Source organism: Bombina bombina, chromosome 1 (assembly GCF_027579735.1).
Source record: "Bombina bombina isolate aBomBom1 chromosome 1, aBomBom1.pri, whole genome shotgun sequence".
Classification (NCBI taxonomy): domain Eukaryota; kingdom Metazoa; phylum Chordata; class Amphibia; order Anura; family Bombinatoridae; genus Bombina; species Bombina bombina.
Genome location: NC_069499.1, coordinates 1,350,896,418 through 1,350,968,506, shown reverse-complemented (window position 1 = coordinate 1,350,968,506; position 72,089 = coordinate 1,350,896,418). Strand labels below are relative to the sequence as shown.

General features: G+C 38.7%; 1 protein-coding gene across 3 annotated transcripts; it reads left to right on the top strand.

The window, feature by feature from the left end:
* The first annotated feature begins 16,992 nt into the window (after positions 1 to 16,992).
* DAP3 (death associated protein 3) lies at positions 16,993 to 53,675 on the top strand. 3 transcript variants are annotated; one of them, XM_053703192.1, is made up of 13 exons: positions 16,993 to 17,036; positions 19,074 to 19,212; positions 20,642 to 20,746; positions 20,937 to 21,038; positions 21,119 to 21,227; positions 26,430 to 26,522; positions 27,121 to 27,251; positions 32,896 to 32,976; positions 40,438 to 40,596; positions 40,685 to 40,744; positions 42,890 to 42,979; positions 51,348 to 51,465; positions 52,781 to 53,675. In XM_053703192.1, exons 2-13 carry the CDS (start codon positions 19,168 to 19,170, stop codon positions 52,864 to 52,866), a joined length of 1,179 nt encoding a protein of 392 aa, XP_053559167.1. In that variant the 5' UTR covers positions 16,993 to 17,036; positions 19,074 to 19,167; the 3' UTR covers positions 52,867 to 53,675. The 3 variants fall into 3 exon arrangements, with proteins under 3 accessions (XP_053559167.1, XP_053559160.1, XP_053559176.1); XM_053703185.1 differs by having other exon boundaries at positions 16,999 to 17,139; XM_053703201.1 differs by lacking the exon at positions 16,993 to 17,036 and adding an exon at positions 17,152 to 17,274.
* The last annotated feature ends 18,414 nt before the right edge of the window (positions 53,676 to 72,089 follow it).

Below are 72,089 nucleotides of genomic sequence, written 5' to 3'. Positions count from 1 at the left end.
CATTGGATTATTTGATTAAACCTGGAGATTTGCCAAAAATTGCTCTCCCATTCCAGGCCTCCAAATGGGAAATCCACCAAGAGAGCTCTTCCTTGGCTACTGGAGATAATGAGATAGGATGGGAATAAGAGAAACTTTTCCGCAAATGAGATATTTTCAGTCTTTGAAGTTTGCGATAATGTTGAGGGGCGGGAAAAATATTATAGTAATATGAAAAAGATGATAGTAATCCCACTATTCTGGCTATTGTTCTGACAGGGACAGAATCTTTGGAGAGTGTTTTGGAAATGTCCATTTTGATGTTTTTGACTTTGTCTGAAGGAAGACTCAAAGTTGAGAGAAGAGTATTTATTTGAAATCCTAAGAAAACTAGAAATTTCGTTTGGGTAAGGACAGATTTCTGTTTGTTGACAATGAAACCTAAGTACTCTAATAAACTTATTGTGGTGAGTAAATGATTCTGAATGGAGAGAAAAATGTATTAAAATATCCAAATAAATTATTAGACAAATGCCACAAAGTCTCAGCCATGAAACAACTGGTTTGAGTAATTTGGTGAAAATCCAAGGGGCGGAGGACAGGCCGAATGGAAGACATGAAATTCCAGAATTGACCTTACCACAGAAAGGGTAGCAATTTCCAGTGATTTTGGGTTATAGGAATGGTTAAATAAGCTTCTGTAAGATCTAGATGAACTAACCAATCGTTTTATCTTACACATTCTCTTAACAGATACCCTCCATTTTAAAATGGTGGTATCATGCAACATAAGCATTAGGGATTTTAAATTTATTACCGTTTTGAACTGATTGGTTTTCTTTTTTACTAAAAATAAGTTGGTTAAATAAATATTGTGAGGATGAAGTACAGGGAGAATTGCTTGTTTGGAATAAAGGCTTGAGATTTCATTTTGGACCATAATTTTGCCTTGTTGGGAAAAATGGATGGGATGTGTTTTTTGGATTTAAATGGGAAGGGAAACAAATTCTATGTGAACACCTGCTACTGCTTGAAGAACCCAAGGATCTGAAGTAATTGAAGACCAATTTTGAACGAATAGAGCAAATCTGCAACAATTTTTACGGGGAAAGAAAGAACAGGGGAAAGAAAGGAGGTATTAATCTGGAGCAGGATGTGATCTGGCTCTGCCTCTTGAACCAATTTGGTTCCATGGATGGCCTTGGGAAGAAAAAAAGGAGGATGCTAAGGGTTCTTGAAAAGTTCTTTGGAACTGGTATGGGTATTGGTTTTGTTGGGACTGATAATATTGAGACCTGGACAAGTAGGAATAGCGGCCAGGAAAGTGGCCTTGACCTTTTCCAGCCCTGTCAGAGCAATTCTGCTGAGGGTAAAAAATGTCCTTTACTCAAGTTTTTATTTTAAGTTAAAAAAAGTATTTACGTATTGGTTCAAATTCTTATGGAAAGAGTCGCCAAAAAGGAGACCATTATTATCGGAGAAAAAGCAATCTTCCAGATTATAAAACCGTGCCGGTTTGTATGGCAACAATCAAATCTAGTACCAAAAGGCAATTAAAAGTTCATATTTGATGATGTAGGCCCCTGTTCCGCACCTGCACCTACACTCCTCTGACCAATGTCCAAAGACTTGTAAGTTTTAAATTTGTATTCAATAAATATGAACTTTAAATTGCCTTTGGGTACTACGCTTTGATTGATGCCATACAACCCGGCACGCTTTTATAATCTGGAAGATTGCTTTTTCTTATGTGATGCTATACACATCGGATCCTGTTGCGGTGTAGTATTGACAGGGCTGGTTAAACAACGGTCTTTCTCCAGACGGTGTGCTGATTTCAATATTTGCTGTGTCTACCTATTGGTCTATCATTATTATCTGGGGCCAGTTCATTTGGGTCTATTTTGCATAAGATATCACGACATCTTTCTAGAGACATTGCTGTATTAGCGCTGCCAACAAAACACAGTAATCTTTGAACCAATTCTCTTACTATATAAGGGTCAAGAAGGGCATTGTTAGCTACTGCCTGCTCAGACATCTCAAAAATTTTGTGATGAGGCCTACGGTGTCCAATAACTTAACCTGACAAATTTTCCATCACCAATGAACTTTAAATATGTTGTGTCCACCTCGGGAGTAACAGAGGCATTGGGCAATAAAGGATGAGGGCACTCTGCTTTCATTTTGTTGCAGGATTGCTTCTTTAGGGATTTTCTAAGTTGGTAATCAATAAATTTTGCGATGTCAATAGTTGGACAACATTCTGCAGAACGCGGATGGTGTAATTCATCAGGATTGAACCTGGGATTATCTAAACAAACTAAAAAATCAAAATCGTCCTCCTTCTTATCTACTAGAGAATAATCTGAGTCATTTGAGGAATTATAATATGAATCTGAGTTAAAGTCAGTAAATTCATTTTCATCAGAGCTATTAGAATCTGAGGAAGAAGGAATTTTGGAATAATATTTAGTGGCAACTTTTATTTTTTGACTTAGTGTTAGATTTAGAATCTCCCATTTGGGTACCCTTGGGAGGCAAAGTTCTTTTAACAGATGTTTTTGTTCCTTTACTGTGAGGAATTGAAGTGTCAGATAATAACTCACGTGACCTGCTAACAAGCTTTTTACTACTTTTTATTGCAATTAAAGGATTTTTTTATTTTTAAAGCTTTTTTTAAGACCCTTGAGTTTGGGAGTCAATTAGGGTAGACATTTTATTAATTAACTTGTTCATGGAGGAGTCAATCATACTTTGAATTGCTTGTGCAGTCCAAGGAGCAGAAGATTCTGCACGCTCTGACATTCTGGTAAAAATTTAAATAAATTAAATAAATATCAAATAAAATATAATATATATAAATATAAAGGATAAACTGATGAATTGAATAAATATAAGAAAAAGATTAACACAATTTCTCTGACAGAAAAAATATTTATAAATATATCTTATATAAGTTCCTAAAAGGGCCACAAGAGGGAGCCAAATGATCAGAAAAGGTTAAAATATTTATAAACTAGCTAAATATGTCTTCTGATACAAAAAGAACAAAACTGCAACAATTTTTTTCACAGAGAAGGGTGCAGCGGTGAATGGACCTGCCAGAGCTGAAGAGGAGGCGGCGGCAAGCTAGAGGGTGGGAAGTGAAGGAGGGTACAGCCCACAAAATGGCGGTGGACAACGGGCGCCGCAAAGAAATAAAGGAAAAGAGAAAGGAGGGGCAGTAGATACTGAGTAATGAAAGAAGGATATAATTAATAAAACTAAACTAAACATATACATTTGTATTTACAAATACAGGTAGCCCTCAGTTTACGCCGGGGTTAGGTTCCAGAAGGAATGGTTGTAAATCGAAACCGTTGTAAATTGAAACCCAGTTTATAATGGGAGTCAATGGGAAGTGAAGGAGATAGGTTCCAGGCCCCTCTCAAAATTGTCATAAATAACACCTAATACATTATTTTTAAAGCTTTGAAATGAAGACTTAAAATGCTAAACAGCAGTATAAACCTAATAAAATAACCACACAACACAGAATATATAATTAAACTAAGTTAAATGAACAAAAACATTTGCTAAACAGCATTATTAACATAATAAAATAATCACACAACACAGACTTCACTTGCATTTTTCTGCAAACAGTTCTTTCTATGCATTCCAATCTGGACTGATTTATAGACAGGAAGATCTTGTTCCTTTGAAATCTGCTCGATAGCTCAGGTCTGGTTAAACTGATTAATTTCAGCTTGCTTTGCTGCAACACAAGCGGACAGCTCCACCTACTGGCTATTTTAATAAATGCACTGCTTCTCAATGCTTTTCAATAGCAGTCACATGACTAGAAAAAAAGGTTGTTATTCTGAAACGGTGTAAATTGAACAGTTGTAAAACGAGGGCTACCTGTACTAAATATATAAGGAAAACAGTGGAAATGTTTTAATGTAAAATGTTTTTAATACTTATCTCTGGAATGAGCAGCAAAAGAAAGAGGAGGTCTAGCTGTGTATTGGTCAGTTTATGGGCACTACTATTACTCTGATTGGTCACTTTTTTCTTGGTGTTATAAGCTAGCCTATACTTTGGCTACTTATTGCTGCTCTTTGTTTTCTGTTCTGTTTTAATAATATTGTATCGTTATTGTGCTATGTTTATAACTTTAAAAACGCTGCACTTTGAGTAGTAAAAGAAATAATGCAAAATAGTAATAAAATTCCTGGCATCAAACAAAGTCTATCCCATAACTTAAAAGGAAATGAAAACCATCATGTTTCTAGTATCCATAGTTTCAGAAAAAGCATACAATTTTAACCATCTTTCCAATTTACTTCCTTCTCTTGGTATCCTTTATTGAAGGAGCAGCAACGCACTACTGGGAGATAACTTAACACATTGGTAAGCCAATGAGAATGGGTATATATGTGCAGCCACTATACAGCATCTAGCTCCTAAGCCTACCTAGGTATGCTTTTCAACAAAGGATACCAGGAGAACTAAGCAATATTAGATAATATAATTTAATTGGAAAGTTGTTTAAAATTGTATGCTATATCTGAATCATGAAAAAAAATTGGGGTTCATTTGCCTTTAATGTTCAATTTGACAATGAAATTAGACATTAATTCAGGTGGCCTTATATGCTTAGGGATCCACAAAAGGTCTCTTAAAGTAAGAGAATTGGGCAGGGAAGCTTGCTGAAGCTCCATCCATTTATCGTTTGAGCTAATCAACCCCCAAGCCAAGATATGAGCTAATTGAGCTGACTCATGGTAGGCTGCATGGTTAGGGGGAAGAGCACCTCCTGCGGACATTGGATGTTGTAAGATCCACATCGCTACTCTAGGGCATTTGTGTTTAGGGAGCAAATCCATTTTGAAGGCAGCTATCCTACCCCACCAGAAGAGGCAAGGAACATCCCATTTGAAATTACTGTCTTCGATAGTGTGCAAGAGTGGTTCAAAAATGTCTGTTATTCGAGTTTCAGTATTGTGTGAACGAATAATCCCTAAATGTTTTATATGCGTAGTAGACCAGGAAAATGGATATTTAGACCAAAGATCTCCTAGAATTACTTCAAGAATATTTAAGGCATTGAAAGGTTAAGTTTGTAGAAGCTTACAGAACTAAAAGCATCTAGCAGGGAAAAAAATGCCATCAGGGAAGACGTAGGCTTTGATAAAACCACTGTAAGATCGTCTGCGAAAAGAGCGTTTTTTTTACACGTCCCGTGGAGGTAAACATGTATATCTCCCCAAAAAAAGTACAACACAATTTAAGAGCTATTCACCCGAATTTTTTTTATATATATACTGTATATATATATATATATATATATATATATATATATATATATATATATATATATATATATATATATATATAGTGCTTTCTCTCCTTATATATCCATATGGCAGGTTTGATGTCTGCTGATAATAGTTCACCTTTATAAATATATGTACATACACTTATGATAAAAGTTTGAATTAGTTAATAAGAAGGCTTCTTTGGTACTTTGTTCCAAAGCACTATCTATTCTGTTACAACAGGTTAGAATGGGATTTAGCATGAGATAGCTCCTCCAGGTGTTTAGTCAGGGTCCATACAAAAGAGAGAAAAAAATAACAACATTCATTTGCACCAATCAATGTCAGGACACATATACATATAAATATATATATATATATATATATATATATATATATATATATATATATATATATATATATATATACAGAGAGAAGTGTACTCACAGGAACGTACAACTGGCTCAATAACATTGTTAGCCTGTTCTATGGCGATTTACCACCTGGGTGCAACTTTTTAGCCCAGTAATGCTTTTCACAGAGTAGAACTTTCCTGTAGTACATCAGTCTGATCCCGCCTATTACGGTCAGTCCAGCGCCGAAATACCAGGCAATTCCTCTCTGAACAAGGAACACAGCAACCCCAGACGATCGTTTCGGCCTTCATTAGGCCTCGTCAGTGAGGTGTAGCCATATTCCTCTAAGCACACTGAGCAAGGAGTCCACGTCTGGTTGCCCCTTTTTCCCATAGGGAGACTAAATACATACAGAGAGAAGTGCACTCACAGGAACGAACAACTGGCTCAATACCATTGTTAGCCTGTTCTATGGCGATTTACCACCTGGGTGCAACTTTTTAGCCCAGTAATGCTTTTCACAGAGTAGAACTTTCCTGTAGTACATCAGTCTGATCCCGCCTATTACGGTCAGTCCAGCGCCGAAATACCAGGCAATTCCTCTCTGAACAAGGAACACAGCAACCCCAGACGATCGTTTCGGCCTTCATTGGCCTCGTCAGTGAGGTGTAGCCATATTCCTCTAAGCACACTGAGCAAGGAGTCCACGTCTGGTTGCCCCTTTTTCCCATAGGGAGACTAAATACATACAGAGAGAAGTGCACTCACAGGAACGAACAACTGGCTCAATACCATTGTTAGCCTGTTCTATGGCGATTTACCACCTGGGTGCAACTTTTTAGCCCAGTAATGCTTTTCACAGAGTAGAACTTTCCTGTAGTACATCAGTCTCATCCCGCCTATTACGGTCAGTCCAGCACCGAAATACCAGGCAATTCCTCTCTGAACAAGGAACACAGCAACCCCAGACGATCGCTGGACTGACCGTAATAGGCGGGATCAGACTGATAGACTACAGGAAAGTTCTACTCTGTGAAAAGCATTACTGGGCTAAAAAGCTGCACCCAGGTGGTAAATCGCCATAGAACAGGCTAACAATGGTATTGAGCCAGTTGTTCGTTCCTGTGAGTGCACTGCTCTCTGTATGTATTTAGTCTCCCTATGGGAAAAAGGGGCAACCAGACGTGGACTCCTTGCTCAGTGTGCTTAGAGGAATACTGCTACACCTCACTGACAAGGCCCAATGAAGGCCGAAACGATCGTCTGGGGTTGCTGTGTTCCTTGTTCAGAGAGGAATTGCCTGGTATTTCGGAGCTGGACTGACCGTAATAGGCGGGATCAGACTGATATACTACAGGAAAGTTCTACTCTGTGAAAAGCATTACTGGGCTAAAAAGCTGCACCCAGGTGGTAAATCGCCATAGAACAGGCTAACAATGGTATTGAGCCAGTTGTTCGTTCCTGTGAGTGCACTTCTCTCTGTATGTATTTAGTCTCCCTATGGGAAAAAGGGGCAACCAGACGTGGACTCCTTGCTCAGTGTGCTTAGAGGAATACTGCTACACCTCACTGACGAGGCCCAATGAAGGCCGAAACAATCGTCTGGGGTTGCTGTGTTCCTTGTTCAGAGAGGAATTGCCTGGTATTTCGGCGCTGGACTGACCGTAATAGGCGGGATCAGACTGATATACTACAGGAAAGTTCTACTCTGTGAAAAGCATTACTGGGCTAAAAAGCTGCACCCAGGTGGTAAATCGCCATAGAACAGGCTAACAATGGTATTGAGCCAGTTGTTCGTTCCTGTGAGTGCACTTCTCTCTGTATGTATTTAGTTTCCCTATGGGAAAAAGGGGCAACCAGACGTGGACTCCTTGCTCAGTGTGCTTAGAGGAATACTGCTACACCTCACTGACGAGGCCCAATGAAGGCCGAAACGATCGTCTGGGGTTGCTGTGTTCCTTGTTCGAAGAGGAATTGCCTGGTATTTCGGCTCTGGACTGACCGTAATAGGCGGGATCAGACTGATATACTACAGGAAAGTTCTACTCTGTGAAAAGCATTACTGGGCTAAAAAGCTGCACCCAGGTGGTAAATCGCCATAGAACAGGCTAACAATGGTATTGAGCCAGTTGTTCGTTCCTGTGAGTGCACTTCTCTCTGTATGTATTTAGTCTCCCTATGGGAAAAAGGGGCAACCAGACGTGGACTCCTTGCTCAGTGTGCTTAGAGGAATACTGCTACCCCTCACTGACGATGCCCAATGAAGGCTGAAACGATCGTCTGGGGTTGCTGTGTTCCTTGTTCAGAGAGGAATTGCCTGGTATTTCGGCGCTGGACTGACCGTAATAGGCGGGATCAGACTGATATACTACAGGAAAGTTCTACTCTGTGAAAAGCATTACTGGGCTAAAAAGCTGCACCCAGGTGGTAAATCGCCATAGAACAGGCTAACAATGGTATTGAGCCAGTTGTTCGTTCCTGTGAGTGCACTTCTCTCTGTATGTATTTAGTCTCCCTATGGGAAAAAGGGGCAACCAGACGTGGACTCCTTGCTCAGTGTGCTTAGAGGAATACTGCTACACCTCACTGACGAGGCCCAATGACAATGGTATTGAGCCAGTTGTTCGTTCCTGTGAGTGCACTTCTCTCTGTATATATATATATATATATATATATATAGTAGGGAGGAACCGGATCCAACGGACGGACTCCGTTGTCAAGTGAGATCCAGGAACAGCCGGCACACAGGAATTTTGTTCAGCAATCCGATTTATTCAACAAACAAGAAACCAAACGTTTCGGCTCTACCGTGAGCCTTTCTCAATGGTATTCAGACCGGATAACGTAAAGCACAAAACCCACACCTTAAATACCCACCCATACCCAAGTGAGAGACAATCAGTATGCAAGACTGGGCCACTCCTTCCCGCACATAATAAACCAACCTGAGCGTTATGCTACAGCTGATTCCAAGCAGACGCGGCGTGACGTCATCACGCAACACCGCACTGCATAGAAATATCTGAGCCCCAGGTATCCAAGGAAACGCCGGGTAAACAAATACAAATACCTCCGGTCTCCAAGGAGATGCGTAAGTGAGCGAGTACAGCCATACAACCGATGGGCGTAATTAAACAGTGAATAAAAATAAAATAAATTAAATGGGCCATGAATGAAAGCCCAAAACAACCACAACAGTGATATATATTTACAAAAGACATGGTATCTAAATATTGTATACAGGGTTATTTAACACAATATATATAAGCGAAAAACAAGGGTGGTAATTTACAGCGCTACATAGACCCAAGGGTAAAGACATAGCACAGCCCTCTATACCCAACTTGGTATCAAGGCATGTGGGTAGTAGCAAAAACAAACCAACCCAAATTTTAGTAGTACAATTGTATTAGCATCATGCACTAGAGGAATAGGTAGAAAAGCTTCAAACAGGATGACTCCCTTGGTGTCCAGATTTATTTGTAACAACAGCCAAAGTCTATATTGGCATTAAGTCCCCGAGGTGCGACCGTATCCAGGGTGAAAATCCACCGGGCTTCCATCTTCAACAGGGCTCGGCCTCTGTCACCACCCCGCCTGTGGCGAGGGACATGATCAATTAGCATTACTCGTAAGGAGGAGACATTATGGCCTGCTTCCGCAAAGTGGCGTGCCACCGGCTGTTCCGACCGTCCCTTATCAATGGCCTGACGAATGGCTGTCTTATGGTTGGCCAGACGTTCCTTGAACGGCGTCACCGTTTTGCCAATGTAGTATTTGGAGCAAGAACAAATAATTGCGTAAACCACAAACTCTGAAGAACATGTGAGTCTGTGCTTGATCTTATATCGCTTGTTGTTGTGGGGATGTTGAAAGGAGGCCCCAATTAGAAGATTATTGCAGGTAACGTAATTGCCACATCTGTAGCATCCTATATATATATATATATATATATATATATATATATATATATATATATATACACAAAAAGCCATATTTAAGTTGAACACTGATGGTGAAAGCATCATAGTGTACAGGGAACCTATTATCGATTACTGGGTTCCAAAAGGATTAAGGTTTATCGTTTTTCATAACATGTGTCACACTTACTATATTAGCACTTATTATCTTTATATTATTATTGTCATTGTATATATATTTATTGTATTATAGTATCCGGTACACTGTGCAGTCTAATGGGTTAAGTAACTAATCAATTTGTTAAGTTACGGTTTTGTCATGTGACCTATGTCTAACCAATGATGTTGAGGTTACCTGTTTAAATGCACCTGTGCTCGTAATGGTTTATGAGCATCTATGATTAAGGAGTATATCCGAAACGCGTAAGATGCATGGTTTTTAGCCTCTCCATGTAATGCAATAAAAGGTTTTTACAAGTAGAGGTTCTAATGGCCTCAGCCAAGAGCTCCATTATCAATGCAAAAAATAGCGGTGGCAGTGAAAAACTCTGACAGGTACCACTTAAAATAGGGAACAGAGATGAGCAGAAACCCAGCGCTCTCACCTTCACGAAGAGAGAGGAATATAGAGCTAGTGCATAATTGCAAAATGTATTTGTGAATCCAAACTGTTTAGAGGCATATGTGTGTTGTCTGGACCTTGCTGATCTACAGTGAAGCCTACTTGGTCTGGATTCACTAAGATGGGGAGAAAAATGTTAAGATGTTTAGAAATCAGCTTGGCATATAATTTCACATCTACATTCAAGAGAGAAATTTTTTTGCGATAATTTTTTTTTAGCATACATCAGGTTTTTGCTTGCGTGTATACTTTTTACGTTCAACTTGTAATACGAGCGCATCTCGATGCACTCAAAAAGCCTCCATCTAGCATTTTTACGCTTGAGTGGGATCACTAAATTGGGCTGTAATTGTAATGTAGTCATTTATAAGCAAACCAATAAGTAAATTGTGAAACAAGCTTAGAGAGGCTTCAGTAATTTAAGTAAAAAAAAAAGTACTGCAGCAACAGCCTAGTGGAAGGTTCATTAAGATAAACAAATCATACATTATGAGCTAGATTACGAGAGAATTGTTATTTTGCACTCCTGCTTGCGTGTTCACTTAGATGTTGCTAAATGCAAGCTTTTTGCGAGCGTCGGGTTGCGCTCGTATTACAAGTGAAAAGTAAAAAGTATGCGCGTGAGCACAACCTGACACACACAAAAAGATGACAACTGATAGGACTCGTATAAGGAGTCCTACAGGGGGGATAGAAACTACTGATTTTACAAGATAGAATTGCAGGAAAACGGGGCAAAACTTCTAAAAGTGAGTAATTATGAAAACTGCTTACATTGTACTTTTGAATAAAAGAAAGATATTTTTCAGTTTTGTGCCCCTTTAAGCTCTTTAGAAACTACAAATAAAAATACCCTATCCTAAAAAATAAATAAATCGACCCCATGATGTCAAGACACTTAGCAATTTTTCTGTAGTATGAAACAGAAATAAAGGAAATATCTCTCTTTAAAGAGTTAGCATATAAATTATTATCTGATCTGAATTGCAAAAAGGAGAATTCTTGGAATTCTAAAAGAATGCCAGCTAAAACCCTGGTTTTACTTGTAACAGGGTTTCATGGCCTGAAAAAAGGTGTCAAATACAGCATCAAAGAAACATCTTTGTTATAAATAAATAGGTATTCAATCTCTAATCCATAAAGATACCACTTCAACAAAGAATAACATCAAGAACTAAGATAATCTGATAAATAGAAGTACATTGGAAACTTCTTTTAAAATTGTATTCTCTATCTGAATCATAATTTTTTTGGGGGGGTTCATGTCCCTTTAATGGGCCACTAAAGTCAAAATTAAAGTTTCATTATTCAGATAAAGCATGTAATTTAAAACAACTTTCCAATATACTTCTATTATCAAAACAAGCACATCATTTTATATGCACAGCACACTTAGGGCGAGATTACAAGTGGAGCGCTATTTAGCACTTCCGCTAGAGCGCTAATTGCGCTAGAAGTAATCTTTTTGCGCGTCAGGTTGCACTTGTATTATGAGTTGAAAGTAAAAAGTTTGCACCCTCGCGATAACCCGACGCGCGCAAACAGATTACTTCTAGCACAATTAGACTGTTGCGCAAAAGATAACCTCTTCCCCCATAGAAGTCAATAGAGAAAAAAAAGTGAAAAAAAACCCTAACACCCTACTTGCGCGCTAACCCGAACTCATATTCTCATATGCGCTAATTCGACACAAAAATATTAATATTTCACATTCCAATGTTCTGCACATTGCAGAATATGTTCTATTTATTCAAAAATAAATATTTCTATATAGCTGATGGTATTTTGGTAACATATATATTTATACATACATACATATATATATATATATATATATATATATATATATATATATATATATATATATATAATACATAGAACATATTCTGCTATGTGCAGAACTTTAGAATGTGTTATATATACAGTAAAAATACACTATAACACTTTATTACAGAGCTTTCCAAACTTTTCATGTTGGTGACACACCTTTCAGACCTACATCATTTTGCGACACAGTAATTCAGTTGTACTAGCAAACAGGAGGTTAAACTAACTTGTTTTAAGAGATACAGACGCATACATAAATGATATAATAACGAAATGTATTTACAAGTAACAGTATGTATGTGCAAGAATTAAAAAAAGTTTCATAACACCAATAGCTACGTACTATTTTAATGGGGTGTATGAGGTTGATTGGATGAACTCAGTTTCTGAATATTTAGTGGAATATTAGATAAAGACACTTGCATTTTATCATCAAGCATTTTTAAGCTTCCACTTCCTATCCATATATTAAGAGCAGGAGCAGCAATGCACTACTGGGAGCTAGCTGCAAAAAAACCCCACTGACTTCTGACTTCAGCTCAGCATTTAAGCTACTGCCCTCAGCAAATTTAAAAATAAATTTTAAAAATTTGTGCTGAAGCAGGGACACACCTACACACTGCCACTGACACACTAATGTGTCACGACACACAGTTTGGAAAGCACTGCTTTATTAAATATGAATATTGCATAAAAATGGTTTTACGTGTTTTGATTTACTTAATAGCAAAGGGTTCCAATGCACTTATATATATATATGTGTATATATGTGTTTATATGTCTGTACATGTAAATTACACATATAAATACATATGTATAAATATATAGACATATATATATATATATATATATATATATATATATATATATATATATATATATATATATATATATATATATACAGGGAGTGCAGAATTATTAGGCAAATTAGTATTTTGACCACATCATCCTCTTCATGCATGTTGTCTTACTCCAAGCTGTATAGGCTCGAAAGCCTACTACCAATTAAGCATATTAGGTGATGTACATCTCTGTAATGAGAAGGGGTGTGGTCTAATGACATCAACACCCTATATCAGGTGTGCATAATTATTAGGCAACTTCCTTTCCTTTGGCAAAATGGGTCAAAAGAAGGACTTGACAGGCTCAGAAAAGTAAAAAATAGTGAGATATCTTGCAGAGGGATGCAGCACTCTTAAAATTGCAAAGCTTCTGAAGCGTGATCATCGAACAATCAAGCGTTTCATTAAAAATAGTCAACAGGGTCGCAAGAAGCGTGTGGAAAAACCAAGGCGCAAAATAACTGCCCATGAACTGAGAAAAGTCAAGGGTGCAGCTGCCAAGATGCCACTTGCCACCAGTTTGGCCATATTTCAGAGCTGCAACATCACTGGAGTGCTCAAAAGCACAAGGTGTGCAATACTCAGAGACATGGCCAAGGTAAGAAAGGCTGAAAGACGACCACCACTGAACAAGACACACAAGCTGAAACGTCAAGACTGGGCCAAGAAATATCTCAAGACTGATTTTTCTAAGGTTTTATGGACTGATGAAATGAGAGTGAGTCTTGATGGGCCAGATGGATGGGCCCGTGGCTGGATTGGTAAAGGGCAGAGAGCTCCAGTCCGACTCAGACGCCAGCAAGGTGGAGGTGGAGTACTGGTTTGGGCTGGTATCATCAAAGATGAGCTTGTGGGGCCTTTTCGGGTTGAGGATGGAGTCAAGCTCAACTCCCAGTCCTACTGCCAGTTTCTGGAAGACACCTTCTTCAAGCAGTGGTACAGGAAGAAGTCTGCATCCTTCAAGAAAAACATGATTTTCATGCAGGACAATGCTCCATCACACGCGTCCAAGTACTCCACAGCGTGACTGGCAAGAAAGGGTATAAAAGAAGAAAATCTAATGACATGGCCTCCTTGTTCACCTGATCTGAACCCCATTGAGAACCTGTGGTCCATCATCAAATGTGAGATTTACAAGGAGGGAAAACAGTACACCTCTCTGAACAGTGTCTGGGAGGCTGTGGTTGCTGCTGCACGCAATGTTGATGGTGAACAGATCAAAACACTGACAGAATCCATGGATGGCAGGCTTTTGAGTGTCCTTGCAAAGAAAGGTGGCTATATTGGTCACTGATTTGTTTTTGTTTTGTTTTTGAATGTCAGAAATGTATATTTGTGAATGTTGAGATGTTATATTGGTTTCACTGGTAAAAATAAATAATTGAAATGGGTATATATTTGTTTTTTGTTAAGTTGCCTAATAATTATGCACAGTAATAGTCACCTGCACACACAGATATCCCCCTAAAATAGCTAAAACTAAAAACAAACTAAAAACTACTTCCAAAACTATTCAGCTTTGATATTAATGAGTTTTTTGGGTTCATTGAGAACATGGTTGTTTTTCAATAATAAAATGAATCCTCAAAAATACAACTTGCCTAATAATTCTGCACTCACTGTATATACACACATACATCTTTAAAGATGTATATGTATGTATCTTAATGTTAAAGTCCTTTGCCTGCCACCTGAGATCTCATATCTTTGAGCACTTATAACTTTTGTGTGCAATATTTTTTGGAAATTATTTTTTATTAGACAGTGTTAGTATGAGTGTAACTGTACTTTGTAATATATTTTTATGTGTTTTGTGCAACTTTTTTATTTTGTGAAACAGTTAACCAGAGCTCTAAGGATGCGGTAATGATTCTAGCCTAAATACCGATTGTGCTCAACTTGTAATATGAGTGAAATTTAACCAGAATGCAAACAATCGCGAAAACCCATGCACAATCGTTTGTGCTCCACTTGTAATCTAGCCCTCAATGAGGCTCCAGCTCCTACTGAGCATGTGCAAGAATTCACTGTGTAAATACAAAAGGGACAGTGTACACCAATTTTAATTTAACTGCATGTAATAGACACTGTTATAAAGAAGAATATGCACAGATACTGTTATAAAAATCCAAAACCTTTTTAAAAACGTATTTAGAAGCTCCCAGTTTAGCACTATTGATGAGGTTAGGCTGGGACACCCAGTTTAAGGGGCTGGAAAAACAGGAACAGCAGACCCCCCTCCCCCTCCCTTTCATATGAAAAGACACACTCTGGAACTTTAAGGCTTCATTAGGAGTCTGAAAATCAGCACAATGTTATTTTAAAATAAGCAAAACTATACATTGTTACAAAAACACCCCCAGATGGGCTATATAAATGGATCAGCTACAGAACATTTATGCAAAGAAAAATCTAGTGTACAATGTCCCTTTAACGTATATTATGCTGCTCATTTCAAAATCAAAGTAAGTGTTATTGCATTGTGATTCTTTCTTTGTGTATTTGTCATTTATTCAATTCTACTGTAGTTAGTGGTCCTTTAAAGGGATATAAAAGCTCAAAAAGGAAATGCTTTAATATATTATTACTATACATGTATATACCTGTGGGTTTAACCAGTGGTGGGGTTCCAAAATTTTAGCAACAGGTTCTGGGGGGATTCTCGAACTTCTCTATAATACAAAAGCTAGGAAATTTGTGCTGCAATATATTTAAGGAACAAGTTCTTGAAAATATATGTTACTTCAAAAATAGTAATTACAGCACCTATGCCAGTGTTGGCATCAATTTCTGTGCCCAAAAACTCCATTGGGCCAGGCTAAAAACAATTGCATGTCATGGAGGGGGATCTACCCTGTATATATTCATAGTGAAATCAGTGGCCCAATGGTCATTAACCCTTTGAAAATATCAGTTACTTATTCAAAAATGGGAATTACAGCACCTATGCCAGGGTTGGCATCAATTTCTGTGCCCAAAACACCATTGGGCCAGGGTAAAAACAATTGCATGTCATGGAGAGTTATCTACCCTGTGTATAGTCATAGTGAAATCTGTGGCCCAATGGTCAGTAACCCTTTGAAAATATCAGTTACTTATTAAAAAATGAGAATTACAGCACCAATGCCTGGGTTGGCATCAATTTCTGTGGCTAAAACACCATTGGGCCAGGCTAAAAACAATTGCATGTCATGGAGGGGGATCTACCCTACATATATTAACAGTAAAATCAGTGGCCCAATGGTCATTAACCCTTTGAAAATATCAGTTACTTATTAAAAAATGAGAATTATAGTACCTATGCCAGGGTTGGCAACAACTTTTGTGCCCAAAACACCATTGGGCCAGGCTAAAAACAATTGCATGTCATGGAGAGGGATCTACCCTGTATATATTCATAGTGAAATCAGTGGCCCAATGGTTATTAAACCTTTGAAAATATCAGTTGCTTATCCAAAAATGAGAATTACAGCACCTATGCCAGGGTTGGCATCAATTTCTGTGCCCAAAACATTATTGGGCCAGGCTAAAAACAATTGCATGTCATGGAGGGGGGTCTACCCTGTATATATTCATAGTGAAATCAGTGTTCCAATGGTTATTAACCCTTTGAAAATATCAGTTACTTATTCAAAATTGTAATATTTGTATTGGTGCCAACGTATGCCCTTTTTTTCAAGTTTGTATAAAAGGATTCCACCTCTGTGTAACTACATAATATGAATCATATTGTTATTTAAATAAAACCTATATTTTTATTTTAAAGTCAATTTAAAGCAGTCTGACAAAAAAAAAATTGAATAAGAAACCAACTTCCATGAATAAGAAACAGAATTTCATGAATAAAAAACAGCTTGAATAAGAAACCAACTTCCTTGTCGTTAAAAAGGGTTTAATTTTAGGATAGAATAAATTCCAGGTGTTATACATAAGCATCCCCTGATTTATTACCCGCTTCAAGCGCTTATATAAGGTTTGTGTTTTATAATCCTAATATTCTAGAATCAGATCAGGGACCTTTTCCTCCCTTTTCCACTAACTTCAACTTGCCCTTGAAAACCCATAGCAACAAATGACGAGTTTCCGTATACCTCGGTGTTGCTGTCTGAAGCACGCCTTTTGTCTTATGACCTTTGACTGCTAAGAACCGCCCCCAAAGATGGCGTCTTCCATGAAATCCTAGAGTTGAGTGTCCTCCACCGAAGCTAATTATAAAAAAAGATTAAAAGGGTGTTTATTTGTACACATACAGGTTACACCGCGGCACGGATCATACAAACCGACACGGTATATTCCTCAATTTCTCACCCTGACTTGTGACACACAAGGATTTCACTACTTAATTTGTGACAGTTACGAAGTCTGTTTTATGACATGTGACAGGAGAATTGTAAAGCTTGATCCGTAGACGGATTTTACAGGGTCAGTTGGTAGAGGGCTAATTTAGCACATTAACTGTGAAATATCATTAACATTTAACTGTTACCTGGGAATTGTAGGTGTAGTTCAGACTTACCCTCGTGTTTTGTTTACGTTACGTTATGTAATGTATTTGTGGTGTAAAATATTGTTTCAGCTGATCTTGCATATTCAGTGACACTCCAGCCTAAACTGGGATAATAATCCTCACGGCATGTGATGGCATAACTATATATATATATATATATATATATATATATATATATATATATATATATATATATAATTTTAAACAACTGCGTTGTTTAAAATTGTGTTCTCTGTCTGAATCATATAAGAAACATTTTGGGTTTCATGTCCCTTTAAAACTTTAATGGATTGGATAGGTCATGCAATTTAAAAAAAAACTTTCCAATTTACTTTGATCATTTTTGCTTAATCCTCTTGGTATCTTTTGTTAAAGAATAATCCTAGGAAAGCTCAGGAGCGAGCAAGTTTCTTTAACCATCTGGCAGTAGTGTTTGCAACAATGTTTATAGAAATAGGAGTATGCACGTGTCGTTAGCACTCTATGGCAGCAGTGTTTGCATTTATATACAACATTGCTGCCAGATGGCTAAAGGCGTGCATACTCCTGAGCCCACCTAGTATTACTCTTTAACAAAGCATACCAAGAAAACAAAGCAAAATTGAAAATAGAAGTAAATTGGAATGTTGTTTAAAATGCCATGTTGTATCTAAATTACCAAAGTTTCATTTTAACTGTACTGTCCCTTTAAGGTATCCTAAGTACACATTCATTGCACAATTCAACATAAACTGATTAATGATAATTTGTGCAACACATATTGAAAACATTTAAGATTAGATAATTTCACTAAAAATTGGCTTAAAATGAGCCCGGTGTTGTGCCCATTAATGGGACAGTATACTGTAATATTGCTTTTCCCTTAATGTATTTCAAATGACTTATTATACCAGCTGCAGTGTATAGAATGTATGAGAAATTGCATTTTCAGGTTTATTTGTGTATATGAAATTGCCGGTTTTGTGCTTGGATAGCAAAGCCTATTAAAATAGAGCTTGCGGGTAAAATAAGATCTCATTATAATATCACTTTATGTACACACACTTGCTTCCTTATCTTATATTTGTTTGTAAATCAAAGCCCAATACTTGGAGAGAGCAATGGAAAATTATAATTTCATTAGTTATTTCTTCTACACCACACCAGTACCCCACCAGGAGTGTAACTTCTTTTGCTGGCTATGTTTACATTGCCTGTCAATAGCCTGAAACGTTTAGTATAGGTGGGGATACCACAAGCTAAATCAGCTATTTCAAATGCCAAAATAAGGATAAAGAAGCTAATTGTAAATAATATAATACACTCCAGCAGGTAAAATGGATTATTGGGGACAACATTTTTGGGTAAACTGTCCCTTTAAATAAGCTCCGGGGAGAACACTGAGCTTGCAAAACAGAGAATTCAGGAAAGTGACTTGTAATAGGCAAGGAGCAATCAGTCTCTGGAAGATGCAATATGTGTCCAAGGCATTAGAGTTCTGTGTCTGTCCTTGAGTAACAGTGATGCTTACAAAAGAAATGGTCTTCTCAAAAGCACTCTTGAGACCAAGGCTAAGCCATGAACTGTGTGTCTAATGTACAAAGATCCTGCCCAATTAAACAGTTCAGATTGACAGATTTTATAATAAAATAACGTGTTTTTGTTAATAGTGACACATCTAGTACTACCATATTATTCCTAATGTCTCCTTCAATTGTATCATTACTTTTAACAGTAACTCGTATTGTGGAAGCTTCAAGGGAGCCTTGTGTGTTTTGAAAAACGTCTTCTCACTATAATAAGATTCATCACTCTGTCCTTCTGCAAAGATGCTGCTGAGACAACTAAACCGATGGAGTGCCCCAGTTCAGAAGGTGAATAGTGGTATGGGTTGCATACATGGTGTTACTATTATACAGTATACTTTATTTACAGGCACAGCTTTTTCAGTAGCTTTATATGTAGCAATGTTCTCCTCAGAAAAGTTAGCCAGGTGTGGGCAATGTTGTAACATTTTATGTTATTTAAGCTATCCAAAGCACACATAATTGCACAATATAACATACATTGATTCAATTATAATTAGTGCAACAAACTTGGACAACTATGTAATATTAACTAATTTTTGCCTAAAGGGACACTAAACCCAATTTTTTTTTCTTTTATGATTCAGCATGCAATTTTAAGCAACTTCCTAATTTACTCCTATTATCAATTTTTCTTCGTTCTCTTGCTATCTTTATTTAAAAAGCAGGAATGTGATGTATAGGAGCCGGCCCATTTTTGGTTGAGAACCTGGGTTATGCTTGCTTATTGGTGGCTAAATTTCAGTCACCAATAGGCAAGCGCTATTAGTGGTGCTGAACCGAAAATGGTCTGGCTGCTAAGATTTACATCCCTGCTTTTTAAATAAAGATAGCAAGAGAGGAAAGAAAAATTGATAATATGAGTAAATTAGAAAGTTGCTTAAAATTTCACGCTCTACCTGAATAATGAAAGAAAAACATGTGGGTTTAGTATCCCTTTAATATTGACTTAAACTTTTGCCGGGTGGACAATAAAATTATCCGTGTGGTGTGCCCTTTTAATATGTCCTGGGGAGAACACAGCATAGTATGTTAGATATCTAATGGTTAAAAAAAACTAATAAATCATTACATACTCCTAAAGATGTGGTGGAGGACACCACTTCTTAAAGGAACATTAAACATTTTAAGATGGTAACATAAAATGATAAATCTTATATATAAAAAGAAGTCTGCAATATACTTTCATTATTTATTTTATCCCCTTTTCCTGTAATTCCATTCTGAAATTGTAAGCTTTGCAGTTTCTGTTAGAAATGGAAGTGCAGAACTCTGTTATATTCCACACATCTATTGGCTGCGCACTCTTGTTACCTATTTATAACTGTTTCTAATTTACCACAGCAGAGAAGGTAACCTAAGTTACAACATGGCAGCTCCCATTGTTTTATAGACATTTAAACTTTACACTTATTTTGTCAATGTTTAAACAGTTTATAAAACTTTAAAAAATATATCTACATCTCATTATTAGACTAATTTTTTCTTTGAATGCATCATTCTTTCTAGCATTTATTTAGTGTTTAATGTTCCTTTAAGCTAATTTCAATCTATGGGTCCTTAGGACTTATTCTGGAAATTGCCAGTGTCTCTAAAAAGTGTCCTTTTATTCAAAAACATTCTGTGTCCTCTTATAAATTTTATTTTAGCTTTTATTTTATTTTTTTGTTGTATAAGAAGATTATGTAGTTAAATAACTGTTTGGTTTTTTTTTTAGTTCATTCCTGCCAACTTAGTGTCAACCCGGGAATGGGGCAGTGCTGTACCTTCTAGTGAGGAAAGTCCCACTAGAGATGTATTCCGTACCAGTGAAAACAACCCAGTAAGTCACCACAGAGGTTCTATCCATCTTTTCTGATGAGTTTTGCAATCATAGACATCTCTCTTCACTTTTCAGTTTCCAAGCCATAAATAATTTTGTTTATCACTAATGTTTTCTAAGGTAACATTCATTGTCCACTATTTCCAATGGTCATTTTTTAAAAAAAAGATTGCCAATACTTCTCATATAGGAAAACCACACAGATCAGCACGAAGGCCAGCACTATACTATTTCTGCCCCAGAAGTTAAGACTATCTTCCCACAAGGCCTTCCACGTCGTTTCCAAATGCAGGTTAGTATCCCAGTGTGATGTTTCCTCCATGCAGACTATCAGTGGGACAAAAATGGCACATTATGTTCATGTCCTTGCAGAGTAAAACCTTCAATGAAACCAGTCTGATGATCCGTAAACCAGGTCTGGAGCTGATTGGCTACCTGAAAAACACCAACTTTTCTTTACCACCTGTCCGGTATGTGCTCTGTATCCTTGATTGCACAGCCCTACTGTTCTCCTACATTATTTATTGAAACTTGCATTGTCAGGTAGCCAGCACTGTCCAGCATAGCAGAGGTTACTTTTCTTGTAACCTTAAAGGGACATGAAACCCAAAGATTCACTTGCGTGATTCAGATAGAGAATACAATTTTAAACAACTTTCTAATTTACTTCTATTATTTAATTTGCTTCCTTCTCTTGTTATCCTTTTCTGAAAGGTTTATCTTTGCAAGCTCAGGAGCAGCAAAGAACCTAGGTTCTAGCTGCTGATTGGTGGCTGCATATATATACCGATTTGTCATTGGCTCACCCATGCGTTCAGTCAGCAACCAATAGTGCATTGCTGCTCATTCAACAAAGCATACCGAAAGATTGAAACAAATTAGATAATAGAAGTAAATTAGAAAGTTGTTTAAAATTGTATTCTCTAGCTGAATCATGAAATAAACTTTTTGGGTTTCATGTCCCTTTAACTTAAAAATTCTCTTAAAAATCGACAATTTTTTTTTTTTGTGGCACTCTTTTGAAGCTGGAAGATGCGAATCACTTATTCTGAGGTATTTGCAGAGCCTAATACCAGCCTTTAAAAGGATATGAAACACACAATTATTGTTTTGTGGTTCAGACAGAGCATACAATTTTTTAAAATAAATTTCCAATTTGTTTCTACCCATGATTTTCTTTCTTGAAGAGGATACCTAGGTAGACATCTGAGCACTACATGGCAGGAAATAATGCTGCCCTTTAGTGTGCTCTTGCAAATCGATAATCTTGCAAAACTGTTGCCATATAGTGCTCTAGAAATGGACAGGCTCCTAGGATTACGTCCCTGCATTTCAATAAAGGATACCAAGAGAAACAAAGAAAAATTGATAATAGAAGTAAATTAGAAAGTTTTTTTAAAATCTCTGTCTACATTATCTGAATCATGAAAGAAAATGTTTGGGTTTCATATCCCGTTAAAGGGACATACTCATATGCTAAATCACTTGAAACTGATTCAGTATAACTGTAAAAAGCTGACAGGAAAATATCACCCTGAGCATCTCTATGTAAAAAAGGAAGATATTTTACCTCACAATTTCCTCAGCTCAGTAGAGTAAGTTCTGTGTAAAAAGTTATACTCAGTTACTGCCCAGCTGCAGGTAAAAAAAAAAAATGAAGAAATGAACAGCAGCCAATCAGCATCAACAGTGCTGAGGTCATGAACTCTTTTACTGTGATCTCATGAGATTTGACTTAACTCTCATGAGATTTCATATTAAACTTCCTTACACTGAATATGGAAATAAGATGAGTGTGCACGAAAGCTCGCTCCTTCTGCTGTCCTGGGACAGACATACTGATTTGTTGCTTAGAAGTCCTTTACAGTGGGATGTGGCTACTGAGAAACTTTTGAGGTAAAATATCTTTCTTTTTTTACATAGAGATGTTCAGGTGATATAGTCTAGTTTGCTTTTTACAGCTATGCTTCATCACTTTCAAGTGTTTCAACATTTGGGTATTATGGTCCTTTAAGTGCAAAAATTGACATAGTTGATTGACAACAGACTGTTACCAATACAAAGATTTGAGGCCATTAACAGGATAAGTAGCATTGTAAAGAAATATACTTATATAAGTAATAATGCCTTGGAACAATAAAGAATAGAAAATACATGGCATTTGATATCAAAATGTGCTGTGCGGCCTAAAGACTTAATTGGACTACCTTGCAGGTAATTTAAGAGTGCCTGTGCAAAAGTTATGCTAATGGTATAAATTAAAAGGTTAAAGGAATCCGGTCAAATCTCAGTGCGTAAAGGGCAAGGCCGAAAACCACTTCTAAATGCGTGTGATCTCCGATCCCTAAGACGTCACTGTATCAAAACCACCATCAGTCTAATGGATATCCTGACATGGGCTCGGGAATACTTTGGTAAACCTTTGTCAGTCAATAGCATTCACCGCTGCATCCAAAGCTGCAACTTAAGGCTTTACTATGCAAAGCTGAAGTCATACATCAACACTGTCCAGAAGTGCCGCCGACTTTGTGGGCTTGGTTTAATCTGAGATGGACAGTAGCACAGTGGAATTGTGTTTTGTGGTCCGAGTCAACATTTCAAATAGTTTTTGGAAAAAACAGCCGTCGTGTTCTCCGGGCCAAAGAGGAAAATGACCATCCAAGCTGTTATCAGCATCCGATCTAAAAGCCAGCGTAAGTGCCCATGGCATGGGTAACTTGTACATGTGGGCACCATTAATACAGAAAGATATGTATACATTTTAGAGCCACATATGCTGCCACCCAGATGTCGTCTTTTCCAGGGACATCCCTGTGGGTGCTAGCATGGCGTGCCTGCAGTCCTGACCTGTCTCCAATTGAGAATGTGTGGCGCATTATGAAGCGCAAAATAAGGCAACGAAGGCCACATACAGTTTCACAGCTGAAGACATGCATAATGGATGAATGGGGGAAAATTCTGCTTGCTAAACCAACTAGTGTCTTCAGTGCCCAAACGCTTAATAAGTGTTATTAAAAGAAAATGTGATATTATACAGTGTTAAACAGTCGACTGTCCAAACTTTTTTAGAGCGTGTTGCAGTCATCATATTTGAAATTAGTGTATATTTTCAGAAATAATGTGTTAATAATGTGTTTTCAATATAGTACAGGGTGAATTGAATTTTCAAATGACATTTATTTATTTATTTGCATTTTCCATACTGTTCCAACTTTTTAGGAATTGGGGTTGGATGTATTGCAGTGTGTATTTTTGTATATTTTTCTATATCTCGTTAATTTTAATGCACTGTGACTATTTTTGTCATAATAAATATTTCTTATTATAGTTTTGGTTTTTTCTTAATCTTTGAATTCACGTTACTTAAAAGACTGGTATCAGTTGTTAAGATTTAACAGTAAGATTTCATCAATTCTGTATTTTTATATACATAGATTTTTTATTGTATTAATGTAATGAGTGGCTCAAACAACAGTTTCTGACTGTAAAACAAGTGCATTTCATAAGGCAATGCTGTACATACACTAAAGAAGTATAACACAATACATCACCTCTATTTTTTTTTTTTTTTAAAAATTACAAAGTACATATCCCCCATATATATCGAGAAGTCACTTTTGGACTTCTGAACATATTAAAGCAACGTTTTATATATGTTGTTACAGTAAATGACTAATTCAAGAAAAGTAGGGTCCCTCTTGGCCCCAAAATACTCTCTAGAAATACTTCTTAACAAAGAAAGCATCTCCCATTTTCAAATAATATAAACATAATACAAATGTAAACCCCAAATGATAAAGATCAGCCTCTCTTGGACTGCTGAATATAGTAATTCACTAGTAGAGGGGAGGGAGGGATATTTATAGGGCCACTCTTGGGTCCTGGCACAATAGAATATCACTTACAATGGAAAATATCAGAATACAATAGTACCTATACTATTATATCAAGGGCTGCTCTCAGAAAATATGCCTGTACAAAACTAACGTAGAGGCTGTAGAGCCTATAATGATATAACCTAACAGAAAATTGTAATGCTCAAATACGGACTGTAAGAACATATTTCTGAGCCTTTATAACATACCACATTTTACAAAGCAGGCAGTGACTCCTAGCATTAACTTAAATTGATAGAATATAATTGACTTAACTATCAAAATACATTTATTAGGAAACTATAGGCCTATATGCAGTATCTCTCACAGGGGCTATATTGTTATAACATCCCTCTCTATCTAATAAAATGATAAAAAAAAAAGCAATACGATATCAAACTATGAGGCAAAAACCGCTGGTATATCCCAAGGTTAGCAAACATTATAGCTAAACAGTATAGGAGGCTATACAATAGATATTTAATACGCCAGCAAGGAAAGGTGCCCCTTAGAAAACAGACTACTCTCCTATACTCTGCCTATCAGACATAAGGTAAATATATCTTCTAAGTGAAATATATGAGTAGTTTAAATCCAAACGATCTATTACATAGGGAGAAAAGAAATACTATGCAGCTGGTTCTGGACATGTATAACTTCTGCAAATTTGGGGGAAATAATATATCCACCGTCAGCAGTACAATTACAGAGTCAATGTTTACCTCACTTCACACATCTCGAGGTTGCTCTGCAATATGTGTAGTGCCACAGATAGAGTCCAGTTATGAGAGGCCATCCACCAAGGATCATATTTAGTGCAGGGCCCCAAGTCCAACGAGATGGTGAGATCAAGCTTTCCCAGTGTATGTGGCAGAACGCTCTCCATAATCGCACCCTTCCTTAGAGAAATTAATGTTCTGACAGTGAGTTTCCTCGAGGCAGCGGAGCAGAACCAACAGGATCCCAAATCCCGTTTGGCGATTCTGAGGGCCAGCCGCCATCTCAGCGATATCCGTGAGCCTGTCTTTGGACTTCTTAGGAGTTTTACCAGTAGTGATCATCACGTCTTTCTTTCTTCTGGTTCCTGAGCAAATCATCCCCCTCTCCCAGGGATCGGCCGCATCCCCCTTTTTCTTTATTTTAATCTGTGAAGTGAGGGGATCAATGATTCCTAGTTTTAACTATGCTTAATGGTGGCAGTATTTCAAGTTATGGATGAAGATAGTGGGTGGTGATAAAAGAGATTTTTGTACTTTCTGGAGCTAGAATAGTTTAGAACAGTGTTTTTCAACCAGTGTGCCGTGGCACACTAGTGTGCCGTGAGAGATCCTCAGGTGTGCCACGGCAGACTGACAACAGTGTGACATATTTTTTAAACTTTGCTTGTTTTTTACTCCCAGTGCAGGGGTAGTTTGTAGGAGGCATGACATAACAGCACAATACATACAGTATGTGTGTGTTTGTGTGTATGTGTATATATATATGCTGTATTAGGCTACAATGTGTGATTTTTTTAAAATTTTGGGATGGTGGTGTGCCACAGGATTTTTTAATGTAAAAAAGTGTGCCACGGCAAAAAAAAGGTTAAAAATCACTGGTTTAGAATGTGATTATGTTAACCCTTGCATCTTCATCACAGCCTCACCTGCACAGTGTGGTCAGGAGACGTGGTCATGATATGTGAGGTCATCATACCACCTTAGCCCAATTTGAAATGAGAGACTGTGTGGTAATTATGCTTGCAGCATATGATTTAGTCTGAGGCTGAACTTATTGCAGAACATTATCCTTAACCTTCTTTACTGTAGATGGAAGGAAAGGAACAGGGAAAAGTATAACACTGTGCCATGTGCTACATTATTGTCACTTACAAGACTGGCTGCTACTTCAGATTCCAGATGGTAAGTAATATTGTTCTGTGGTGCAATGTATGGAAGAACCTGTCAGAGGGTTGATGTTTAGTATAAAGGTATATTTAATAGATTGATGTGTCCTAAAGATGGTAGTGTAATGTAAGGCTTCCCACCATTTCATTGGTTCTGAGGTTATCATGAATTAAAAACAAAATTGTGAATGAAAAAGAATGTGTGTGGAAAGCACCACGGCAGATACTAGACATTGTTTACAGATTTGCATTTGTTGATTGTCCAGAGTTAAAAGATAATAATGTATAGCAGTAAATACATAGTGGTATGTGGTGATTAGATGTATTTGCAGAAGTGAGCATATACCAGATGTTTTGGAAAATGTGATATCTTTAGAAAGAATCCTAGGTAATATTTCAGGGAAGGTGCAAACCAAATGAAGCATATGTTAAAATTATTGAGAAATGCAGACGTGCAAAACATAGATGTGGTGCTCTAGAAGTTAGAGGTAGGTAGCGCCAGCATTTCAGATAGACAGGGAACTGGGTGCATTGGACTTGATATATTACCAGTGGAAGCTATTGGTGTTCCTGGATAGCCTCTTGTTATAACCCTTCTGCATTTTGCTTTTTAGCCCACATCCTAGTAAAGAATAGCAAGGAACTTATGCCATCTTCCTATAACAAAGATCGATATGATCAACCGCTGGAAGCGTCAACGTGGCTTAAGAATTTCAAAGCATCCAATGAACGTTTCCTCAAACAGGTTGGTTGGCCTAGGAAAGCACAGATGTTTTATATATATATATATATATATATATATGTTTTGCATACACAATCATGGGAAAATCGGTATTTGCAATAGCAGTGGACATACTGAGTGGTTGAAGTGTAAATATTATTTTGAATAGATAAATATATTTATATTTAGCTATAAGAGGGATATTAGAAAGGAAAATGTATTTTAAATACTTTTTAAATAAATTATTAATAAGTAACTAAGTGGAATCGGTTGTAAATGATCTTTGGGAAGAGAGGCTACTCCAGTTTCTTTCCTTAATGCAAATAACAGTTCATGCTATATATGTGTATTAGTTTGTGATTGGTTAGCAATAGTCCTTTTGTACTGGGGACATGGAAAACAGTGGGGAAAAATAAAATAAACAAAATAAAGCTGCATTATTCGTTGCAAAATTCTTGTTATGTATGAATATACTTTATCATGCATCATTTGTGTTTAATGTCCGTTTGAAGAGACCGGAAACCACAATTTTTTCATTCATGATTCAGCTAGAGCATGTAATATATGCCTCTTTTTACTGGCTGATGTGTTCAGCTAGCTCCCAGTTGTGCAATGCTGCTACCTTAAAGTGATGGTAAACCTAAGCGTATAACTACACCATCACTAAAAATAAAAATGAGTTTCTCTTATCGTTTTGTAAAAAAACAGCGTTACACCCTAGCTGTTAGGAAAGCATAACGCTAACGGAGCGCCTTCGGCCGCCCACAGCACAGCGCTTTTTTCAATGAGGTGACGTTGCCACCTCTAGACCAATAGCCGTGCGTGTCAGATGACATTCTAGCACGGCTAGCGGTCTAAACGTCACCTCATTGGAGGAAAAAAAAGTGCCTTGGGCGGCCGGAGTTATGCTCTTTCTCTTTCTCTCTTTCTCTTTCTCTCTTTCTCTTTCTCTTTTTCTCTTTCTCTCTTTCTCTCTCTTTCTCTCTCTCTCTTTCTCTCTTTCTCTCTTTCTCTCTTTCTCTCTCTCTTTTTCTCTCTCTTTTTCTCTTTTTTTTCTCTCTTTTTTTCTCTCTTTTTCTCTCTTTTTTTCTCTCTTTTTCTCTCTCTTTTTCTCTCTCTTTTTCTCTCTCTTTTTCTCTCTCTTTCTCTCTTTTTTTCTCTCTTTTTTCTCTCTCTTTTTCTCTCTCTTTTTCTCTCTTTTTCTCTCTTTTTCTCTCTTTTTCTCTCTCTCTTTCTCTCTTTTTCTCTCTCTTTTTCTCTTTTTTTTCTCTCTTTTTTTCTCTTTTTTTCTCTCTTTTTCTCTCTTTTTTTCTCTCTTTTTCTCTCTTTTTCTCTCTCTTTTTCTCTCTCTTTTTCTCTCTCTTTTTCTCTCTCTTTCTCTCTTTTTTTCTCTCTCTTTTTCTCTCTCTTTTTCTCTCTTTTTCTCTCTTTTTCTCTCTTTTTCTCTCTCTCTTTTTCTTTTTCTCTCTTTTTCTCTCTTTCTCTCTCTCTCTCTTTCTCTCTCTTTCTCTCTCTCTTTCTCTCTCTCTTTCTTTTTTTCTCTCTCTCTTTCTTTTTTTCTCTCTTTCTTTCTCTCTCTCTCTCTCTCTCTCTCTCTCTCTCTCTCTCTCTCTCTCTCTCTCTCTTTCTTTTTCTCTCTCTCTGCTGGGAATTTTACAAGTGTGGTGCGCAGCTGTAATTAGCAGCCTTTTAATTACCAAAAAACAATGGCAAAGACATGCATGCCTGCCATTTCTGAAAAAAGGGATCCCAGATCTGTGCTATACCAAATAAATTAGCCTACTGCACCACAAAAATGATAAAAATATCACACACACACACACGATATAAAAAGTCTTCACACCCCTGTTTAAATGTCAGGTTTCTGTGATGTAAAAAAAATGAGACAACTCAATTGCAAAACAAACTAAAATATTTTAGGTGGAGGGAAGTAGAAATAAAAAACTAAAATAATAATGGTTGGGATGTAGCTGTGTTTAGAATGGAGCAATCACATTGAAAATCATGTTAAATAGGAGTCAGTATGCCTCTGATTAAACCCAAATAAAGTTCAGCTGCTCTAGTAGGTCTTTCCTGACATTTTCTTAGTCACAACCTACAGCAAAAGCCATGGTTCACAGAGAGCTTCCAAAGCATCAGAGGGATCTCATTGTTAAAAGGTATCAGTCAGGAGAACGGTTGTCAGGGTTTTTTCCCTGATCTGTTTGCCATGTGCTGCTGGCAGCCATTTTACTCACCTCTCTTGCTAACTCTTTTGCATACTGTGTGATGCTGCTCATTTCCTGCACGCCCTCTTATGACCAGACTGGTGAGCATCATCCGTGTGAGACAGGATGCAGTCTCAGAATTGTGATGTCATCACTTATTATTTAAAGGGCCTCTGTTCAGTATGCTTTGCCCTTGCATTGTCTCAGACCTGTTTGTGAGAGCTCCGTCCTGTGTATTACCTGGCTGTCAGACGTCCCTCCTGGTTCCTGATCCCTGGCTGGTTCCTGACTCTGCTGTTCTCCTTGTTCCTGATTACGGCTCGTCTATTCGCTTTGGCTCCTGACTCGGCTTGTCTGACTACCAGTTCTGGTTTTGATTCCTGGCTTGTTATTTGACTTGTGGACTTTTTATTATTTTTTGCTATTAATAAAGGTGTGATTATTTTTGCACTTCTTCTCTCAGTCTGATTCCTGGCACCCTGACAGCGGCACAAAAGAATTTAACTTTTTGGCCATAATTCCAAAAGATCTGTTCGGTGCAAAAACAACACTGCATATAACCAAAAGAACACCATACCCACAGTGAAGCATTTTGGTGGCAGCATCATGCTTTAGGTCTGTTTTTGTTCAGCTGAAACTGGGACCTTAGTCAAGGTAGAGGGAATTATGAACAGTTCCAAATACCAGACAATATTGGCACAAAACCTTCAGGCTTCTGCTAGAAAGCTGAACATGAAGAGGAACTTCATCTTTCAGCAAGACAACGCCCCAAAGCATACATCCAAATCAACAAAGGAATGGCTTCACCAGAAGAAGATTAAAGTTTTGGAATGGCCCAGTCAGAGCCCAGACCTGAATCAAATCGAAAATCTGTGGGGTGATCTTAAAGGGACATGCCAGCCACATTTTTTCTTTTATGATTTAGAAAGAGAATGCAATGTTAAACATCTTTCTAATTTACTTATATCATCTAATTTGTTTTATTCTCTTGATATTCCTTGATGAAAAGCATATCTAGATATGCTCACTAGCTGCTGATTGGTTGCTGCACATAGAGGCATCATGTGATTGGCTCACCATATGCATTGCTGTTTCTTCAAATAAGGATATTTAAAAAATTAAGCAAAATAAATTATGGAAGTAAATTGTAACGTTGTTTAAATTTCTATTCTCTATCTGAATCATGAAAGAAAGATTTTGGGTTTAGTGGCCCTTTAAGTGGGCTGTGCACAAGAGATGCCTTCACAATCTGATAGATTTGGAGTGTTTTTGCAAAGAAGAGTGGGCAAATCTTGCCAAGTCAAGATGTGCAATGCTGAAAAAGAGTGCTGTAATAAAATAAAAGGGTGCTTCAACAAAGTATTAGTTTAAGGGTGTGCACACTTATGCAACCATATTATTTTAGTTTTTTATTTCTACTTCCCTCCACCTAAAATATTTTAGTTTGTTTTGCAATTGAGTTGTACAGTTTATAGGTCACATTAAAGGTGGAAAAAGTTCTGAAATGATTTATCTTTGTCTCATTTTTTTTACATCACAGAAATCTGACATTTTAACAGGGGTGTGTAGACTTTTTATATCCACTGTGTGTGTGTGTGTGTATATATTCCTTACTCGCTCGTCATCTGCTGCGCCTCTCTGCCAATCCCTTCACTGGCTTCCTCTTGCCTCTAGGATCAAACACAAAACTCTCACTCTGACATACAAAGCCCTCAACTGCACTGCTCCCCCCTACATCTCAGACCTTGTCTCCAGATACTCTCCCTCCCGTCCCCTTCGCTCTACTCATGACCTCCTACTCTCCACCTCTCTTGTCACCTCATCACACTCCCGTTTACAGGACTTCTCCAGACTGGCTCCCATCTTGTGGAACTCTCTGCCTCGCTCCACAAGACTCTCTTCTAGTTTTAAAAGCTTCAAGTGCTCCCTAAAGACTCTACTGTTCAGGGATGCATACAACCTACGCTAACCTTTCTTTATACCAGTTCCTCTCCTCCACTGCAATCCCCTGAACCCTCTTAGCATGTAAGCCTAAAAGTCCAGCTGTTTGCAGATCACCTTCTTAAGAGCTGACTACAACAGTGCAACTATTGGCAGGGCCGTCTACCCTATAATTGTTTTGTTGTACTCCCCCTTTGTTTATAGTGCTGCGGAATCTGTTGGCGCTCTACAAATAACCGATAATAATAATAATAAATATATATATATATATATATATATATATATATATATATATATATATATATATATATATATATATATATATATATATATATATATATAGTGTGTGTGTAACATTATTAGATTTTTTTTTAACTTTTTTTATTTTTTTCCAATTTCTAAATTCTGTAAATAAATAGCTAGTTGAAACTGTCATTCTCTGAAAGCTTTATTTATGCCAAAAAGTTTTCATAGGTAAAAAAACCCAAAGCAACCCCCCCCCAAAAAACAAAAAACAAAGCATAAGGTGGTGACGGATGTGTCTGCTTTGGCTGTTTTCGGAATTGGAATATTGGCAAACCGCACTCCCGGAATGTTCCAAGCAAACTATGGTGACCTCTGCATGCAAAAGACTGAGCAACACGTTTCAAATCTTTGTCAAGCGGACACAGCCATGGCCATCTTATGTTTTAAGGTCCAGTGGGAGCAAAGCACATTGTAGTGCACTGTTAAGGAGCGGAAAGCAAAATCTTAGGAGTATTTATCAACCTTTGGCAAGCCGTCATCGGATGTTTTATCTGAATGTGAGTACAGATATGCTTTTGTAGTTGTGTGTCTTGACTATGCATAAGGAGTCTTATACATTCTGAAGTCATTACTTTGTTTGGAAAGACTTTTTAGTTTGTTAGAGCTTTTGTGAAATCTTTTTAAATTGTGTTTTAATATTTTTATGTATGTTTTCATCCTATTTGCTAATAGTATGATGCATTACATTTTTTGATATAGTGGAGTCTCACTGCTTTAACCTGATAATCCCCATTTCTGATATACACTTCAGCATTTTTTTGCACAATTAAGTATACATATTTCTAGATCTGCATTTTATAGGTTATAGGAGAACCTTGTTCCTTGATTGTATGTGTATTTCTGTTTAGCACTTGAGCTGTATTTTTGTATCCATTTTTATCATTGTGGCTTGGGGGTTGTTGTGTTTTTTTGTTTGTTTGTTTTCTCTGCATGTCTCCGCTTCCACGGGCAAATTTATTGTAAGTTGTTGATCTTAATAGAAAAATTAGGAAATGTAATGGCTGATGCTATTATATCATGTTCTTTATAAAGTTTTCTGTGAGTGTCAATTTTAGTTTTTGAACTGTTTCTTTAATATTGGAATGTCTTAAGACAGCTTGATATGTTTTACACTGATGTTGATAATACTTTTTGTACACCTTAAATTTAAAACATTGCTAAAAAGTTGTTTTCACAAAAAAGTATATATAACTGACTTTCCTTGTGCTTTGCAGATTCAGACACAACAGAGATATGTATGGAGCAAACGAGAGATTACAGAAGAAGGGAGACCACTGGGAGAAGTAGTAGACCAGGTAGGTATCTCTTATTATATAAAAGAACAGGCGGCTGTGTGATTATAAAACAAAAGATACAAATAAATTAACAGAATCTATGTGCAGTACAAAAATACTTATAGGGAATTGGATACAAAAAAATGGAGTAAATTGTTGAATCAATAAATATTAGAGAAAGACATTATGCAAAGTATGGGAAAAGTACGTCCTTCTAGTTGTGTCTGTTCTTTGACAGTTTTCCTGTCTGATCAATATTTTGCTCTCTGGCGTTTCTTTTGATCTGGATTTGGTCTCTGTCATTCACTTTGGGGCGATGTTCAAAGGGTTTTCATAATAGCGCTATATTGTAAAGGTAGCCACATCGCAAATTGAAACAGTAGATAAAATGTGCTAAATAGTTTGAATGATTGTTTGAAGGTAGTCTCCCAAAAAGAGACATTTTAGTACACTTCACTGTGTGATGCATCATGGGAGTGTTCTCTTCCAGTAGTGGAATGTTCACTGCAGCATTGCTATGTGCAGCAAGGGTTTAATTTAAATCATCCCTTTAGACATCGTGGAATGACAATATAATTTACATATGTTAACTGAAACCTTTAAGTTTCGATAAAGTAGATGAAAAGTAAATCTATTTGAGCTGGGGCATTGTAGGTATACTGTAAATGCATATATAGTGTGTTAAATATATGCATTCTACTGTAAAATAGTTTTATATATTTTAGCTAAGTTTGTTATTGAAAGAAATGTTTGAATTTTGGTGTGTTTTTGTTTATCAACAAGATTCTGTGTACAGGATATTATTATTCCACAGAAGTGGGTACAACCTCTCCAGTTTATAATAGTGGGTCTCAAGTTTGCACTTTGTAAATTGCTTTTTGAGAAGAAGGGAAAAAAAAAAGACGTGTTTAACAATATTTAGAATGCTAAACTGTACGTTCTCTCTGTACAGAAAGGGTCAACTTCTAATATTGTTGTCACACTGTATTAAACATGAGTTTGCAACACTTTGGTACAGTCTGAACGCAATAGGTTTATTATTGTGTTTTTAATTATTTTCTTTATTAAAGGGACGGTATAATTTTTTTTTATATAACTGCATGTAATAGACACTACTATAAAGCAGAATATGCACAGATACTGATCTAAAAATCCAGTATAAAGCCTTTTAAAAACTCAGACGCTCTCAGTTTAGCATGTTGATGAGGTTAGGTTGGGATACCCACTGAAAGGGGCTGGGAAAGCAGAAGAGCAGACACTCCCCCCTCCCCTGCATATGAAAAGACCCATTACACAACCAGGAGTCTGTAGACATCAGTATGCATGTACAACTTCGGGGCTTGGTTAGGAGTCTGAAAATTAGCACAATGTTATTTAAAAATAAGCAAAACTATACATTGTTCCAAAAACACTCCCAGATGGACTATATAAATTAATCATCTACAAAACATTTCTCCAACATTGGTGTGTCCGGTCCACGGCGTCATCCATTACTTGTGGGAAATATTCTCCCCCACAGGGAAAGGCAAGGAGAGCACACAGCAAGAGCTGTCCATATAGCTCCCCCTCTGGCTCCGCCCCCCAGTCATTCTCCTTGCCGCTCTGAACAAGTAGCATCTACCACGGGGATGGCGAGGAGTTTGTGGTGTTAGTTGTAGTTTTTTATTCTTCTATCAAGAGTTTGTTATTTTAAAATAGTGCTGGCTTGTACTATTTACTCTATAACAGAAAAGTGATGAAGATTTCTGTTTAAGAGGGCTATGATTTTAGCAGACAGTAACTAAAATCCATTACTGTTATCACGCAGGACTGTTGAAACAAGAGAACTTCAGTTGGGGGTAACAGTTTGCAGACTCATCTGCTTCAGGTATGACTGGTCTCCTTCTAACAACACAGGCTAATGCTAGATGACAGTCATATTTCCCCTCAGGGGAAAAGGTAAGCCATTTTTCTTTCACATCAGCAAAAAAGATAACAGGCTTCCCCTTTTTGTTTTTTATGCTGGTAGACACTGTTAGGGGCAAAATCGAATGGTTTTTATTACAATATGATACCATTTGAAATATTTTATAAGCTCACATACACTGGGGAACGTTTTTTATTGATCTGGCTTGTTTTAGACACCTAAATCTAGTCAGGAAGGCCCCTTCACTCTAGTGTGCTGAGGGAGGAAGCCTCATTTTGGTGCTTCAGCTGCACAGTTGATTTACAAGGCAGTGCATGCAGATAGGGTCCTGTGGCTCAGAAAGTGACTCCAAAAGGCTTTTTTCTGTGAATGGTGATCCTTAAGGAAGGTAAAAAGCTGCAACAAGGCTGTAGCAGGGATTGTAGTGTATAAAAACGGTTAAATCCAACAATTAGCTCCGGTTTGCTTGTTTTAAGAGCTAGAGTCTCCATATTTGCTGTGCAATACTTTCTAAGCATTAAGACACTGGGGTCCAAATTTCAGAAAAATCGGATATTGCCTTCATAGTTTTTTGAACATTCAGAAATAAATGTGTCATTTTATTATTTAAAGAGACAGTAACGTTTTTGTTTAAAATCGTTTTTATTGCATTGTTTGCCTGCCTAAATCTGTTTAACATGTCTGTTCCATCAGATAACCTATGTTCTGTGTGTATAGAGACAAATGTGGTTCCCCCTTCGAGTGTTTGTGATAATTGCGCCATAGCGTCCAAACAAAATCAGGACAGCTGTTATTTTTCATAATGTTGCCCAAGATGATTTATCTAATGAAGGTAGTGGGGATAGCTCTACATCCTCTCCTTCTGTGTCTACACCAGCTTTGCCCGCGCAGGCGACACCTAGCGCGCCAGTGAGAACATCTCCGCGCTTTGCTTAAGGAGGTATTAGCTACTCTGGATGACTGTGATTCCATGATAGTACCAGAGAAGTTGTGCAAATTGGACAAATTTTTAGAGGTCCCAGTGCACGACGACGCTTTTCCAATACCTAAGAGGGTAGCGAACATAGTGGAAAAGGAGTGGGAGAAGCCAGGTGTACCCTTTGCCCCACCTCCTATATTTAAGAAAATGTTTCCCATAGTAGACCCTAGAAGGGACGCATGGCAAACGGTCCCGAAGGTTGAGGAAGCTGTTTCAACACTAGCGAAGCGCACAACTATTCCTATAGAGGACAGCTGCGCTTTCAAAGATCCTATGGATAAAAAATTGGAAGGATTGCTTAAAAAGATTTTTGTTCAGCAAGGGTTCATCCTTCAACCAGCTACGTGTGTTATTACTGTCACTTCAGCGGCGTCCTTTTGGTTCGAAGAACTAGAAAGGTCGCTCCAGAAAGAGTCTTCCTATGAAGAAGTCATGGACAGAATTCACGCATTAAAGTTAGCTAATTCCTTTATATTGGATGCCGCCTTTCAAATAACGAAATTGGCGGCGAAAAACTCAGGTTTTGCTATAGTAGCGCGGAGGGTGCTTTGGCTAAAATCCTGGTCGGCAGAAGTTACTGAATATTCCTTTCAAGGGTAAGACCCTTTTTGGGCCGGAATTGAAGGAAATTATTTCAGACATCACTGGGGGTAAGGGCCATGCCCTCCCACAGGATAGGCCTTTTAAGGCTAAGAACAAGTCTAATTTTCGTTCCTTTCGCAATTTCAGGAACGGACCGGCTAATAACTCCACTGCCGCTAGACAAGAAGGTAACACGGCCCAGCCCAAACCCGCTTGGAAGCCCATGCAAGGCTGGAACAAGGGTAAACAAACCAAGAAACCTGCTGCTGCTACCAAGACAGCATGAAGGGGTAGCCCCCGATCCGGGACCAGATCTGGTAGGGGGCAGACTATCTCTCTTCGCTCAGGCTTGGGCAAGAGATGTTCTGGATCCCTGGGCACTAGAGAGAGTTTCCAAGGGATACCTGTTAGAATTCAAGGGACTTCCTCCAAAGGGAAGGTTCCACCTGTCTCTCTTATCTTCAGACCAGATAAAGAAACAGGCATTCTTACATTGTGTAAGAGACCTATCAAAGATGGGAGTGATAAACCCAGTCCCCTCCGGGGAACAAGGTCTAGGTTTTTACTCAAACCTGTTTGTGGTTCCCAAAAAAGAGGGAACTTTCAGGCCAATTCTGGATTTAAAGATATTAAACAAGTTCCTCAGAGTTCCATCCTTCAAGATGGAAACCATTCGGACAATCTTACCGACAATCCAACAGGGTCAATTTTTGACTACCGTGGATCTAAAGGATGCGTATCTGCATATCCCAATCCACAAATCTCATCATCAGTTCCTGAGGTTCGCCTTTCTGGACAAACATTTACCAGTTTGTGGCTCTTCCATTCGGTTTAGCCACCGCTCCCAGAATTTTCACAAAGGTGCTAGGGTCCCTTCTAGCGGTCCTAAGGCCGAGGGGCATCGCTGTAGCACCTTATCTAGACGACATCCTAATCCAAGCGTCGTCCCTTTCCAAAGCGAGGGCTCATACAGACGTGTTGGCCTTTCTCAGATCTCACGGGTCGAAGGTGAACATAGAAAAAAGTTCACTGTCACCGTCCACAAGGGTTCCTTTTCTGGGAACAATAATAGATTCTGTGGAAATGAAGATCTTTCTCACAGAAGTCAGAAAGGCAAAGCTTCTAAAAGCTTGTCGAGTTCTTCATTCTATTCCTCAACCCTCCATAGCTCAATGCATGGAAGTAATAGGACTAATGGTCGCAGCAATGGATGTGGTTCCTTTTGCTCAAATTCATCTAAGACCATTACAGCTATGCATGCTCAATCAGTGGAATGGGGACTATACAGACTTGTCTCCCCAAATTCAAGTAGATCAGGTAACCAGGGACTCACTTCTCTGGTGGTTGACCCAGGATCACCTGTCTCAGGGAATGAGTTTCCGCAGACCGGAGTGGGTCATCGTCACGACCGACGCCAGCGTACATCAATCATCAGGGGGGAACAAAGAGTTCCCTAGCGATGAAGGAAGTAACCAAGATAATCCAATGGGCAGAGAATCACTCCTGCCATCTATCTGCTATTCACATCCCAGGAGTAGACAACTGGGAGGCGGACTATTTGAGTCGTCAGACTTTCCATCCGGGGGAGTGGGAACTCCATCCGGAGGTCTTTGCTCAGTTAACCCAATTATGGGGCATTCCAGACATGGATCTAATGGCGTCCCGTCAGAACTTCAAGATACCTTGCTACGGGTCCAGATCCAGGGATCCCAAGGCGACTCTAGTGGATGCATTAGTGGCGCCTTGGTCGTTCAACATAGCCAGGATCAAACAGGAGAAGGCCTCTGTGATTCTGATAGCTCCTGCGTGGCCACGCAGGACTTGGTATGCAGACCTGGTGAATATGTCATCGGCTCCACCATGGAAGCTACCTTTGAGACAGGATCTTCTAGTACAAGGTCCATTCGAACATCCAAATATAGTTTCTCTGCAGCTGACTGCTTGGAAATTGAACGCTTGATTTTATCCAAGCGTGGGTTTTCAAATTCTGTGATAGATACTCTGGTCCAAGCCAGAAAACCTGTGACTAGAAAGATTTACCATAAAATATGGAAAAGATATATCTGTTGGTGTGAATCCAAAGGATTCTCCTGGAGTAAGATTAAAATTCCAAAGATTCTCTCCTTTCTCCAAGAAGGTTTGGATAAAGGGTTGTCAGCTAGTTCTCTAAAAGGACAGATTTCTGCATTATCCGTCTTGTTGCAAAAACGACTGGCAGCTTTGCCAGATGTACAAGCTTTTGTTCAGGCTTTGGTTAGAATCAAGCCTGTTTACAGACCCATGACTCCTCCTTGGAGTCTAAATTTAGTTCTTTCAGTTCTTCAAGGGGTTCCGTTTGAACCTTTACATGCCATAGATATTAAGTTATTATCTTGGAAAGTTCTGTTTTTGGTTGCTATTTCTTCTGCTAGAAGAGTTTCTGAATTATCTGCTTTGCAGTGTAATCCACCATATCTGGTTTTTCATTCAGATAAGGTTGTTTTGCGAACTAAGCCTGGTTTTCTTCCAAAAGTTGTTTCCAACAAGAACATCAACCAGGAAATAGTTGTTCCTTCTTTGTGTCCGAATCCAGTTTCAAAGAAGGAACGTTTATTACACAATTTAGATGTTGTTCGTGCTTTAAAGTTCTATTTAGAAGCAACAAAAGATTTTAGACAAACCTCATCTTTGTTTGTCATTTACTCTGGTAAGAGGAGAGGTCAAAAAGCTACTGCTACCTCTCTCTCTTTCTGGCTGAAAAGCATTATCCGCTTGGCTTATGAGACTGCCGGACGGCAGCCTCCTGACCGTATCACAGCTCACTCTACTAGGGCTGTGGCTTCCACATGGGCCTACAAGAACGAGGCTTCTGTTGACCAGATATGTAAGGCAGCAACTTGGTCTTCTCTGCACACTTTTGCCAAATTCTACAAATTTGATACTTTTGCTTCTTCGGAGGCTATTTTTGGGAGAAAGGTTTTGCAAGCCGTGGTGCCTTCCGTTTAGGTAACTTGATTTGCTCCCTCCCTTCATCCGTGTCCTAAAGCTTTGGTATTGGTTCCCACAAGTAATGGATGACGCCGTGGACCGGACACACCAATGTTGGAGAAAACAGAATTTATGCTTACCTGATAAATTACTTTCTCCAACGTTGTGTCCGGTCCACGGCCCGCCCTGGTTTTTTAATCGGGTTGAAAATTTTTTCTTTATACACTACAGTCACCACGGCACCCTATAGTTTCTCCTTTTTCTCCTAACCGTCGGTCGAATGACTGGGGGGCGGAGCCAGAGGGGGAGCTATATGGACAGCTCTTGCTGTGTGCTCTCCTTGCCTTTCCCTGTGGGGGAGAATATTTCCCACAAGTAATGGATGACGCCGTGGACCGGACACACCGTTGGAGAAAGTAATTTATCAGGTAAGCATAAATTCTGTTTTATGCTAGGAAAAATCTAGTGTACAGTGTCCCTTTTAATAATGGTCCTCATATACATAACTAAGATATATAGGCTTTCCATAGTTGTAAATTGTATAATAATGAGGTATGTTCTAATGTTCTAAACAATACAGGTTAGCTTAGGTAAACATTTTTACACATACATGTCTTGTCATTCTTTTCCTTCATTATCGAGATGAGCATTTTTAAGAAATAAATATACGTAATTTACTGTTTGCATATAAATTTGAACCACTACAAAACATAATCTATTTTAAGATTTATGAAATGCACGTGCTATGCTGTGTAAATATATTTAAAAAATATGACCCCTCAACACTGCTTGATTCTTATTCATTAGTTATATATGCTCAGAATGTTCAAAGGTAGGAAGTCCTCTTTTAGAACATTTTACCTGGCGAGAAGAGCTTTACGAGACAGAAATGAACAGTTCTCGGTGGACATAGCAATCTTTTGAATATCAGCCCTTTGTCTCCATATATCACTGATTGTCATCTTTCTCTCTTGTCCGTCTACCCTTCTCACCCAAGGACCCATTTATTTGTGTCCCTTACTAAGTTACACTGCATTCTGTTTCTAAGGGATTGACTCGTGTTAAGAGTTCTAGTGATGCCATGGGTGTTGTTCTGAAGGAGTTGAAGAGGCAAAGTGGGGGAGGAACCTTCCGTCTGCTGGTATCTGTAGATGGAGTAAATGCGTTATGGGGGAAGACCACGCTGAAGAAAGAAGACAAAAGCCCAGTATGAAGTACAGTAAAACCAAGCAATCTGCAACAATCACATCTATCCTGGAGACTCTTATTAGTCATTTTTCTTTTTTTTTTTATAGGTGTCTCCAGATGAGCTGACTCTGGTTCATAATCTGAAAAAAATGCTAAAGAATGATTGGGTAAGTGAACTCCCCTACATGATCTGGGTATCTGCATCTTTCCCCTTTGCAAGTGACCCATGATGACCTGTATGGCTTCTGCGTTTGTATCACAAAATAGCATTACCTTTTTTTTTTTCCCCCTGACATACCAAGTGGCAAATCACATTTAACAATATTTTTTATCCAGGGGCGTATTTTGGCCTAGTTAAAAAAGGCACTTGCCGAGGGAGGCAGATTGGGAGGGACCATCACTTTTTTGAGGCTATATTTGTAAGAAGATTAGTTATTATAGAAGTATTATAAAGGTATATAATGGGAGAATTTAGTCCAAAGAGCTTATTTCTAGGGAGGTATAATAAGAGACTGCCCATGGAGCTTACAGTTTAGAGGTAGCGCTGAACCTTTCTTTTATTCAGCTAGCTTATGCCTTTAGTTCTGTTGGCTTTCAGCACTTAGTATTGTGTTTAAGGAAGTATTGTTTCAAGAAATCTGTGTTGTGTTTTTTTTGTATGTCCTCTTCCCATACGGTTCTTCTGGCTCTTTTTCAGGTTGTGGCTTTTTCTTTCTTATCCCCACAAATGGCATCACATACTCAAGCCACAAGTTCTTCTTTTTTTATTTGTCTTATTTGAAGGAATAACTATTTTTGATCTCCAAAATCACTCTGTTACAAGAAGATGGATGAATAATATTGCTCACACAGTACTAACCACTGCTATTGCTACAATCACTTGCATCTAGAATGTTGTTTAGTCCCAGGGTGTTTTGAGTCTACATCCAAAAGCCATTAATAGCAGATGTCAAGGAGTCCTACAGGGAGGGACCTTTATTTTAAAGTTGTAGATAATGTTTCCGTTTATAAGATGAAAGGAAAGTACAAGAATAAAATACATATGCAGATACATTTTCTAGACGTTCGCACAGTTTTCTGACACATACATGCTCAAATCTAGTAGAACTACTCTTCCTTTGCTGAGATCTTTAAGATGATGTTTTCATAAAGCCACTCTCTCTCTTTAATTTGTTCCCAATGATCCACTTTACCTGCTGGAGTGTATTAAATTGTTTACAAGTATTTCCATTACCCTTATATTGGCATTTGAAATAGTTGATTTAGCCTGTGCTATCCCCACCTATCCTGAGGGTTTTTGGCCTTAGGTCCAAGCTATATATAAGCTGTGTAAAATGTTTGAATGTGGTGTTGGCTGTCATATAATTATGTGTACGGGATGACGTCCAAATATGAAATCAACCTTTTTTGTGGTTAAGAATCATAAGGATGTGCGCAAGAGTAGTGAATATGGTGTAGTAATGCAATCAATTGCTTAGAAAAGCCATACAGTACCGGAGCTATCATATATCCGTTGTTTGAACTATATATACACATGATTAGAAGCATGGATAAGTAAACAATGACTCACAACGTGTCAATCCAATAGCATAAGCACTGTTACTATCAGTGTATTACACCCCTGGCACCTGAAGCCGACGTTTCCAGCTATCGACCAGGAAACAGGGGGGTGTATCACAGTTTTATTTTGGTGGTGGTGGTTGATTTAGTTATGCAGGGTTACCTGTTTTTATGTTTGTATTAAAGGTTATGTTTTAACCAGTATTTACCCTCCTTAGAGGAGGAGTGCTACAGGCCCTTATCTGTTCCCCTATCTTTCTCTTGGGGTATTTTGTATCCAAGTATAAGATACAGAAGCATGGATATGTACACAATGTGATTAAAGTAATGAGATCAGATTATATCTACAAGCTCAACCTATTTTATGAGTTTGTGGCCTCAAAACACAAAAGCATCTATTTGATATACACAAATAAACCTTAAAAATCAAATCTCATTCATTTTACACTCAGCCGCTGGTAAAAAAAAAAGTAAAATGAAAAACTATTTTATAGTATACTGTCCCTGTATACAAACAGAAGCCAGATCTAAGTGATGTCATTTATAAAGTAGGAACATCTCCAGAGTACTCTTAGCCTCTGATAAACACACAGTTTCTATGTCACTAATCTTCTTGCCTTCTAACACTAAAGTACTTTTATGTTGCATTGTATTTTAAATGCACTAAGAAGTATTGGTTTTATTTTTAATTTGCTTAACTAAATACTATAGCTATTCCGCTGATGTAACTGACCAAGTATCTTTTCTCTCAGTTTGGAGGTGCCATCATATTGACTGTGACACAGACAGGAGCTCTTTTCCAGCCATTATCTACATATCTTCCTCATGAGTTGCTTGGGAAGGTAATAACCTAGCATGTTGACATTTCAAAAGATTGACATTTGTTATACTAACTCCATAGTTTCCCTGCATTGTATACATAGCTGCAGGGCCGGATTTACATCTCAGGTCAAAAACCTGAAGCCCTCCCCGACCCCCCCCCCCCCCCCCACGGCCGTCCACCCTCACACAAAAAAAGTGAAAAAACTGAGGACATTTTTTATTATTATTTTAGACAAATATAAGCTGTAAAACCTTCTCTTCTGCTTTTGATCACACATACCAAGTTTCAAAGCTCAAAAGTTTGTGGAGGGGCCAGCTGCAAACTGGGTTCCACAAAATGGGTACATACTGCTTGCAGGAGCCAGGCTGAAGGCTTGAAGAAGTAGTAGCCTACTGTGTTAAACTGTCACTTAGCCAGGACATTACTCTTGGTGAGCCCTGGAATTAGGAGGGGACAAAAAGCAGCCCTGGAAGGACTGAAGACCAGCCTTAGATTCAGTCAAGTCCATAGAATGAGATAGAGATATATATATATAATAGCATTCTACGGTCTTGACTGTGTTTATTTGTGACAGCTTAGACATGTTCACACCAGCTTCGTGCCCCCCATCCTTTTTTTTTTTTTTTTTTTTGAAGCTGTGAGCCACACTAGACCCCAAACAACACATCTCCCCACTACCTGGTTGTTTGGTACTAGCTGTAAGCCACAACATATCTTAAATAAGATTTATGGTTCTACAGTTTCACAGTAGCAGTGCCATATTGACTAAAAGAAACACATTTAACTGCTTTTAATTTGCATCAAATACAGCCACTATGCCCTCATCAAACTAAATACTATTTTTATTTTATCAATAACACTTATTTTGCTTCCATAATAAATATAGTTATTACAATACAGCACAACTAAACATATTTTAAACTTTACAATATAAAATCGACTGTATGTTAATGTCACTTAAGAGATGGAACCTTTCACCAAATAGCAATAACAATGTATTTTAACTCCGCTAAGCTCAGCATTGGACATTTAAAAGCAATGACATGCTATATCACTTCTATTGTTGTTTGGAGCATGTTTCCATCTCGTGTAAGAGACATATTACAAGCAACACATCTTTCCATATTCAATCTGGATGTCTAGTTTGCAGAAATGAGTAGTATAGTAAGTGGTCAACAAATGATAGTACTATCCACAGCACCTCTCTGTAAAATAACCTAAAAGGTATAAATAAAGTGAGTATGTTACACAGAGATGATGTAGGCATTACTATTATTTGTTGAATGTTAGGGGGATAGCAGGGACCCTTGTCTGCATGCATACCAGAGATTAACTGTTGCTTTTCCAGATAATTTGATAGCAAGTAGTGGTCATATACTAAAGCAATAGGAAATCCCCCTGTAACCCCCCTTAGGTTGATGTTAGTTTTGTGCCTGCTACTGTCCTCTGACCCATGCTCTCTGCACTTTTTCCTGATCTCTCACCTCCTCATTATCCCGTGCTTAGTGCTGTCAATTACAGCCTAAGAAAAAACTAATTTAGGGGTAGTGAAGAGTGGGGCAGAGATACAGCGCAGAGAGCTTCATTACTTAGGCAATAAAAGCAGAGTGTCTGTTATCGTTATTCTGTCACAGAATTAAGGAGGACATGCAGTAAATTTTAGAATGAGCGGTGCCGGTTATGCACAGATGCTTTCAGTTACACTGGGGGAGGTGGAGGCTGGCTTTTTAAATATGTTAGTTATGGGCACTTTTTTTTTCAGCTTAAACACAAAGTCCGGGATGTTTTTGTACTCACTAGTTCCTTCTGGCTTTGTGCTGCCTGAGCTTGTGATAGACACTGCCTGCCTGTTATTACAGCACCAAACAAGTATCAGAGTGCACACAGTGCAGCATGATTGAGGGCCTAGTAAGGAGCACAAAATTATGCTGGTGAGGCTGGTGGTTCCCCCAGTTTAGCTACGCCATCACGCCAATGCACATTATGTCACCAAGATTTCTTTCATGTAATTAGCAAGAGTCCATGAGCTAGTGACGTATGGGATATACATTCCTACCAGGAGGGGCAAAGTTTCCCAAACCTCAAAATGCCTATAAATACACCCCTCACCACACCCACAATTCAGTTTTACAAACTTTGCCTCCGATGGAGGTGGTGAAGTAAGTTTGTGCTAGATTCTACGTTGATATGCGCTCCGCAGCAAGTTGGAGCCCGGTTTTCCTCTCAGCATGCAGTGAATGTCAGAGGGATGTGAGGAGAGTGTTGCCTATTTGAATGCAGTGATCTCCTTCTACGGGGTCTATTTCATAGGTTCTCTGTTATCGGTCGTAGAGATTCATCTCTTACCTCCCTTTTCAGATCGACGATATACTCTTATATATACCATTACCTCTGCTGATTCTCGTTTCAGTACTGGTTTGGCTATCTGCTATATGTAGATGAGTGTCCTGGGGTAAGTAAGTCTTATTTTCTGTGACACTCCAAGCTATGGTTGGGCACTTTATTTATAAAGTTCTAAATATATGTATTCAAACATTTATTTGCCTTGACTCAGAATGTTCAACTTTCCTTATTTTCAGACAGTCAGTTTCATATTTGGGATAATGCATTTTTCTTACCTTAAAATTTGACTTTTTCCCTTTTTGACGTTATTTTGCGCCAAAAATGTCGGCGTTCCGGATGTGGCGTCATTTTTGGCGCCAAAAAGCATTTAGGCGCCAAATAATGTGGGCGTCTTATTTGGCGCGAAAAAATATGGGCGTCGCTTTTGTCTCCACATTATTTAAGTCTCATTTTTTATTTGCTAGAAGCTTGTTCTTTGGCATTTTTTCCCATTCCTGAAACTGTCATTTAAGGAATTTGATCAATTTTGCTTTATATGTTGTTTTTTTGTCTTACATATTGCAAGATGTCTCACGTTGCATCTGAGTCAGAAGATACTACAGGAAAATCGCTGTCAAGTGCTGAATCTACCAAAGCTAAGTGTATCTGCTGTAAACTTTTGGTAGCTATTCCTCCAGCTGTTGTTTGTATTGATTGTCATGACAAACTTGTTAAAGCAGATAATATTTCCTTTAGTAAAGTACCATTGCCTGTTGCAGTTCCTTCAACATCTAAGGTGCAGAATGTTCCTGATAATATAAGAGATTTTGTTTCTGAATCCATAAAGAAGGCTATGTCTGTTATTTCTCCTTCTAGTAAACGTAAAAAATCTTTTAAAACTTCTCTCCCTACAGATGAATTTTTAAATGAACATCATCATTCTGATTCTGATGATTCCTCTGGTTCAGAGGATTCTGTCTCAGAGGTTGATGCTGATAAATCTTCATATTTATTTAAAATGGAATTTATTCGTTCTTTACTTAAAGAAGTACTAATTGCTTTAGAAATAGAGGATTCTGGTCCTCTTGATACTAATTCTAAACGTTTAGATAAGGTATTTAAAGCTCCTGTGGTTATTCCAGAAGTTTTTCCTGTTCCTAATGCTATTTCTGCAGTAATTTCCAAAGAATGGGATAATTTGGGTAATTCATTTACTCCTTCTAAACGTTTTAAGCAATTATATCCTGTGCCGTCTGACAGATTAGAATTTTGGGACAAGATCCCTAAAGTTGATGGGGCTATTTCTACCCTTGCTAAACGTACTACTATTCCTACGTCAGATGGTACTTCGTTTAAGGATCCTCTAGATAGGAAAATTGAATCCTTTCTAAGAAAAGCTTATCTGTGTTCAGGTAATCTTCTTAGACCTGCTATATCTTTGGCTGATGTTGCTGCAGCTTCAACTTTTTGGTTGGAAACTTTAGCGCAACAAGTAACACATCGTGATTCTCATGATATTATTATTCTTCTTCAGCATGCTAATAATTTTATCTGTGATGCCATTTTTGATATTATCAGAGTTGATGTCAGGTTTATGTCTCTAGCTATTTTAGCTAGAAGAGCTTTATGGCTTAAAACTTGGAATGCTGATATGGCTTCTAAATCAACTTTACTTTCCATTTCTTTCCAGGGTAACAAATTATTTGGTTCTCAGTTGGATTCCATTATTTCAACTGTTACTGGTGGGAAAGGAACTTTTTTACCACAGGATAAAAAATCTAAAGGTAAAAACAGGGCTAATAATCGTTTTCGGTCCTTTCGTTTCAACAAAGAACAAAAGCCTGATCCTTCATCCTCAGGAGCAGTTTCAGTTTGGAGACCATCTCCAGTCTGGAATAAATCCAAGCCAGCTAGAAAGGCAAAGCCTGCTTCTAAGTCCACATGAAGGTGCGGCCCTCATTCCAGCTCAGCTGGTAGGGGGCAGGTTACGATTTTCAAGGAAATTTTGGATCAATTCTGTTCACAATCTTTGGATTCAGAGCATTGTTTCAGAAGGGTACAGAATTGGTTTCAAGTTGAGACCTCCTGCAAAGAGATTTTTTCTTTCCCGTGTCCCAGTAAATCCAGTAAAAGCTCAAGCATTTCTGAAATGTGTTTCAGATCTAGAGTTGACTGGAGTAATTATGCCAGTTCCAGTTCCGGAACAGGGGATGGGGTTTTATTCAAATCTCTTCATTGTACCAAAGAAGGAGAATTCTTTCAGACCAGTTCTGGATCTAAAAATATTGAATCATTATGTAAGGATACCAACATTCAAGATGGTAACTGTAAGGACTATCTTACCTTTTGTTCAGCAAGGGAATTATATGTCCACAATAGATTTACAGGATGCATATCTGCATATTCCGATTCATCCAGATCATTATCAGTTCCTGAGATTCTCGTTTCTGGACAAGCATTACCAGTTTGTGGCTCTGCCGTTTGGCATAGCTACAGCTCCAAGAATTTTTACAAAGGTTCTCGGTGCCCTGCTGTCTGTAATCAGAGAACAGGGTATTGTGGTATTTCCTTATTTGGACGATATCTTGGTACTTGCTCAGTCTTTACATTTAGCAGAATCTCATACGAATCGACTTGTGTTGTTTCTTCAAGATCATGGTTGGAGGATCAATTTACCAAAAAGTTCTTTGATTCCTCAGACAAGGGTAACCTTTCTGGGTTTCCAGATGGATTCAGTGTCCATGACTCTGTCTTTAACAGACAAGAGACGTCTAAAGTTGATTGCAGCTTGTCGAAACCTTCAGTCACAATCATTCCCTTCGGTAGCCTTATGCATGGAAATTCTAGGTCTTATGACTGCTGCATCGGACGCGATCCCCTTTGCTCGTTTTCACATGCGACCTCTTCAGCTCTGTATGCTGAAGCAATGGTGCAAGGATTACACGAAGATATCTCAATTAATATCTTTAAAACCGATTGTTCGACACTCTCTAACATGGTGGACAGATCACCATCGTTTAATTCAGGGGGCTTCTTTTGTGCTTCCGACTTGGACTGTAATTTCAACAGATGCAAGTCTCACAGGTTGGGGAGCTGTGTGGGGATCTCTGACGGCACAAGGAGTTTGGGAATCTCAGGAGGTGAGATTACCGATCAATATTTTGGAACTCCGTGCAATTTTCAGAGCTCTTCAGTTTTGGCCTCTTCTGAAGAGAGAATCGTTCATTTGTTTTCAGACAGACAATGTCACAACTGTGGCATACATCAATCATCAAGGAGGGACTCACAGTCCTCTGGCTATGAAAGAAGTATCTCGAATTTTGGTTTGGGCGGAATCCAGCTCCTGTCTAATCTCTGCGGTTCATATCCCAGGTGTAGACAATTGGGAAGCGGATTATCTCAGTCGCCAAACGTTGCATCCGGGCGAATGGTCTCTTCACCCAGAGGTATTTCTTCAGATTGTTCAAATGTGGGAACTTCCAGAAATAGATCTGATGGCGTCCCATCTAAACAAGAAACTTCCCAGGTATCTGTCCAGATCCCGGGATCCTCAGGCGGAGGCAGTGGATGCATTATCACTTCCTTGGAAGTATCATCCTGCCTATATCTTTCCGCCTCTAGTTCTTCTTCCAAGAGTAATCTCCAAGATTCTGAAGGAATGCTCGTTTGTTCTGCTGGTAGCTCCGGCATGGCCTCACAGGTTTTGGTATGCGGATCTTGTCCGGATGGCCTCTTGCCAACCGTGGACTCTTCCGTTAAGACCAGACCTTCTGTCACAAGGTCCTTTTTTCCATCAGGATCTGAAATCCTTAAATTTAAAGGTATGGAGATTGAACGCTTGATTCTTGGTCAAAGAGGTTTCTCTGACTCTGTGATTAATACTATGTTACAGGCTCGTAAATATGTATCTCGAGAGATATATTATAGAGTCTGGAAGACTTATATTTCTTGGTGTCTTTCTCATCATTTTTCCTGGCATTCTTTTAGAATACCGAGAATTTTACAGTTTCTTCAGGATGGTTTAGATAAGGGTTTGTCCGCAAGTTCTTTGAAAGGACGAATCTCTGCTCTTTCTGTTCTTTTTCACAGAAAGATTGCTATTCTTCCTGATATTCATTGTTTTGTACAAGCTTTGGTTCGTATAAAACCTGTCATTAAGTCAATTTCTCCTCCTTGGAGTTTGAATTTGGTTCTGGGAGCTCTTCAAGCTCCTCTGTTTGAACCTATGCATTCATTGGACATTAAATTACTTTCTTGGAAAGTTTTGTTCCTTTTGGCCATCTCTTCTGCCAGAAGAGTTTCTGAATTATCTGCTCTTTCTTGTGAGTCTCCTTTTCTGATTTTTCATCAGGATAAGGCGGTGTTGCGAACTTCTTTTGAATTTTTACCTAAAGTTGTGAATTCCAACAACATTAGTAGAGAAATTGTGGTTCCTTCATTATGTCCTAATCCTAAGAATTCTAAGGAGAAATCGTTGCATTCTTTGGATGTTGTTAGAGCTTTGAAATATTATGTTGAAGCTACGAAATCTTTTCGTAAGACTTCTAGTCTATTTGTTATCTTTTCCGGTTCTAGAAAAGGCCAGAAAGCTTCTGCCATTTCTTTGGCATCTTGGTTGAAATCTTTAATTCATCTTGCCTATGTTGAGTCGGGTAAAACTCCGCCTCAGAGAATTACAGCTCATTCTACTAGGTCAGTTTCTACTTCCTGGGCGTTTAGGAATGAAGCTTCGGTTGACCAGATCTGCAAAGCAGCAACTTGGTCCTCTTTGCATACTTTTACTAAATTCTACCATTTTTATGTATTTTCTTCTTCTGAAGCAGTTTTTGGTAGAAAAGTACTTCAGGCAGCGGTTTCAGTTTGAATCTTCTGCTTATGTTTTTTGTTAAACTTTATTTTGGGTGTGGATTATTTTCAGCAGGAATTGGCTGTCTTTATTTTATCCCTCCCTCTCTAGTGACTCTTGTGTGGAAAGATCCACATCTTGGGTAGTCATTATCCCATACGTCACTAGCTCATGGACTCTTGCTAATTACATGAAAGAAAACATAATTTATGTAAGAACTTACCTGATAAATTCATTTCTTTCATATTAGCAAGAGTCCATGAGGCCCGCCCTTTTTTGTGGTGGTTATCATTTTGTATTAAGCACAATTATTCCAATTCCTTATTTTATATGCTTTCGCACTTTTTTATCACCCCACTTCTTGGCTATTCGTTAAACTGAATTGTGGGTGTGGTGAGGGGTGTATTTATAGGCATTTTGAGGTTTGGGAAACTTTGCCCCTCCTGGTAGGAATGTATATCCCATACGTCACTAGCTCATGGACTCTTGCTAATATGAAAGAAATGAATTTATCAGGTAAGTTCTTACATAAATTATGTTTTTTCATGTTTGTATAGGTTGCCTTGTCTAGCAACTCTTCTGCTCTGTAAACCTATACAAACATGAAAAATCCTGCTCTACATTACAGCTGCTGGGTGGAAGGCTCAACTCAAAATTGTTTGTCCAAATTACAATAAATTACTTGTTATTAGCAAAGACGGAACAAGACATAAGGAGATTGTACCACAAATCACTCACAGTCAGAATGTTATTTATTTTTCCTTCTCTCACGTACTCATCTTCACCGTGGTATCACATCAGGCAGACAGTCACTTACCCACTACTGATTCTGAGGCTGAGCACGGCATCACCTGACCCCACAAAACAAACAGGGCACTGCAATCATCAATGAGCAGACCACTGACTGGACACCTCCCTCGGACCTTCCCCAACGAAAAATCGGGCGGTAACGGCCTGGCGCTGTGTATTTTAATAATAAAAAAAAGTTGCAGCTGCTGTCAGAGTTACTCTCATACAGGCAGCCGGCAAGCACCCATCTCTGTAGTGCGCCTGTAGGCACATGCCTAATGGGAAATCCGGCCATGCATAGCTGTGTGAGGCCAACCATTTAGGCATTTAATTACTGAAAATAAACTACACAGACCATATGTCATATACAGACACACTGTGTGTTTAGAATAGAATTGTACAGTGGTAACTTGTTTTATTCTCTTGGCAGGAAGGATTTGAAGCTTTGGACCCCTTTGTGCCTATCCTTGTGAATAACTACACAGAAAAAGAGTTTGAGAGCTGTTACCACTATTACCGAGAGAGAAAATGGATCCAGCATGAAAAAGGTGAGATTTTGGAGTTAAGCCATCTCCAACATGCCTGCCACCCCTTACACCTATAAAAGTACTTTAAATTTGGGTACTTATTAAGACCAATTGGAGATTTAAAAAAGAGGAAATTTTAAGTAAGTTTAGGATTTGATTTATGAGAAAATTAATTTTGCAGAAGGGAGAACACTGTTTCCTTATTACAGGCCTTGTACAGATCTAACAGTACTAGAAGTTTTATGTTTTTAGTTTCTCTCCTTAAATAATTGTCCATGTTATAAATTCTCATCTATTCTTCTGTTCACAGATAGCAACTGCTGTATTCACAAACATACTCTAATAATGCATTTTTTTGTCCTTTTGTTATGCTTAAAGTGATGGTAAACTTTACACATTTTAAAATTAGATCCACAATCTAAGCTATATTTTAGAGGGACTTCAATTGATCACTTCTAATCAAGAGGTGCTGTAACTTACTTTTTAATCTAGCCTTGCCATTCTAACCCCCCGTGCTCCGGCCGGCCGCCCACTTAAAAACTTTTTTTTTTTTTTGTGAGCCAAGGGCTTGATTTGTTCTCCAATTGGAGCTCTATCTACAAAACAAAGAGCTGGACAGCTAGAGCGCCGAGAACAGTTCAAACAGCTCACAAAAGGAAAAAAAAGAGAGTTTTGAAGTGGGTATTAGAATAGCACAGCTAGATTTAAAAAGTTACAGTGCTGAGTGTATTTTCATTAGTGATCAATTAAAGTCCTTCTAAAATATCGCTTAGATTCCAGACTTGATTTAAAACATGTAATTTTACCATCACTTTAAGTTGAAGCGTTTATTAGATGCTTTGTAGTTTGCAACATAAGTTGAATTCTATATATCACTCAGAATAGCAAAAGGTTACAATTTGGGTCACAAACCAGTATTACATTTATTTTACTTTTGCATGCTTGGCATCAACTAACCTTTCCAATATATATATATTTCCCTTTTTTTATTTAAATTTCCACTTGGCTTCAAGTTTCTTACTCATAGTCTTTAGATATAATACAGCTGATCAAAGCCCATTACTGAGTGCTCTTTTTAGTACCTGTTGAGCAGGCTTTTTAGTTTCCATAGATTCCCCCTTCTCTACCAGAATACTGCCCTCACTACCTGTAGACTTGCAGGCTTTGCCTCTCTCATGCTTGTGAACCATTCTCTCATAAAGATGGCGTCAGCTGAGCTGAGCCACATTTGGAGGGCTATTCTCTCTACTCACCTTAATACATATTCTCTACTGATCTACTGTGTGTAATAATGTTCCTAATGTAATCCCATTCTTGTTCTATTGTTTTTCTTTAGCTCTTACAGAGGAAGGGAAGATGGAGCTACTTTTCCTCAGCAATTCAAACCCTAAGGAATTTGAGAAGCTATGTGCCTTCCTTTGATTTGTTTTAGATTCGCTCACTCTTCAAATTCACATTGACTGAGAATATGGTCATATCCAGGAATGTATTCAGCAACTTCTGCTATGATTCTTGTAGATAAACACCCAAACAAGGATTGATGGGTTATCCAGAGTCCCTGATTGCTCTGTACAACTTTAATGAAATGTATATAAAGGCAACAGTTTGCTGTCACCCTGATTATAATACGTCATGGTGTGTATTGGATTGCCCCTATCCCAAGTCACTAAGACCGGTGTGCAGAGATGTTTATTGAATTCAGTAAAATGACCAGTGAGTGACTGATGCAAATGATTATATATATATATATATATATATATATATATATATATTTATATATATATACACACACAATTTATGATTTTTCTTTTTCCTTTATATATTTTTTGTATTAAATATTATTTGACAAATAGTTGTTATTTTTAAGTTTGCATGTTGGTAGTATGGTATCAATGAGGTGACACTGGGAAGAGGTAACATGCTAAACAATGTAGGGACACTAAAGCTGTGTGGAGATGCAGCTATTCAGTAAAGTGACGTAGGGTTAGATGCATTATATAAATACACTGGGTAGGCACATTATATTAATATAGTATTCAAAAACGAAAAAACGGAGCTCAGGAAAAATATATATATATTTGAATCAGCATTTATTACATAAAAGCAGCATATAGATAAAATACTTGCAAGTACAGACTGGGTGGCATTATATTAGTACTGTTACACTGAACAGGGACTATTATTAAGTCAGTGGAAGCAACATAATAAAGGATTAGTATAATATATATGAACATAGAGCACTGTGATAAATTGACGAGGGTTGCAGGGAACATGATGTAAGTTCAGTTATACTTAGCATGGCAGGGACATAATTCCAGTACTTGAATGGACCGTTATGATATAAATGCAGTGGAAATATGATGGTGGTTCCATATGAATAAACTGAAAACAAAAACAGATGGCTCTACATACATTATAACAAAAAGTACAACATTGTTTTTATAAACGGTAATAAATTATAAAACAGTAGACTTCTTATAGCAGCACTGTATGTGCAAAAGCTGTACATCAGCTTCATTCAGGAACTCGGTAAGCAAATGTCCACTTTTATACCACAGATCTTTACTAGATCGGTCTCCCCACATGCAGTAAAATACCGTTCTAAACACAACAACAGAAGTTCAAGAGAACCAGGAACTCTGGAAAAAGATTACGTACAAGGAAAGACCTAACCTATAAAAAGTTATAACTCTAATTAAATATTTTCTGTTAAAGAAAAACTTTCATCGACACTTAAATTAGCACCAGTAATAAGTTCTAGGCCTTTAAATTGTTTAAAATTAGAAGCATTTTTTTTTTACGATGCATAAAAAGTGGTAATATATAAAGTGATCCAGGAACATTCTGTACAGCTAATTAAAGGGACAGTCTACTCCAGAATTGTTAGTGTTTAAAAAAATAAGATAATCCCTTTATTACCGATTCCCCAGCTTTGCATAACCAATACAGTTATATTAATACACTTTTCTCCTGTTAAGTGTAGTCAGTCCACGGGTCATCCATTACTTATGGGATTATATCTCCTCCCTAACAGGAAGTGCAAGAGGATCACCCAAGCAGAGCTGCTATATAGCTCCTCCCCTCTACGTCATACCCTGTCATTCTCTTGCACCTAACTAATAGATAGGACGTGTGAGAGGACTGTGGTTGTTAAACTTAGTTTTTATTTCTTCAATCAAAAGTTTGTTATTTTAAACAGCACCGGAGTGTGTTGTTTTTTCTCAGGCAGCATTAGAAGAAGAATCTACCTGAGTTTGTGTATGATCTTAGCGGTCGTAACTAAGATCCACTTGCTGTTCTCGGCCATTCTGAGGAGTGAGGTAACTTCAGAACAGGGGACAGCAGGCAGGGTTCACCTGCAAGGAGGTATGTTGCAGTATATTATTTTCTAAGGAATGGAATTGACTGAGAAAATACTGCTAATACCGATGTAATGTAAGTGCAGCCTTAAATGCAGTAGTAGCGACTGGTATCAGGCTGATATGTATGTATGTTTACACTGAGGTATTTCTGGGGAATGGAACTTCACTAAGAAAATACTGTATACATTTAAGTTATATTTGAGCCTCCACTGCAGTGAAAGCGACTAGCAGCAGGCTTATTAATAACATTTCATAATTTTATTTTTAAAACGTTTACTGGCATGTTAATCGTTTTTTATGAGGTACTTGGTGATAAAACTTTATGGGCATGATTTTTACCACATGGCTGTCGTTTATTTCTGAATAAAATCAGTTTACTGAGCTTCCCCACTGTTGTATTATGAGTGGGAGGGGCCTATTTCTTTCATGTAATTAGCAAGAGTCCATGAGCTAGTGACGTATGGGATATACATTCCTACCAGGAGGGGCAAAGTTTCCCAAACCTCAAAATGCCTATAAATACACCCCTCACCACACCCACAATTCAGTTTTTACAAACTTTGCCTCCGATGGAGGTGGTGAAGTAAGTTTGTGCTAGATTCTACGTTGATATGCGCTCCGCAGCAAGTTGGAGCCCGGTTTTCCTCTCAGCGTGCAGTGAATGTCAGAGGGATGTGAGGAGAGTATTGCCTATTTGAATGCAGTGATCTCCTTCTACGTGGTCTATTTCATAGGTTCTCTGTTATCGGTCGTAGAGATTCATCTCTTACCTCCCTTTTCAGATCGACGATATACTCTTATATATACCATTACCTCTGCTGATTCTCGTTTCAGTACTGGTTTGGCTTTCTACAAACATGTAGATGAGTGTCCTGGGGTAAGTAAATCTTATTTTCTGTGACACTCTAAGCTATGGTTGGGCACTTTGTTTTTAAAGTTCTAAATATATGTATTCAAACATTTATTTGCCTTGACTCAGAATGTTCAACATTCCTTATTTTTCAGACAGTCAGTTTCATATTTGGGATAATGCATTTGAATTAATCATTTTTTCTTACCTTCAAAAATTTGACTCTTTTTCCCTGTGGGCTGTTAGGCTCGCGGGGGCTGAAAATGCTTCATTTTATTGCGTCATTCTTGGCGCGGACTTTTTTGGCGCAAAAAATCTTTTCCGTTTCCGGCGTCATACGTGTCGCCGGAAGTTGCGTCATTTTTTGACGTTATTTTGTGCCAAAAATGTCGGCGTTCCGGATGTGGCGTCATTTTTGGCGCCAAAAGCATTTAGGCGCCAAATAATGTGGGCGTCTTATTTGGCGCTAAAAAATATGGGCGTCGCTTTTGTCTCCACATTATTTCAGTCTCATTTTTCATTGCTTCTGGTTGCTAGAAGCTTGTTCTTTGGCATTTTTTCCCATTCCTGAAACTGTCATTTAAGGAATTTGATCAATTTTGCTTTATATGTTGTTTTTTCTCTTACATATTGCAAGATGTCTCACGTTGCATCTGAGTCAGAAGATACTACAGGAAAATCGCTGTCTAGTGCTGGATCTACCAAAGCTAAGTGTATCTGCTGTAAACTTTTGGTAGCTATTCCTCCGGCTGTTGTTTGTATTAATTGTCATGACAAACTTGTTAATGCAGATAATATTTCCTTTAGTACAGTACCATTGTCTGTTGCAGTTCCTTCAACATCTAAGGTGCAGAATGTTCCTGATAACATAAGAGATTTTGTTTCTGAATCCATAAAGAAGGCTATGTCTGTTATTTCTCCTTCTAGTAAACGTAAAAAATCTTTTAAAACTTCTCTCCCTACAGATTAATTTTTAAATGAACATCATCATTCTGATTCTGATGACTCTTCTGGTTCAGAGGATTCTGTCTCAGAGATTGATGCTGATAAATCTTCATATTTATTTAAAATGGAATTTATTCGTTCTTTACTTAAAGAAGTACTAATTGCTTTAGAAATAGAGGATTCTGGTCCTCTTGATACTAATTCTAAACGTTTGGATAAGGTATTTAAATCTCCTGTGGTTATTCCAGAAGTTTTTCCTGTTCCTAATGCTATTCCTGCAGTAATTTCCAAAGAATGGGATAAATTGGGTAATTCATTTACTCCTTCTAAACGTTTTAAGCAATTATATCCTGTGCCGTCTGACAGATTAGAATTTTGGGACAAAATCCCTAAAGTTGTGAATTCCAACAACATTAGTAGAGAAATTGTGGTTCCTTCATTATGTCCTAATCCTAAGAATTCTAAGGAGAAATCATTGCATTCTTTGGATGTTGTTAGAGCTTTGAAATATTATGTTGAAGCTACTAAATCTTTCCGAAAGACTTCTAGTCTATTTGTTATCTTTTCCGGTTCTAGAAAAGGCCAGAAAGCTTCTGCCATTTCTTTGGCATCTTGGTTGAAATCTTTAATTCATCTTGCCTATGTTGAGTCGGGTAAAACTCCGCCTCAGAGGATTACAGCTCATTCTACCAGGTCAGTTTCTACTTCCTGGGCGTTTAGGAATGAAGCTTCGGTTGATCAGATTTGCAAAGCAGCAACTTGGTCCTCTTTGCATACTTTTACTAAATTCTACCATTTTGATGTATTTTCTTCTTCTTAAGCAGTTTTTGGTAGAAAAGTACTTCAGGCAGCGGTTTCAGTCTGAATCTTCTGCTTATGTTTTTCATTAAACTTTATTTTGGGTGTGGATTATTTTCAGCAGGAATTGGCTGTCTTTATTTTATCCCTCCCTCTCTAGTGACTCTTGTGTGGAAAGATCCACATCTTGGGTAATCATTATCCCATACGTCACTAGCTCATGGACTCTTGCTAATTACATGAAAGAAAACATAATTTATGTAAGAACTTACCTGATAAATTCATTTCTTTCATATTAGTAAGAGTCCATGAGGCCCGCCCTTTTTTTGTGGTGGTTATGATTTTTGTATAAAGCACAATTGTTCCAATTCCTTATTTTATATGCTTTCGCACTTTATCACCCCACTTCTTGGCTATTCGTTAAACTGAATTGTGGGTGTGGTGAGGGGTGTATTTATAGGCATTTTGAGGTTTGGGAAACTTTGCCCCTCCTGGTAGGAATGTATATCCCATACGTCACTAGCTCATGGACTCTTGCTAATATGAAAGAAATGAATTTATCAGGTAAGTTCTTACATAAATTATGTTTTTAGCGCTTTATTGCGCAGTAAAAATTCAGTCACAGTCTTCCTATTTCTTCCTCCATGATCCAGGACGTCTCTACAGAGCCCAGGGGTCTCCAAAACTAGTTTTGAGGGAGGTAATCACTCACAGCAGACCTGTGAGAGTGTGTTTTGACTGTGATAAAAACGTTTATATTAAATTGTTATCCGTTTTGGGTACTAAGGGGTTAATCATCCATTTGCTGGTGGGTGCAATCCTTTGCTAACTTAATGCATTTACTGTGAAAATTTGGTTGCTATAACTAATTTGGTTCATTGTTATTTCAACTGTGACAGTTTTTTGTGCTTCTTAAAGGCACAGTAACGTTTTTTTATATTGCTTGTAAATTTATTTGAAAAGTATTTTCCAAGCTTGCTAGTCTCATTGCTAGTTTGTTTAAACATGTCTGACACAGATGAATCTCTTTGTTCAATATGTTTAAAGGCCAATGTGGAGCCCAATAGAAATTTGTGTACTAATTGCATTGATGCTACTTTAAATAAAAGCCAATCTGTACATGTAAAGAAAATTTCACCAGACAACGAGGGGGAAGTTATGCCGACTAACTCTCCTCACGTGTCAGTACCTTCGCCTCCCGCTCAGGAGGTGCGTGATATTGTGGCGCCAAGTACATCAGGGCGGCCCTTACAAATCACTTTGCAAGACATGGCTAATGTTATGACTGAAGTACTATCTAAATTGCCAGAATTTAGGGGTAAACGCGATCACTCTGGGGTAAGAACAGAGTGCGCTGATAATAATAGAGCCATGTCTGATACTGCGTCACAATTTGCAGAACATGAGGACGGAGAGCTTCATTCTGTGGGTGACGGATCTGATCCAAGTAAACTGGACTCAGACATTTCAAATTTTAAATTTAAGCTTGAGAACCTCCGTGTATTACTAGGGGAGGTATTAGCGGCTCTGAATGATTGTAACACGGTTGCAATTCCAGAGAAATTATGTAGGCTGGATAGATACTATGCGGTACCGGTGTGTACTGACGTTTTTCCTATACCTAAGAGGCTTACAGAAATTATTAACAAGGAGTGGGATAGACCCGGTGTGCCTTTCTCACCCCCTCCTATATTTAGAAAAATGTTTCCAATAGACGCCACCACACGGGACTTATGGCAGACGGTCCCTAAGGTGGAGGGAGCAGTTTCTACTCTGGCTAAGCGCACCACTATCCTGGTGGAGGATAGCTGTGCTTTTTCAGATCCAATGGATAAAAAGTTAGAGGGTTACCTTAAGAAAATGTTTGTTCAACAAGGTTTTATATTACAACCCCTTGCATGCATTGCGCCTGTCACGGCTGCAGCGGCATTCTGGTTTGAGTCTCTGGAAGAGACCATTAGCTCAGCTCCATTGGATGAGATTATAGACAAGCTTAAAGTCCTTAAGCTAGCTAATTCATTTATTTCTGATGCCGTAGTACACTTAACTAAGCTTATGGCTAAGAACTCCGGATTCGCCATTCAAGCGCATAGAGCGCTGTGGCTTAAATCCTGGTCAGCCGATGTGACTTCTAAATCTAAATTGCTTAACATACCTTTCAAAGGGCAGACATTATTCGGGCCCGGTTTGAAAGAAATTATCGCTGACATTACTGGAGGTAGGGGCCATGCCCTGCCTCAAGACAGGGCCAAACCAAAGGCTAAACAGTCTAATTTTCGTGCCTTTCGTAACTTCAAGGCAGGAGCAGCATCAACTTCCTCCGCTCCAAGACAGGAAGGAACTGTTGCTCGCTACAGACAGGGCTGGAAACCTAACCAGTCCTGGAACAAGGGCAAGCAGGCCAGAAAGCCTGCTGCTGCCCCTAAGACAGCATGAAGTGAGGGCCCCCGATCCGGAAACGGATCTAGTGGGGGGCAGACTTTCTCTCTTCGCCCAGGCTTGGGCAAGAGATGTCCAGGATCCCTGGGCGTTAGAGATCATATCTCAGGGATATCTTCTGGACTTCAAAGCTTCTCCTCCAAAAGGGAGATTTCATCTTTCAAGGTTGTCAGCAAACCAGATAAAGAAAGAGGCATTTCTACGCTGTGTACAAGACCTTTTACTAATGGGAGTGATCCACCCAGTTCCGCGGTCGGAACACGGACAAGGGTTTTACTCAAATCTGTTTGTGGTTCCCAAAAAAGAGGGAACCTTCAGACCAATCTTGGACTTAAAGATCCTAAACAAATTCCTAAGAGTTCCATCGTTCAAAATGGAAACTATTCGGACCATCTTACCTATGATCCAAAAGGGTCAGTACATGACCACAGTGGATTTAAAGGATGCCTACCTTCACATACCGATTCACAAGGATCATTACCGGTATCTAAGGTTTGCCTTCCTAAACAGGCATTACCAGTTTGTAGCTCTTCCCTTCGGGTTAGCTACAGCTCCAAGAATCTTTACAAAGGTTCTGGGCTCTCTTCTGGCGGTACTAAGACCGCGAGGAATAGCGGTAGCTCCGTACCTAGACGACATTCTGATACAAGCGTCAAGTTTCCAAACTGCCAAGTCTCATACAGAGTTAGTTCTGGCATTTCTAAGGTCGCATGGGTGGAAGGTGAACATAGAAAAGAGTTCTCTATTGCCACTCACAAGAGTTCCCTTCTTGGGGACTCTTATAGATTCTGTAGAAATGAAAATTTATCTGACAGAGGACAGGTTATCAAAACTTCTAAATGCTTGCCGTGTCCTTCATTCCATTCAACACCCGTCAGTGGCTCAATGCATGGAGGTAATCGGCTTAATGGTAGCGGCAATGGACATAGTACCTTTTGCACGCCTGCATCTCAGACCGCTGCAATTGTGCATGCTAAGTCAGTGGAATGGGGATTACTCAGATTTGTCCCCTATGCTAAATCTGGATCAAGAGACCAGAGATTCTCTTCTATGGTGGCTTTCTCGGCCACATCTGTCCAGGGGGATGCCCTTCAGCAGGCCAGATTGGACGATTGTAACAACAGACGCCAGCCTGCTAGGTTGGGGCGCTGTCTGGAATTCCCTGAAGGCTCAGGGATCATGGACTCAGGAGGAGAGACTCCTTCCAATAAACATTCTGGAATTAAGAGCAGTTTTCAATGCCCTTCTGGCTTGGCCTCAGTTAGCAACTCTGAGGTTCATCAGGTTTCAGTCGGACAACATCACGACTGTGGCTTACATCAACCATCAGGGAGGGACAAGGAGTTCCCTAGCGATGATGGAAGTCTCAAAGATAATTCGCTGGGCAGAGTCTCACTCTTGCCACCTGTCAGCGATCCACATCCCAGGCGTGGAGAACTGGGAGGCGGATTTCTTAAGTCGCCAGACTTTTCATCCGGGGGAGTGGGAACTTCATCCGGAGGTGTTTGCCCAACTGCTTCAGCATTGGGGCAAACCAGATCTGGATCTCATGGCGTCTCACCAGAACGCCAAGCTTCCTTGTTACGGATCCAGGTCCAGGGACCCGGGAGCGGTACTGATAGATGCTCTGACAGCACCTTGGGTCTTCAACATGGCTTATGTGTTTCCACCTTTCCCGATGCTTCCTCGATTGATTGCCAGGATCAAACAGGAGAGAGCATCGATAATTCTAATAGCGCCTGCGTGGCCACGCAGGACCTGGTATGCAGATCTAGTGGACATGTCGTCCTGTCCACCTTGGTCTCTGCCTCTGAGACAGGACCTTCTGATTCAGGGTCCTTTCAAACATCCAAATCTAATTTCTCGGAGGCTGACTGCATGGAGATTGAACGCTTGATTCTATCAAAGCGGGGATTCTCGGAGTCAGTGATTGATACATTAATACAGGCTAGGAAACCTGTTACCAGGAAAATTTACCATAAAATATGGCGTAAATACTTACATTGGTGCGAATCCAAGTGTTACTCATGGAGTAAGGTTAGGATTCCTAGGATATTGTCTTTTCTACAAGAAGGTTCAGAAAAGGGTTTATCTGCTAGTTCGTTAAAGGGACAGATCTCAGCTCTGTCTATCCTTTTACACAAACGTCTGTCAGAAGTTCCAGACGTTCAGGCTTTTTGTCAGGCTTTGGCTAGGATTAAGCCTGTGTTTAAGACTGTTGCTCCGCCGTGGAGCTTAAACTTATTTCTTAACGTTCTGCAAGGTGTTCCGTTTGAACCCCTTCATTCCATTGATATCAAGCTGTTATCTTGGAAAGTTCTGTTTTTAATGGCTATTTCCTCGGCTCGAAGAGTCTCTGAGTTATCGGCCTTACATTGTGATTCTCCTTATCTGATTTTTCATTCAGACAAGGTAGTTCTGCGTACTAAACCTGGGTTCTTACCTAAGGTAGTCACTAACAGGAATATCAATCAAGAGATTGTTGTTCCATCATTGTGCCCTAACCCTTCTTCCAAGAAGGAACGACTTCTGCACAATATAGACGTCGTCCGTGCCCTGAAATTTTATTTGCAGGCAACCAAGGATTTTCGTCAAACTTCTTCCCTGTTTGTCGTTTATTCTGGACAAAGGAGAGGTCAAAAAGCTTCGGCTACCTCTCTCTCTTTTTGGCTTCGTAGCATAATACGTTTAGCATATGAGACTGCTGGACAGCAGCCTCCTGAAAGGATTAAAGCTCATTCTACTAGAGCTGTGGCTTCCACTTGGGCCTTTAAGAATGAGGCCTCTGTTGAACAGATTTGCAAGGCTGCAACTTGGTCTTCACTTCATACTTTTTCAAAATTTTACAAATTTGACACTTTTGCTTCTTCGGAGGCTGTTTTTGGGAGAAAGGTTCTACAGGCAGTGGTTCCTTCCATGTAAAGATCCTGCCTTTCCCTCCCGTCATCCGTGTACTTTTAGCTTTGGTATTGGTATCCCATAAGTAATGGATGACCCGTGGACTGACTACACTTAACAGGAGAAAACATAATTTATGCTTACCTGATAAATTCCTTTCTCCTGTAGTGTAGTCAGTCCACGGCCCGCCCTGTTGTTTACGGCAGGTCTAAAAAATTTTATCTTAAAACTCCAGTCACCACTGCACCCTATAGTTTCTCCTTTCTCGTTTGGTTTCGGTCGAATGACTGGGTATGACGTAGAGGGGAGGAGCTATATAGCAGCTCTGCTTGGGTGATCCTCTTGCACTTCCTGTTAGGGAGGAGATATAATCCCATAAGTAATGGATGACCCGTGGACTGACTACACTACAGGAGAAAGGAATTTATCAGGTAAGCATAAATTATGTTTTTACCTCTGTGATTACCTTGTATCTAAGCCTCTGCAGACTTCCCCCTTATTTCAGTTATTTTTACAGATTTGCATTTTAGCCAGTCAGTGCTGACGCATAAATAACTCCAGGAGAGTGAGCACAATATTATCTATATGACAAACATGAACTAGCACTGTCTAGCTGTAAAAAACTGTCAAAATGCACTGAGATAAGAAGTGGCCTTCAAGGGCTTCGGAATTAGCATATGAGTCTGTGTCGACCAGGGTTATCCAACCCTGCGCCAGTCACTTGTTTGGCACAGAAAGGGTTATCAGACCCCTTCTACTGTCACTAATATGTCACAATCTAGCCACACCAGGCAAGCTTGTGAATTAGTTCAGTGAGTGCAAGGGTTAACAACACTCTTTAGTCTGTACGTAAAAGAAATGCCCAAAACTCCCCTTTAATGCCACCCACACTAAACTAACTATGCTGCCACCACTTATGATTTATTAAAGGGAAAATCCTAAGGAAAAACTAAGACTTGCACATTAATTCTAAGAATACAATTAAGCAGAAAATAACCTAAAATATACAGTTCTAATACTCCAGTCTCTTTTAGTAACGTGGTTCAATTATTAGACAAAGGCCAAAGCTTAATAAATGAATTATTTATTATGCCAAAAATTATTATGCACAATGCATTATTTATAAAAAGTTGTTACAAATAAAATTACACACAAGCAAACAGTTTTTCAAAATAAAAAGAAGAAAATAGAAACCTCATACTGTACTAGTGTTTGGAATCTGTGCGCCAGGGAGATGGCATGAAGCAATGGGTCCTTAAGGGACACTCAGGTTAAATTAAATTTACATAATTCAGATATACATGTAATTTTAAACAACTTTCCAATTTACTTCCATTAAAAACAATGTGCACAGTCTTTTATATTTACACGTTTTGAGTCACCAGATCCTACTGAGCATGTGCAAGAATTCAGACTATACGTATATGCATTTGTGATTGGCTGATTGCTATCACATGGTACAAGGGGAGTGGAAATATACATAACTTTGAAATTTGTTATAAAAAAAATCTACTTCTCATTTGAAGTTCAGACTAAGTGCTATTGCATTGTCTTGTTATCTTGCATTTGTTGATTATGCAAATCTAATGTGTTGACTGGTCCTTTACTCTATAGAACAGCTTCCCTTGTAAGAATGACAACTTTACATGTTAAAACACAAAAACTTTATACAATTTTCAGGAGATCAGTTTGCTTGCCCAACCCTCTTTGCAGGGGCTGAGAAGCCCTCTATCTTTTACGACCGCCAATAAACTAAGTTTTGGCCTGAAATTATAGAACACATCATAATTTCTGCTAGATGCATCCATTTTCATATAAGCAGAAAGGCAATATCTTAGTTGCATCGTGATAATCAATTTGATACCAAATATGACATGGTTGTCATATTTACCTTCATCTAATGTCATAACATGTTTTAAACACATATCTACCTTCTACCCATGTCCCTTATTGACCTTATCAGTTTCTGTGAAGAGGCACTGTGCTGTGTCTCTAAAACCAACACTTTTACGGCCTGAATGCACCAATGCCTATATGATAACATTTATTCAAGTGGAACTCTGAAACAATTTATAATGGGGTCTGGTTTTAGCACAAAAAACAAACATAAACACAGGACACAGTTCTTTTTAACCTCTTAAGGACATATGACGGATTTTTTCCGTCATAAAACAATTGAGCAAACTGAAAGCTGTGTCCTTAAAGGGTTAAAAAAACAAATGTTTTTTTAGCTCACAGGCTAAAGAGAATTAACCCCTTGGCAGCTAAATCATGAGGTATTCGTGACAGAGCCTACCTAGGTTTATCTTTTAACAAAGAATACCAAGAGAACAAAGCAAATTTGGAGATAAAGGTAAGTTGGGAAGTTGCTTAAAATTGCATGGAAATTTAATTTTGAATAGACTGTCCCTTTAAGAAGTACTACTATAGATACAAATGAGTGATCAATTATTTTAGCAGAAAGATAAACAGACCAAAAAGATGCTTCTATTTTTTTAATAAGCAATATGTACTGAATTAATAATCTTACATTCTGGTGTTTTGGGAAGGTGAGCTGATGCTAAATGTGGAATCATAAAGTGCTTTTGAAATATTAATCGGGTGTAATGACCCCCCATACTGGTATAGCATGCATGCTATATAGAAAATATTAGCATTTTGTATTGCCGCTTTGTGGGTTAATAAATAGTATTAAAAAAAGTTGGCAGGATATAAAACCTATACAGGGTACTACCAGGTCAATGCTTTTGAACTAATACTTCTTGCAAATTGTCATAATTGTGTATTAATTCAAAGCATACGCAGGCCTGGAGACCGGTTTGCAAAACTAGTGAGAGAGTAAATGCAATTTTAAAGGGACAATCTGGTCAAAATTTAAACTTTCATGATACAGATAGGGCATGCCATTTTAAACAACTTTCCAATTTAATTTTATCATAACATTTTTTTTTTGGTGTCCTTTGAAAGCTAAACCTAGGTAGACTCAAACTGATTTCTAAAGTGTTAAAAGCCACCTCCTATCTCAGTGCATTTTAACAGTTTTTCACAGAGCTAGTTCATGTGTGCCATATAGATAACATTGTGCTCACTTTTGTGGAGTTCTTTAAGAGTCAGCACTAAATTGGCTAAAATGTATGTCTGCCAAAGGACTGAGATAAGGGGGCAGTCTGCAGAGGCTTAGATATAAGGTAATCACAGAGGTAAAAAGTATATTAATATAACAGTGTTGGTTATGCAAAACTGGGGAATGGGTAATAACAAAATGTATGCTTACCTGATACATTTCTTTCCAGACATGGAGAGTCCATGACATCATTCTAATTACTAGTGGGGTATTCAACTCATGGCCAGCAGGAGGAGGCAAAGAGCAGCCCAGCAAAGCTGTTAAGTGTAACCTTACCCATAACCCCCAGTCATTCAGCCGAAGGAAATGGAAAAGAAAGAAAAACACAAGGATGAAAAGGCGCCTGAGGTTAACTAAAAATCATAAACTGCCGAATCATAATTTAAAAAGAAGGTGAGGTCGTGGACTCTCCATGTCCAGAAAGAAAGAAATTTATCAGGTAAGCATAAATTTTGTTTTCTTTTCTATGACATGGAGAGTCCACAACATCATTCCAATTACTAGTGGGAACCAATACCCAAGCTAGAGGACACAGAATGAATAGGGAGGGAGAAAAAATGCTGGAGGACCTAAACAGAAAGCACCACCGCTTGAAGAACCTTTCTCCCAAAAGAAGCCTCGGCCGAGGCAAAAGTATCAAATTTGTAGAATTTGGAAAAAGTATGTAGAGAGTACCATGTTGCCGCCTTGCAAATCTGATCCACAGAAGCTTCATTTTTGAAAGTCCAAGAAGAGGAGGCAGCCCTAGTGGAATGAGTCATAATTCTCTCAGGAGGCTGATGTCCAGCAGTCTCATAAGCCAAACGAATCAAACTTCTCAACCAGAGAGACAGAGAAGTAGAAGTGGCCTTCTTACCCTTACGTTTTTGAGAGAAAACAACAAACAGGGCAGAAGATTGCCGAAAATCTTTAGTAGCTTGCAAGTAGAATTTTATAGCCCGCACAACATCCAAGTTATGCAAAAGACGTTCCTTTTCAGAAGAAGAATTAGGACAAAAAGGAGCAACAATTTCCTGATTAATATTTCAATCCGATACCACCTTAGGGAGAAACCCCAATTTTGTACGAATGACCGCCTTATCAGCATGAAAAATAAGGTACGGGGAATCACACTGCAGAGCTAAAAGCTCAGACACACTGCAAGCGGAAGAAATGGCAACAAGAAACTAAACCTTCCATGATACCAGTTTTAAATCAACAATGTGCATCGGCTCAAACGGAGCCTGCTGCAAAACTTTAGGAACTAAATTAAGGCTCCACGGGGGAGCAACAGGTTTAAACACAGGCCTGATTCTAACCAGAGCCTGTACAAAGGCTTAAACATCTGGTAGATCTGCCAGAAGTTTGTGCAAAAGGATAGATAACACAGAAATATGACCCTTTAGGGTACTGACTGATAAATCCTTATCCAGGCCATCCTGAAGAAAAGCCAAAATCCAGGGAATCCTTACCCGGCTTCAGGAGAACTCCTTAGATTCACAGCAATAAAGATATTTATGCCATATCTTATGGTAAATCTTGCGAGTAACCGGTTTTAGAGCCTGAATCATAGTTTCAATGACCGCTTCAGAAAAACCACGTCTAGACAGAACTAGACGTTCAATTTCCAAGCAGTTAGCTTTAGAGAATCTAGGTTTGGATGGAGTCATTGACCCTGAAGTCGAAGGTCTTTCCTCTGAGCTAACCTCCAAGGAGGTAGAGATGACATCCTTACCAGATCCGCAAACCAGATCCTGTGAGGCCATGCAGGAGCTATTAGTATCACCGACAAGGAACCACTAGAGCATCTATTAGAATGGCCTGAGGATCTCTTGACCTTAAACCGTACTTTAGAACCTTGGCGTTTTGGCAGGATGCCATCAGATCCAACTCTGGAATCCCCCACTTGAGGGATATCTGAGAGAACCCTTCCGGATGGAGAGCCCACTCCCCGGGATGAAAGGTCTATCTGCTCAGACAATCTGCTTCCCAGTTGTCCACTCCTGGCATGTGGATGGCAGATAGAAGACAATCGTGGGTTTCCACCCACTGCAGAATGCGAGTCACCTCCTTCATGGCTAAGGAACTCAGAGTCCCTCACTGGTGGTTGATGTAAGCCACTGAGGTGATGTTGTCCGTTTGGAATCCGATAAACCGGAACAACGACAGTTGAGACCACGCTGATAGGGCACTGAAGATAGCTCCCAACTCCAGTCACAATTTCCCAGGAAGGTCTCAGAAAACAAGTGCCCCGAGACAGAGACTCTTGTTAGAGGGTCCAGATTTATCCTCTGTGATAAATCCGAATGATCTCTGTTCCATTGACGAAGCATACAAAGTTGCAGCGGTCGCAGATGGAACCCAGCAAAAGGAATGATGTTTGTGGATGCCACTATCAGACCAATCACCTCCATGCATTGAGTCACAGATGGCAAAAGGCAGGAAGCAAGAATTTTGTTTTTTCTGACCTCCGTCAGGAAAATCTTCATGTACAGGGAATCTATTATAGTCCCTAGGAAACACACTTTAGTAGATGGAACTAAAGAACTTTTTTCCAAATTCACCATCCACCCGTGGGAACGTAGAAAAGACAACAGCATCTCTGTATGAGATTGGGCTATTTGAAAAGATGACGCCTGAACCAAGATGTCGTCTAGATAAGGCGCCACAGCAATTCCCTGGGATCTGATCACAGCCAATAATGCCCCCAGAACCTTTGTGAATATTCTGGGAGCCCGTGGCCAGACCAAAAGAAAGTGCAACAGATTGGAAGTGCTTGTCCAGAAAGGCAAACCTCAAATATTGATGGTGTTCCCTGTGAATGGGAACATGAAGGTATGCATCCTTCAGGTCTATGGTCGTCATAAACTGACCTTCCTGTACCAAAGGAAGAATGGAACGAATAGTTTCCATCTTGAAGGACAGGGCCCTGAGGAATTTGTTGAGACACTTGAGGTCTAGAATGGGCCAAAAAGATCCCTCCTTTTTTGGAAACTACAAATAGATTTGAATAGAATACTAGACCCTGTTCTCTTAGGAGGACAGGAACAATTACATCCAGAGACTAAAGGTCTTTTACACAATTTAAGAAGGCCTCCTTCTTTATTTGGTTTGAGGATAGTCTTGACAGGAGAAATCTGCCCCTTGGAGGGCAAGACTTGAATCCCATTCTGTAACCCTGGGATACTATGTCCACCGCCCAAGGGTCTGGGACATCACATATCCAGGCTTCATGAAAAAGAGAAAGCCTGCCCCCCACCTGATCCACACTGGAATCGGGGGCGGAACCTTCATGCTTATTTAGCGTCAGCAGAAGGCTTCTTGTTTTGTTTTCCCTTGTTCCAGGGCTGGTTGGATTTCCAAGTGGATCTGGGTTGATCTGGTTTTGAATAGGAAGAGGCTGACTTTTGCACCTTAAAGTTACGAAAGGAACGAAAATTAGAAGTCTGACAACCTCTAGGTCTATTCTTCTTGTCCTAAGGTAGGAATGATCCCTTTCCACCCGTAATCTCTGAAATGATCTCCACCAGACCAGGTCCAAACAGAGTCTTTCCCTTAAAAGGTAAAGCCATAAGCTTGGCCTTAGAAGAGACATCGGCTGACCAAGATTTTAACCACAGAGCCCTGCGGGCTAGTACAGTGAAGCTAGACATTTTAGCTCCCAGATAAATTATCTGCATGTTGGCATCACAGATCAAGGTATTGGCCAATTTGAGAGCTTTGATTCTATCTTGGATCTTCTCTACTGTAGTTTCCTCTGTAATAAGATCAGACAGTGCATCGCACCAATAAGATACTTGCTGCAGGTTGCCACTGTAACCCTTGATGGATGTACATCTTTTTTAAGTAAGCCTCTAGCTTATTGCCCATTGGGTCTTTAAAAGAGCATCTATCCTCTATAGGAATGGTAGTTATCTTAGCAAGAGTAGAAAAAGCTCCTTCTACTTTAGGAACAGTGCGCCATGAGTCACGAATAGAGTCAGCAACAGGAAACATCTTCTTAAAAACAGGGGAAGAGGAAAAAGGAACCCCTGGCTTATCCCATTCCTGAGCAATAATTTCAGACATTTTCCTAGGGACAGGAAAAGCCTCCTTAGAATATGGAGAATCATAAACTCTATCCAACTTAGAAGACTTTGTGGGGTTGACAGCAACCGAAGGTTTAGAGTCGTCCAAAGTAGCTAAAACCTCATTCAGTAGTAACCGGAGGTGTTCAAGCTTAAATCTAAAATTTACCTCTTCAGATTCTTCTGCTAAAGTGTCAGAGTCTGAGATTTCACCTTCAGAAGCTACTGAAGTATTCTCCTCATCAGAATTCTGAGAAAGATTGGCTAATGCAGACCAAGAGTCAGAAGCCTTACTATCAGGCAGATGTTTAGATTTTCTCTTACGCTTACCTGAAGAAGGGAAAGCTGACAAAGCCGCAGTTACTGCAGATGAAATCTGAGCTGCAAAATCCCCAGGTAAATACACACCCAAGGTGGATGAGAGGACACAGAAGGCACATTATGAGAAACAATTAAGGCTTGGGACGTTTGAGGAGAAAGCTGAGGCATTTCACGCACATCATTATCCTGAGAGACAGAAGGCTCAGAAGGGAGTAATTTGTCTTTAAATTTTAAAGTCTTAGTTAAACAAGAGGAGCAAAATTGCATAGGCAGGACAATTTGGGCTTCTAAACATAGTAAATATTTATCCATAGAAATTGACTGATCCTGTTCAGAGTCCATAGCTGAAAATAAACAGGTCCCACAAGTAATTTTTAAAAGTAAGCAAAATAAAATGACGCAGACAATAAAATCTTATAAATGAATATTAGAATTTGAATAAAAATAACAAAGAAGGCTTTCTATATAACAAAGAAGGCTCCTACTGCCAAGAGAGATATCCCACTAGTAAGAGGAAATCCTTTCCTCCTAAACGATCCTTGTCCTCTGTAGATGATGTAAATAAATATCACAAGATACGAGAAGACACTGGAGCTCCCTCCGTAATGAAAGCTACTATTCTAACAACGGCACCGCTCCGCTAAACCGGAAGTGCGGGCATCACGTGAGCAGGATTAAATAAAACTGTGCAATACTTTTTTACCAGTGTAAAAAGGGCGCAAAGATAAAAAAAAGTTTAAAAAAAAACGGCTCACTTGTTTACATAATAAAGTATATCCATTACTGTTAAACCCATACATCCCTTAACCAAAGTCATGTCTCATGCTGAGTGCCAATTCATACTGTGTGCCAAATATATTGTCCCCATAAGAAGCCTCTCTTTTTAAAAATAAATAAATAAAATAAGGATTATTATGTCCCAGAACAAACGGATCTGAAAGAGAGGTTTAACCTCTTAAGTGCTGCTGTCCTTCTGTACCTAGAAGGCAAAGGCACTTACCTTAGATGCAATTGCATGATAGATGCTGATCCTTAGGTGTGGCAGGCACTTCACTCCCTGTCATGGACCTGTAAGAAAAGAAAGAACAGAGTACCTAACTCTGGCTTTCTACAAAGAGGTAGCAAAGTGTTAAAAGTAAAGCAAATACTTCCTTGCTGCCTTTTAACTGCTAAAAGCCACCACTACTCTTACTCAAGAGATTGACATTGACACAGATAGACCCCAATCCTTGCTTGCAGGCAAAAGTACCCATAAAAGGATTAAATTCTTCCGACACCAACTTCACACAACCTCCATTGACAGAGGCAAAAAGAATGACTGGGGGTTGTGGGTAAGGCAGTTACACTTAAAGGGACATTATACCCAAAAAAATTCTTTCAAGATTCAGACACAGAATACAATTTTAAACATTCCAATTTACTTCTGTTATCTATTTTGCTTCATTCTTTAGATATCCTTTGTTAAAGAAATAGCAATGCACATGGGTGAGCCAATCAAATGAGGTATCTATGTGCAGCAACCAATCAGCAGCTACTGAGCATACCTAGATATGCTTTTCAGGAAAGAATATCAAGAGAATGAAGCAAATTAGATAAGAGAAGTAAATTAGAAAGTTGTTTAAAAATGGTATTCTCTATCTGAATCATGAAAGAAAAAAAATGGGTTTAATGTCCATTTAACAGCTTTGCTGGGGTGTTCTTTGCCTCCTCCTTCTGGCCAGGAGTTGAATATCCAACTAGTAATTGGAATGATGTTGTGGACTCTCCATGTCATAGGAAAGAAAAAGGGATTATCTGGCTTTTTTTTTATTATTATTTGTTATTTTTATTGATGGTACAACAGTCAAGAGACATCATCCATA

Excerpts from the sequence above, each read along its gene's own strand:
- DAP3 (XM_053703192.1), top strand. The coding sequence starts at position 19,168 with ATGCTGCTGAGACAACTAAACCGATGGAGTGCCCCAGTTCAGAAG. Across the intron at positions 40,597-40,684 it reads AGAAAGAAGACAAAAGCCCA|GTGTCTCCAGATGAGCTGAC; the intron begins GTATGAAGTACA and ends TTTTTTTTATAG. Across the intron at positions 42,980-51,347 it reads CTCATGAGTTGCTTGGGAAG|GAAGGATTTGAAGCTTTGGA; the intron begins GTAATAACCTAG and ends TTCTCTTGGCAG.